Source organism: Bubalus kerabau, chromosome 3 (genome assembly GCF_029407905.1).
Source record: "Bubalus kerabau isolate K-KA32 ecotype Philippines breed swamp buffalo chromosome 3, PCC_UOA_SB_1v2, whole genome shotgun sequence".
NCBI classification, from domain to species: Eukaryota; Metazoa; Chordata; class Mammalia; order Artiodactyla; family Bovidae; genus Bubalus; species Bubalus kerabau.
In genome coordinates, this window is record NC_073626.1 from 14189094 (window position 1) to 14261182 (window position 72089).

Genomic DNA, 72089 nt, shown 5'->3' on the forward strand with positions numbered 1-72089 from the left:
GGTTCGAGGTATCTGATATCTGATAGGAGGAAGGGATTTAGAAGGTGATCACTCTGGGATGTGGAGCTTAGCAGGGAAGGTGGCAATTTGGCTAGATAGAGATGAGGCAAAGCCCTTACTGGGTTGGCCAAAAAGTGTATTCAAGTTTTCTATACCAGCATGTGGAAAAACCCAAACAAACTTTTTGGCCAACCCCATACATAGGCGACCATCCACACTATCTCATAGAAAAAAAAGCCTTAATGATTCTCACAGTTAGGAGTAACCTTGTAATACATATTCTTTATGCCCAACCAATTTGCGGGTTTGTGCTTGCTTTTGATATCATAAAAATCTCTTATGAGAAATGATGGCTTAGAGTGTAAGAAATAGTAAATAGGATGAGAGGACTTGACTCTCACTGATGAACGCGAGGAAGTTCATTCCGCTCTTGTCCACCCCCATCCACTCTACAGGAAAACAAATGCCCTGGTACTGCTACTAAGCTCCTTCACAGGAGTTTGCAAAAGGGAGAGGAAACCTTTCCCACTACTCCAGAGCTTCAGAAAGCAGTAAGGAAATCTACATCACGCCTTGCCAGGGAAACAGAACAGAAGTAAACATATAAAGGATCTCCAGGGAAGGTTCCAAACTGGATGACCCACGAACCCATGAAGCCAAAATTAGAATCTGCTTTTAATTCTGACATCAAGAATATTCCAGAATTTGCTAATGCTTCCTGGTGAAATCATCCCCATCTTTCAGTATATTCTTGGGTCCAAGACTGGCCTTCATAGTGGATGGCATCAGTGATCAATTATGAGGCACTGGAAATTCCCCCGCCCCTTGTAACTGCCATTCTATGGTTGGAAATTCCTATATTTACACTCATATCTGCAAGATCCCACAATAAAAAGGCAATGCTGTTTAGAGAACTATCTAGTGTTGGTATTGGCTAATTCTCAGAGAAGATTGCCCTCCACTGAGAGGAAAAAGGAAAGCAAGTCTCGAAGTTTCTGAGAACCAGAAGAACAAAAAGGTCCAAAGGAAACAGAGAATGTTCATGAGAACCATAACCTCCTTCTCCACAATACACTGTCCTTGGGCCTCCTTAAAAAATAAAAATTAAAAAACTTGCTTCACTTCTAGAATAGTCAAGGTTCCTAGCAGCTTTTCCTGCAGATATCTTGCTCAAAAATGACTCCATTTTGCTAATAAACTACCCAGGAGTCCTGTTGTAACCACTCACTTCACAGGTGGAATAACTGGACCACAGAGAAACACCTGCCTGAAATGGCATGGATCATCAGATACATGAACAGTTTTGCAATTGGGAATTGTAAAATCCCAGTCCACAGAGCTAGAATCTCACAAGCACAGAAAGCATCAGCATGACTTTCCAGTTCTATTACTGGCCCTTGCTTTCCAACTGGCTTCACTGCTTGACAGAGAAATATGGCTCCCATCGTGTGCATGCATGGAACATACATGAAGTAGTCTTTTTCCCCTCCTTGATAGACAAAAATAGCCATGCCTATATCAATGTAAAGTAACTGCACACATTATTTTTCACTCTTCAGATTTGCCCTTAGAAACTGACATCTACTAATAATAGCAGTTGAATAATTTTTTTTTTTTAATGGACTGGGACAGACAGACTTGTATTTGACTCCCTGGAACTGACAGTATTTTCTTTGGTGGAGGACCAAATGGAAAACTATGCTTGGTTTCTGAGACACGGGAGCTCTGTTTCGAGAAGAAATCAAACATCAAGGGTCATAACAAGTGTTTTATAGCAAACCTGTGTCTGATAAGCCTTTTCTGAATGCCACAATTGCAGCTCCAAATAAACTTCTCTGCAGGTGAAGTCTGCATCAAATGTGTGATGTACCTCTTCCTTCTAGCACCCCCTACATTTGATGAGGCAAAAGGAAGAAGACTAAGAGCGTAGCTGCCTCTTAGAGGATATTCATGGACATCAGGAGAAAAGCAGAAGAGGGTATGTATAGAAAAAGTTGAAGAAATTAGGATTCTTATATGAGAAAAAAAATTGGTGTTAATGGGAATTTAATTGTTAGGTAACTAACCTATGAAAACGATTATAACAACAATAATAACAAAGCAACAACTGTTCCATGATTAGGAAAAAATACCAATGGGTATACGGAGCATTCTGAAGACCTGGGAAGCATCCCAGAGCAACCTGAAAGTGAAAAGGTGGTAGCTGCTCAGTTGTGTCCAATTCTTTGCAACCCCAAGGGCTGTAGTCCCCCAGACTCCCCTGTGCATGGGCTTCTCCCGGCAAGAATACTGGAGTAGGGAGCCATTCCCTTCTCCAGGGGATCTTCCCAACCCAGGGATTGAACCCGAGTCTTCTGCATTGTAGGCAAATTCTTTACCATCCAAGCCACCATGGAAGCCCAGAGCAGTCTGGGAAGAGAATGATGCAGGCTCTGAGAATAAGTTCAGTTCAGTTCAGTCGTTCAGTTGTGTCTGACTCTTTGCGACCCCATGAACAGCCGCACACCAGGCCTCCCTGTCCATCACCAACTCCTGGAGTCCACCCAAACCCATGTCCATTGAGTCGGTGATGCCATCCAACCATCTCATCCTCTGTTGTCCCCTTCTCCTCCCACCCTCAATTTTTCCCACCATCAGGGTCTTTTCAGATGAATCAGCTCTTCGCATCAGGTGGCCAAAGTATTGGAGTTTCAGCTTCAACTCAACAACTTCCAATCAACTTCCAATCAACACCCAGGACTGATCTTTAGGATGGACTGGTTGGATCTCCTTGCAGTCCAAGGGACTCTCAAGAGTCTTCTCCAACACCACAGTTCAAAAGCATCAATTCTTCGGCGCTCAGCTTTCTTTATAGTCCAACTCTCACATCCATACATGACTACTGGAAAAACCATAGCCTTGACTAGACGGATCTTTGTTGACAAAGTAATGTCTCTGCTTTTTAATATGCTGTCTAGGTTGGTCATAACTTTCCTTCCAAGGAGTAAGCATCTTTTAATTTCATGGTTGCAGTCGCCATCTGCAGTGATTTTGGAGCCCAGAAAAATAAAGTCTGACACTGTTTCCACTGCTTCCCCATCTATTTGCCATGAAGTGATGGGACTGGATGCCATGATCTTCATTTTCTGAATGTTGAGCTTTAAACCAACTTTTTCACTCTCCTTTTTCACTTTCATCAAGAGGCTCTTTAGTTCTTCTTCATTTTCTGCCATAAGGGTGGTGTCATCTGCATATCTGAGGTTATTGATATATCTCCCGGCAATCTTGATTCCAGCTTGTGTTTCTTCCAGTCCAGCGTTTCTCATGATGTACTCTGCATATAAGTTAGATAAGCAGGGTGACAATATACAGCCTTGACGTACTCCTTTTCCTATTTGGAACCAGTCAATTGTTCCATGTCCAGTTCTAACTGTTGCTTCCTGACCTACATATAGGTTTCTCAAGAGGCAGGTCAGGTGGTCTGGTATTCTCATCTCTTTCAGAATTTTCCACAGTTTATTGTGATCCAAACAGTCAAAGGCTTTGACATAGTCAATAAAGCAGAAATAGATGTTTTTCTGGAACTCTCTTGCTTTTTTGATGATCCAGCAGATGTTGGCAATTTGATCTCTGGTTCCTCTGCCTTTTCTTAAACCAGCTTGAACATGTGGAAGTTCATGGTTCATGTATTGCTGAGGCCTGGCTTGGAGAATTTTAAGCATCACTTTACTAGCATGTGAGATGAGTACAATTGTGCGGTAGTTTGAGCATTCTTTGGCATTGCCTTTCTTTGGGATTGGAATGAAAACTGACCTTTTCCAGTCCTCTGGCCACTGCTGAGTGTTCCAGATTTGCTGACATATTCAGTGCAGCACTTTCACAGCATCATCTTTTAGGATCTGAAATAGCTCAACTGGAATTCCATCACCTCCACTAGCTTTGTTCATAGTGATGCTTCCTAAGACCCACTTGACTTCACATTCCAGGATGTCTGGCTCTAGGTGAGTGTGAGTGATCACACCATCATGGGTATCTTGGTCATGAAGATCTCTTTTGTAGTTCTTCTGTGTATTCTTGCCACTTCTTCTTAATATCTTCTGCTTCTGTTAGGTCCATACCATTTCTGTCCTTAATGAGCCCATCTTTGCATGAGCATAAGACCATGATCTAAAATGGGAGGATTGTTAGCTCTGCTCAGACATTTATTTCTGAAAGTCAATGGGCTACTTTGAGTATGTAAGAGATAAATATTGATAGCTACAAGATGCCATCTGATGTTCTGTAATAAGTTCAGAACATAAATTACTGCATCTGAATTGCTGCCACAGTAACAGAATGATGCAGGGAGGGGGGTGGAAGTTAAACCAGGGCTCATCATCTCTCTCTTCAAGCGAGGTGATGATACCGTTAGCTATCAGATGCCTTAAAGAATATGAAACAGCTCTCCATGTGCAGAGTTTACAAAAGAAATTTTGGAGAACTGGTTCCGTACCTCCTGAATCCCATCACTCATTTAAAAAAAAAAAAAAAGGATGGACTAAGGTGAGAGAAAGAAATAGCAAAGAGACTGTGTGGAGAAGATAGTTGCTTTGAGTCTGCCCATTGATAAGGAGTGGAGGGCAAGAGCCTCCTCTGTCATCTCAGCCTAGACGGGATGGGGGTGGGGAGGGCTTCCAAGGGACCATCAGAAGATCTGGAAATGGGTTTTCTTCTGTCAGGCAACACAGAGGATTGGTTCCTGCCTCATCCCTGAGAAAGCTGAAACCCTCCAAGGAGGTAGGCTAGGCTGGAGGGTGGTACTGGGACTGGCCTGAATTCCCTAGTAAGGATGCACCCATAAACTCTGGGAAGCAGATGTGTGCTAAAGGGCTTTGCATCGGGTCCTGTACACGAAGGTGCAGTTGGTGGGGAGGGGGCATAGGACCAAGATGTTGGTGATGAATCCATCAGAGCTGCATTCTGACTTCAGTTTGGTTATGAGGACGTTTTGGCTGTAAAAGCTACAACAACATTGAAGGATTTAAGGAAGACATGAGAAAAAAGGGAAATGACATTCAGAGCAAAGCAAAATATGGAAAATTCAGTGATAAACTTTAATGTAAGGTACCGCACTACGGCAGAAAGAAATTAAGAGTTTTCAGGCAAAACCAGCTGTCAGACAGGTAGAAAATATGATGGAGCCGTTGCAAAGAGAGAATGCTCCCGGAACAGATGGGCGCACCTCTGAGCTTTATAAAGCATTAACTAGCTGTTTAAATAAGTCCTTAGCAGATGTTTTCAATGTAATTTTGGAGGTGAAATGGAAAGAAACAAAAGTCCAAGGCACAAGGGGAATTGATATCACATTAAAGAGACATTCTTGAATTCAGAGTACAAGTTATTGTCAAAAGTTGCTCTTTTTGTAACTATCCACAGTATTTGTAAAATTGGAGTACATCACCAAACCCTGCAATTAAAATAACGCATATTATATTATTAGCCTTTAAAAGAAAGAGACATATTTAAATGTCTTTTATGTCATGTTTGAAAGACATTCAAGGAAGCTACATGATATGTACAGCTAGCTATTCAACTAGATCAAAAAGGTGAGTATATGCTCCATATCTGCATTGCTACTTGTAAGAGGTTTGTTTTTGTAATGGTACCCTGTTATAAATGAATAAATTTATAGGAGATAGACCACAGAAGGAGAGAGGGAAAGATGCTCATAGATCTTGTTAAATGTATTGATAGTCAGTACTGTGGTGAAAAAGAAGAGAGTTGATTCTATTATACAGAAGATAAAAGGGGCAGTGAGTTTTCTTATGACTCACACACATACATACGTAAGTAGATCAGCAAATATTTATGAAGTGCCTCTATATGCCAGGGAGTGAACTAGGTGATGTACCGGGAAGATAAATAACATGTAGGCCCTACCCTCAAGGAGCTGACTTTCCTTGCTGGCTGTTCTTATCATTACTAGTACATATTGTTATCTGATTTTCCCTATAAATGCTACACACACCTATAGGGATGGTGGAGGGGGAAGTAAAGATGAGGAGCCGGAGAGATGAAGTGGAGGCATCTGTGAAGATTCAGACTCCACACAAGAGAGGCTGGAAAGGAAAATCTGTAAGATCGTTACTCCACTGGGATGGAGACCCATATATTTAAATACTCAGCCCATTTACCTCGATGCCTTCACTACATGTCATCATTTAAGGTGGAAGGAGAGAAGGCATGAGAGACGAGAGGGAAGATAGCATCCATGCTTGTAAAATCCAGGCATATGTATTGAGAAAGGATGTGAACGATCCAGGAATGAAATACACAGAAATGGAAGGAGGAAACAAATGATTAACTAAATTGTCATGTTCAAAATTCACATCATTCAATGGGTCATTGAATCCAGCAAATCAGTTCAGAACATGGGTTATTTGCCTTTAAATAACCCAGGATTAGAGCCAAGATTTTGCCACTTGCCAGCTGTGTAACTTCTACGTTTCCTTTTCCTCATCTGCAAAATGGGAATAAAAACAGCACCCACAAGGGTTGCTTATAAGGAATGAAATCAGATAATGCTCATGAAATACATGGATCCCAGCGCAAGGTATTTACAAGAATTCAGCAAATGTTTTCTACTATTATGGTTACCAGAGCCTCATGTTTGCACTGCACTGCAGAACTGATCATTGGTGCATTCACCAAGATCTTATAGAGCATCTAAGATATGGCAGACACCATGCTCAGGATACAACAAAGGATAAGAAAACATGGTTCCTACCTTCGTAGAGCTCAAATTCTAGGAGATTCACTCTAGAAAGGTTATGTTCTTCCCAACATTTTTGGCATCAGAAAATTTCAATAGACCCCTTCTAAGACTCATGGCAGATCAAATAACTCTTACAATAAAATAGGACAAACTTCCCTATAGGAAAACTAGAAGGGGAAGAATGAATTTGAAAAACATGAGTCTGAGACAGGATGGAACATTTATCTGACACTGGATCTTGTGGTTAATTTAATGGTAATGACCACGAGCCTTGCTATTCCACACTCAGTTCCTCTGATGGTTCCCCTCCCTTTGCCTGTCACTCTCCTTGTTCCTTTCTTAGCATCTCAGAGCAGACACTAGACTCCTTACTAAAAGAAAGCAGAAGAAGGGATTTTTTGAATGCAAGTTGAAAATGAATCTAACTCATGACTCTCTGTTAGTCACCTCTCAAAAAATGCACTCTCAAAGAAGAATTTTCTACATTGTTCTTTCTCCCCAAGCCAAACAATAATCCTTTTATCATTGATGATCTGCTCACCCATCAAAACTTCTTACTCTTTTGCTATTTGCAATCACCTTTAAATTTCCAAACTGACATCTAGTAGTCCATCTAGGGACACAACAAATCCACGTAGTAAGTAGGACACTGCCCATAGGACTTGTGCTTGGTGGTAACTGGGTGATCCAAACAGGGAAGCAATATTGCTTTAGGCCACACCAGCTCTTGATGGTGTCACTGGTCACGGGGAGAGAGGCAGATTCACAGACCACATCGTGGGAGTTAATGAATGGCCGACCAGATGGTGCCTGTCAGGAGGTGTTGACTCTCTAGACAACTGGGACTGTTTCCTGGGAGTGAGTGAGAGGTGCAGCAGAAACGGACTGCATCTCAATCGCACAGAGGCACAGAGGCTCACTATTAACAAAATCATCACATCGCCAGGCATATTTTTCTTCTTATGATTTTCTGTTGTTTGTTTTATATGATAGACATGGAGGAGGGTCTAGCTGAAAATATACTATTCATAGTAAGTTATGCTATGGAGTAAATATAAAAAGCCATATATAAACTGCATACTGGTATTCTTAATATCAGACTCTGTGAGATCATGGTAAACTTGCCTGGGATTAAATACGGGTATTTCAATGACTGTACCATGCACTGCTTAGAAAGAAATAATAGTTGAAACACAACGACCTGTTGATGTTATTGAAAGACATTCAAGCAGGTGGAGCCCACATTGAGGACATGCTGACACTTCTGACTTTATAACACAACACGAATAAACCACTCTTCCCAGTTTGACCATTTTCACTTGTTGCTTTACACAACAGGGTGAAGTTTTCCTATTACATGCTCACCAATGTCTTTGCTAGGTAAACCCTGACACTCAAATGATGACTTCTTAACAGACAGAATCAGAAAACAACTTCATTGGTTTTGTTGTGATCGGAGAATGTTACATCTGGTGTCTTACTGTCAGGTAGTACCTGGAATCGGAGAAGGCAGTGGCACCCACTCCAGCACTCTTGCCTGGAGAATCCCATGGATGGAGGAGCCTGGTGGGCTGCAGTCCATGGGGTCGAGAAGAGTCGGACACAACTGAGCGACTTCATTTTCACTTTTCACTTTCATGCATTGGAGAAGGAAATGGCAACCCACTCCAGTGTTCTTGCCTGGAGAATCCCAGGGATGGGGGAGCCTGGTGGGCTGCCATCTATGGGGTCACACAGAGTCAAACACAACTGAAGCGACTTAGCAGTAGCAGTACATGAAAACAACTAAATAAAAGCCATCGCCTAACTATGGGTAGGCAGTTGGATCTGAGTGAAGAAGTCAGCGGATTAGATGATCCACTTGTCAGCTATGAGACCTCAGACAAGGTGCTTAATCTCTTCTTGCCTCAGATTCCTGGCTGTAGTAGAGATTAGCTGAAATGAATGAAAGGAACTTGACATAGAAGCTGGCATGAATTTAAGTCTCCTATCAATGCTTCAGTCAAGTTCATTCATTCATTTCATTCTTATTTTTCCATTCTCCTTAGCTGCTAATCCTGCCTTCATCTTCAATCTTGCATCATCCTGAAAAGGGATCTAGAATTTCAGAGATGTAACCAGAAATTTGCTTTGTTACCTAACAAAGGAAGCAATGACTACATGAGGATGACCTGGAAATATTGACTACCATATTATCATTTTTTGCTGCTAGAGTCAACCCCCTCAACAAGGATCTACTGTTGGGTTTTTCCCTTACAATGTCCTCTATGCTGAGCACTGAGTAGGTCCTGGGAGCAAAGCATTCTTGCAGAGAGTTTAAACAATGCAGTCTGCAGAAACAGGTGAAGTTCTATATTCTTAGCACTGACCAAAATATGTGTCATTTCATTCTCTTTGAGATGTAATTTTTTTTAATTTGTTGGTTGTGAGATCCACATCTGATTACATACACATTTCTCATTACATGGGGTTACCCACTAACTCAGCCTCCATCTCCTCCTGCATAAAAGATTGAAGTAACTATCAAGATGTGGAACCAGTTGTTTTGGTCAAAATAACAATGGCATATATTTGTTTCCAATAGACTTGATAATGAAATAGAATGAATGACAAAATGAGAAAAATTTTGACAATCCATACACATGCCTTCTAAAAGCAAAGAAAGGCAAAGGGAACACTGAATTCAAAAATGAACACTCAGTGGCACAACACGAGTAGCATGGCTCGGAATACAGAGGTAATGCTGACGTCATTTATGACGCTGGTTCAGCCACCTGGAATACGATGTGCAGTGACCGCCATCAACCACAGACTTGAAAACGTCATTGTATCTACCTCAGAAAAGTCTCCAGCTTTTAGCTAAATTCCAGCTGAAGACTTCCAACCATGAGGAAAATATCCTTAATGCTGATTCTGAGAGACTAGAATTCTACAGACACTATTGTCAAGTTGAGTCAAGTCAGTGCTTTTACAGACAATGAGCTGTGGACAGCACCACTGATATTTGTCTCAGGTCACTCTTCTCTCAATACCATCCTCGTATCTGTCTCACCAGCGTCATCAGTGAGGCGAGATTAAGACTCATGTACACTCAGTACTGCTGATTATCTCCATGTTGACAATAACCCATGCATCATTGCAAATCAGTAGGCCTCCTAAGTCTAACCCATTTGCTTCGTCACACATCCACTGGTACCATTTACAGAGTTAGAAGGGCTCCCCTTGCAAACATTTGCAGGCCATCTAGATCTAGTTATTTAGAATGATTATGTGCATACTTAGAATGATTACATGCAAGATGAACATCACATACATGAAAATAAGACATACTATACATGTGTCAAATAAAAGTTGGATTTTAACACAGCTTTCCTCCCTAAAGATCTGAGATTTTCACATTCCAAGGTTCCAAATCAGGATTAGCTCCATATTGATTCCTCATTTCTGCATTAGGGCAACAGCTTTTCTCCACTGGGCTAAAAAGACAGAGAATGGAGACAGTGCTCTGGACCATTTGGGCCAAAAGCCACTTCAACTTCATGTATTTGTGCTGAATAGCATTTTTGCCTCATTTCTCTTTTTTCACTTTGCATTTGCAGAGCCTAGGAAAGAAGAATACTGAGAGATGATGATGTCAGTTTAGGGTACTATAGGACCGGGCTGTAAGAAGACACTCAAATTAGCTAGTGTATATCATTCATCATGGCTCATCATATGAGGCTGAGCAATTTAAATACTGGAATTTCTGGTCTTCTGCCCCACCATGGTAGAACCACTTATAGTTAGGTCAAGTAAATGTCTAATTTCTAAGTCGAGTGACTTATTAGAAATTAGTGTCTAATTTCTAAGTAGAGTGAATGTTCCCATCACTGAAGCCTGTCTTCATCTTCGCCTCCCTGAAATTTCTCCAAACTGCCTAAGAACTCCCCAAATTCCTTTCACATGGGGCAAGATTTTTTGTTGCAAAATTCCACTAAGATTGACATATATTCATTGCCGGGAGAAATATCAATAACCTCAGATATGCAGATGACACCACCCTTATGGCAGAAAGTGAAGAGGAACTAAAAAGCCTCTTGATGAAAGTGAAAGTGGAGAGTGAAAAAGTTGGCTTAAAGCTCAACATTCAGAAAACGAAGATCATGGCATCCGGTCCCACCACTTCATGGGAAATAGATGGGGAAACAGTGGAAACAGTGTCAGACTTTATTTTTCTGGGCTCCAAAATCACTGCAGATGGTGACTGCAGCCATGAAATTAAAAGACGCTTACTCCTTGGAAGGAAAGTTATGACCAACCTAGATAGCATATTGAAAAGCAGAGACATTACTTTGCCAACAAAGGTCCGTCTAGTCAAGGCTATGGTTTTTCCTGTGGTCATGTATGGATGTGAGAGTTGGACTGTGAAGAAGGCTGAGAGCAGAAGAATTGATGCTTTTGAACTGTGGTGTTGGAGAAGACTCTTGAGAGTCTCTTGGACTGCAAGGAGATCCAACCAGTCCATTCTGAAGGAGATCAGCCCTGGGATCTCTTTGGAAGGAATGATGCTAAAGCTGAAACTCCAGTACCTTGGCCACCTCATGTGAAGAGCTGACTCATTGGAAAAGACTCTGATGCTGGGAGGGATTGGGGGCAGGAGGAGAAGGGGACGACAGAGGATGAGATGGCTGGATGGCATCACCGACTCGATGGACGTGAGTCTGGGTGAACTCCGGGAGTTGGTGATGGACAGGGAGGCCTGCCTGGCGTGCTGCGATTCATGGGGTCACAAAGAGTCGGACACGACTGAGCGACTGATCTGATCTGATCTGATGCATAAAATAAGTAACTAATGAGAACCTATTGTATAGTACAGGGAACTCTACTCAGTGCTCTGTGGTGACCTAAATGGGAAGGAAACCCAAAAAAGGAGGGATACATGTATTAATAGCTGATTCACGTTGCTGTACAGCAGAAATTAATACAACATTATAAATCAACTATACTCCAGTAAAGTTTAAAAAAAAAAAGTAGAAAAAAAGATCATTGCAGAAAGTATCCTTGATCTTGACATTTCCATCCCTGATTCAGTCCCTGTGTACTTAGGTACCAGAGAATGTCTCTTATTTCTCAAATAAATTCACCTCTTTGCTAAAAAAACAAAACAAGAAAAACAAAAAGCAAAATGCCACTAGGAATAAGTTGTGCATTTACTCATTTTTATATTAAGGGATGGATATCTGTAGAGGAGGTACCTTCTCCCTTTTCACAATGCAGACCCATTAAAACTCAGCACTGAACGAACAACGTCCTCATGAAAAAGGCAGGTCTCTCAGGGTGTTCATCTCCCTCACCACACCCTTTACCAGGGTTTTCCCCCCTGCTGAGCCACAGGAACACTGAGCTCCCCTTTGATATTCTAAAGCACATGACTAAAACCACTTTTCTCAGTGTCTCTTAGCACAGCTGATACTAAAATACTCCAGTCTTTACTTCGTATTAACACTCAGAGCTGGCAGGGGCAGGGGACCTGGAGGAAACAAGCAATGGAAGGAAGAACAAGAACTAATATTCTAGGGTATTTTGTCTAGAAGGTTTCCATGCCTAGGAACTATTTCATTTCATTTTCACATCAATCCTATAAGAGAGATTTTGTTTTTCACACTTTATTAGTGGTAGGCTTCCCAGATGGTGTAGTGGTAATGAATCCACCTGCCAATGCAGGAGACGCAAGAGACATGGGTTTGGTCTCACGGGTCAAGAAGATCCCCTGGAGAAGGGAATGGCAACCCATTCCAGTATTCTTGCCTGGAGAATGCCATGGATGGAGGAGCCTGGCAGGCTACAGTCCATGGGGTCACAAAGAATCAGACACAGCTGAGGGACTGAGAATTCATGCATGCACACGAGTGGTACAACAAGATGCAGAGAGATTTAGTAACTTGCCCAAGACCCACTTTTGGTGAATGGCAGAGCTGGACTCCAGACCCAGATGTGCATGAACTTAGGTGCATACATCTGGATCACACAGAGCCCAATGGATGCCCACAACTTCTTGGTTAAGTTGCTTGAGCATGCTAATTCCTCATTCCCATGCCCAGTCTACTCTGTGAGAGAATGCTCACACCTTCCAAAGTGAACCACCTCTCTGGTATCTGGTTAAGTGCATGGGTAAAAACAAGAGCATCATCCCGCGGTGAGTGCCCCTCTGGAGTTGACTCTCTGGTTTCTGGCTGTCCAGCCTGAGATATTGCTTTCAAGGTGACTGGTTCTCACTTGAATCCAGTAGGTCTCTGATCTTCACAAACAGCATAAAACAATACTATCTTATAACCATACTACCGTCTGTATATCTTCCACACAAGGGTTACACACAAATACAGTAATAGAGCATTTCCCCTCAGATAATAATATCGCATTACTTTCTGAGGCAGGTACTAGTACAACAAGGGGGAGGAATGTGGTAGAAACCCTCATAATCACACAGGTTGAAGGAAGAGCAGACGGGGTGATGGAAACCTCCCTTTCCCCCTTTCTCTCCTAAGAGCCTGCTCATTTCCAAAGGCTCCACCCAGATTCGTCCTCATCACAGAGCTTTTTTCTGATGTCTCCATGAGGTCCAAATTTACCCATTTTCTAATCTTGTAACATTTTGTTTATACCTTTATTACTGCCCTAAAATTACGCTGTCTCATGGTATAATTAGTTGTTTACGATCTCCTCCCAAATAAAGTATAAAAACTCCTTGGAGGAAGGACTGTGACTTATCCCACGTATTTCTTAAGGCCCATTAGAGCCAGGAACAGTAGTAATAATACCAGCATTTATTGAGCACTTACCTTAGAGTGCCCAGCCACACAGCCCTTGAGATAAGGATTACCAGTCCTTTTTTATAGATGTAAGAACCAAGGTTTTAAACAGCGAAACAACTTCCCCAAAGTCATGCAACCAATATATGGCCTCAATCCCATATCTGACTAATTCCCGGAGAATGTGGGTTTTTTTTTTTCCAGTGACCACTAAATAAGGGTTTACTGAAGGAATAAGGATAGTAAAACTTCACCTGTTTCCCAATTTTGCTCTGTAAGTGGCCCAAAGTGTATCAACTGGCAGAAGAGGTCTTTTGGTTGCTGTTTTTATTATCTAATAAGGTCCTGCCTAAGTGAGTGCCATTTCACTGGCTCATATTTCCAAGATGCTCACATATAAAAGTATACAAATATTATGAATATAAAAATAAAGACGAGAATGTGTGAAAAGCTAAAGGTGATCAAAATGTATAAATTTCCAGTTATAAGATAAGTAAGTCCTGGGGATACAACGCACCGCATGGTCACTGTAGTTAACAATATCATATGTTTGAAAGTTTAAGAGAGACTAGATTTTTTTTTTCTTTTAAAAACATAAAGTTTATTATGTCATGACTGTTGAAAATCCTCCCCTTTGTATTAGTCAAAGCCAAAGTCATCACAATCCTCCTCAGCCCTATGTGATTAGATCTACCCTACCTGTATCTACCACCTCCTTTTTCTTCTCACCTACCATCCTCTTACTGTTCCTTCAGCCCCAGAAAGACTGGGTCCTTTTCTTTTTTTATTTTTAGTCTTTTGTTTTTAATTAGAGGATAATTACTTAACAAAGTTATAATGGTCTCTGCCATATGTCAACATGAATCACCCATAGTTATATATATGCGCCCTCCTCCTCTTAAACCATTTTCCCACTTTCCTCCCTGTCCCAGCCCTCTAGGTTGTCACAGACCTCTGGCTTTGGGTTCGGTGTGTCGTACACCAAATTCCTACTGGCTATCTACTTTACATATGGCAATGAATATGTTTCAATGCTATTCTCTCAAATCATCCCACCTTCTCTCTCCCCTACTGTGTCCAAAAGTCTGTTCTCTATGCCTGCATGTCTCTTGCTGGCAGGTTCATCAGTACAATCTTTCTAGATTCCATGTATATGCATTCAGTTCAGTCACTCAGTTGTGTCCAACTCTTTGCAAACCCATGGACTTCAGCACAGCATGCTTCTCTGTCTTTCATCACCTCCCACAGCTTGCTCAATCTCATGTCCATTGAGTCAGTGATGTCATCGAACCATCTCATCCTCTGTCATCCCCTTTTCCTTCTGCCTTCAGGGTCTTTTCCAATGAGTCAGTTCTTTGCATCAGGTGGTCAAAGTATTGGAGTTTCAGCTTCAGCATCAGTCCTTCCAATCAATATACAGGAATGATTTCCTTTAGGATTGACTGGTTGGATCTCTGAGCAGTCCAAGGGACTCTCAAGAGTCTTCTCTAAAACCACAGTTCAAAAGCATCAATTCTTTGGCCCTCAGCTCTCTTTACAGTCCAACTCTCACATCCATACATGACTACTGGAAAAAGCATAGCTTTGACTAGATGGATCTTTGTTGGCAAAGTAATGTCTCTGCCTTTTTTTTTTTTTTTTAAATTTTATTTTATTTTTAAACTTTACATAACTGTATTAGTTTTGCCAAATATCAAAATGAATCCGCCACAGGTATACATGTGTTCCCCATCCTGAACCCTCCTCCCTCCTCCCTCCCCATTCCATCCCTCTGGGTCGTCCCAGTGCACCAGCCCCTAGCATCCAGTATCGTGCATCGAACCTGGACTGGCAACTCATTTCGTACATGATATTTTACATGTTTCAATGCCATTCTCCCAAATCTTCCCACCCTCTCCCTCTCCCACAGAGTCCATAAGACTGTTCTATACATCAGTGTCTCTTTTGCTGTCTCGTACACAGGGTTATTGTTACCATCTTTCTAAATTCCATATATATGGTTAGTATACTGTATTGGTGTTTTTCTTTCTGGCTTACTTCACTCTGTATAATAGGCTCCAGTTTCATCCACCTCATTAGAACTGATTCAAATGTATTCTTTTTAATGGCTGAATAATACTCCATTGTGTATATATACCACAGCTTTCTTATCCATTCATCTGCTGATGGACATCTAGGTTGCTTCCATGTCCTGGCTATTATAAACAGTGCTGCGATGAACATTGGGGTACACGTGTCTCTTTCCCTTCTGGTTTCCTCAAAGTTGTCTTCACCCAAAAATAAACGTAGCCGTGTGGTGATGGATGGTAACTAAACTTATTGCAGTAATCATTTTGAGAAATATGTATGTACTCAGTCACTTCAGTCATGTCCAACCCTTTGCAACCTTATGGATGGTAGCCTGCCAGGCTTCTCTGTCCATGCGATTCTCCAGGCAAGAATACTGGAGTGAGTTGCCACTTCCTTCTCCAGTGGAACTTCCCAACTCAGGGATCAAACTTGGTCTCCTGCATTGCAGATCAGATCAGATCAGTCGCTCAGTCGTGTCCAACTCTTTGCAACCCCATGAATCGCAGCACGCCAGGCCTTCCTGTCCATCACCAACTCCCGGAGTTCACTCAGACTCATGTCCATCGAGTCAGTGATGCCATCCAGCCATCTCATCCTCTGTCGTCCCCTTCTCCTCCTGCCCCCAATCCCTCCCAGCATCAGAGTCTTTTCCAATGAGTCAGCTCTTCGCATGAGGTGGCCAAAGTACTGGAGTTTCAGCTTTAGCATCATTCCTTCCAAAGAAATCCCAGGGCTGATCTCCTTCAGAATGGACTGGTTGGATCTCCTTGCAGGCATATTCTTTACCAACTGAGCTACAAAGCTTTTGGTTCTCAGTATATGCATATATCAAATCATTATGTTGTACACTTAAAACCAATACAAAGTTATATGTCAATTATATCACAATAAAAATAAAGATGTATATAAAGATATAATTTAAAAAATTTTTTCTCTCTCCCAGAATTTAGGTGGCCCTTCTTGAATGGTATTGTCTTTTTTTTTAAAGCCTCAGAACCAGCACTCGGTGCTTTTTATTTATTTTCTTTGACCATGAAGCTTGTGGGATCTTAGTTCCCATACCAGGGATTGAACCTGCGCCGCCTGCACTGGAAGCATGGAGTCTTAACCACTGGACCACCAGGGAAGTCCCAAGGTGGGCTTTCTTATACTGAAAAGACTCTTAGCTTCCAACAAGCCAGCCAACTCACCAGTTTTACATGATGGTCAGTCTCTCTGTCGTAAAGGGTAAAACATATCAGAGAATTTTCTGAGATCTATATTAGTATAGATTAAGTGATATGAATTCAGCAGTGTTATTTTTTAATAGAATGAAAAATCTGTAAGGAAACTAAGTAGTTTTCAGGTTATTTACTGAGGGGAAAAAAAATGATTCTTCGTCCCTCGATGAACCACGCTTCATGGCATTGCACACAAAGTCTGCTTACCAGATGTCAGCGCTGTGAATGTTAAGTGACTTTTGTGTGAGAATACTTAGATTTATCCTAGCTTTTGGATACAAAGACTGCCCCTGCTCCACTGAGGCAGAGACGAGTCTTATACCTGGTGATAATATTAATCAGATGTGAAGAGACAAACAAGGAGGGAAGTGGAACTGCCATACTAATGGTGGGGAAATGAGAAGTAGAGAAAGAAAACTAAAGATAATAAAGTCACACAAACACGTATGAGCACATACTTGGGAGAGAAGATGGGAAAATAGCTATTAGGTTCAGTTGGTAACATATATAATCTACAAAATGATGGGCTTACATCAGTACTAATCTAAATTGATATTATAAGGTTAAAAATGTTTTCTGCTTATTTGCTCAATCAACTAATCAAATTGGTTTGTCCTAACAACTTATCTTGGGTTATTCAGTCTCCTTCATGGTACATTTTTACATGCTTACCCTGTGCCAGGCACTGTTCCCAAGTCCTGGTGTCCCACTAGACCAAGGAATCCTTGAGGGCAGGAATGTGAGAAAACCATTACGACATAGCAAGGTCAATGCTAATCAGAAGGACGGCCTTTGGAAAGCTTCCCAGAAGAGAGATTGATTGAGGTGGTCTTGATTTGTGGGTAAATGTTATGTATCTGAGACAACACGGGCCTGAAGGCTGTATGCCACTTTTAGAAAATAGTCAGAGAACCCACTTGTGGCTCAGCTGGTAAAGAATCCGCCTGCACTGCAGGAGACCTGGGTTCTATCCCTGGGTTGGGAAGAGCCCCTGGAGAAGGGAAAGGCTACCCACTCCAGTATTCTGGCCTGGAGAATTCCATGGACTGTATAGTCCATAGGGTTGCAAAGTGTTGGACATGACTGAGCGACTTTCACTTTCACTTTCTAGAGAATCCACAGGTCTTCCTAGGTGGTACAGCGGTAAAGAATCTGTCTGCCAAAGCTGGAGGCACAAGAGACAAGAGTTGGATCCCTCAATCAGGAAGATCCCTTGGAGAGCGCAAAATTGTTGGTCACTTAGTCGTGTTCTACTCTTTATGACCCATATGGATTGTAGCCCGCCAGGCTCGTCTGTCCATGGGATTCTCCAGGCAAGAAAACTGGAGTGAGTAGTCATTCCCTTCTCCAGGGGATCTTCCTGACTCAGGGATCGAACCTAGGTCTCTTGCACTGCAGATTCTTTACGGTCTGAACCACCAGGGAAGCCTGGAGAAGGAAATGGCAACTTACCCCAATATTCTTGCCTGGGAAAACCCTATGGGAAAGAGGAGCCTGGCGGGCTACAGTTCATGGGGTCACAAAGATTTGGACACAACTTAGCGACTAAATGACAACAACAAAGAGACTCCACATAGTACAGTAGTGGCATCTTCAAGGAAATAGAAGTAGAGGTAGCTGAAGTGAAGGGCAGGGGCCAGGCGCAAAGGATCTCAGATGCTATGATTTGGAACTGGGGCTGTATCCCATCGGTAATGCAGAAATACTAAGGAACAAAATGTATGCAGAGAAAAACACAACCAAGAGCATAAGAGAGCAAAAGGATGAAGAACTAAAGATTAAGAGTTAAAAGTTCAGTGGGCTTGTCTTGAATAAACAGAAAAATGAGAAGATCACTTGGGGCAGACACAACAGCCATTCCAAACTCCCTTTTCTCTCGTCTTGCTTGCCTCCCACTATAAAGACAAAAATCAGGATAGCAGCTTTCTAGCCTCCTTTAAGCCAAGGTTGGGCATGGGCAGAGTGCCCATGAGATTCTGATCAGGGCACTGAGCTTAAGAAAACTGCAAGAGCTTCTCACATATGCAAACACAAAGGAACTGGACAAGCTACTTAAAGATTTTTCTTTCCTAATACAAGGAAAGACTCATCAAGCAAGCTTTGTCTCACTCCTCCACCACTCCCAGCTTTCTTCCTTTTAGAAGCCTTTCAACCTTGTGAATTTTCACACTGCCGTGGCTAATTTAAAATTATGGCAGAGGTGTGGGCAGTATTTCCTAAATTGAGATCAATCTCTTTAAAAATATCATTCCTGGTTGAAGCGTCTCACCTAGTGAACAGACCACCATTAACCATCTAATTACCAGCATTTATTTCCTGATGTAAGTAAACCAAATTTCACTTTGTTTACTACAACAGAGTAAGACAAAAAGCTACAAGTCAGATCCATGGGGACTAGAGCAAAGTCCTATATGGGTTTTTGTTCCGATGGCCACACAATATAATTTACGGGAATAAGCACAAGATGGAAAGCCAGTTAGACGAGCAGTTAGACTATCTACAAAATGAGTATGCCAGCTCGAAGTCAGGGCCTGGAATAAACTCATTCCCTTGGGTTGAAGACATGCTGGACACATGATACCTGTGGATAAGGGCCCATGAGCAGTGCAGGGGAACTACTGTGCTCTTCTCTTGCTGTCGTATGCCTTTCCATCTGATAGTGTTCTGCCTCTGGATAGTAGAGCTCCCAGGACCCATCTCTTTATGTCACACATACTCACATACTGCATGTGTGTGCTCAGTCCAGCTCTTTGCGACCCCATGGACCGTAGCCTGTCAGGCTCCTCTGTCCATGGAATTCTCCAGGCAAAAATACTGGAGTGGGTTGCCATTTCCTACTCCAGGGGATCTTCCTGACCCAGGGATTGAACCCACATCTCCTGAGTCTCCTGCACTGCAGTCAGATACTTGACCACTGAGTCACCTGGAACGCATCTCTTTATGGTTAGAGATAATAGGGATTGTTAGCAAAGTGGGTCTTGAGCCCCCAGAGCTGACCGGAAATCCATGTCCTCAATTGGGTTCTGGGTCAGAGTGAGACTGCTGCTCCTGCTGCTGCTAAGTCGCTTCAGTCGTGTCCGACTCTGTGCGACCCCATAGACGGCAGCCCACCAGGCTCTGCCATCCCTGGGATTCTTCAGGCAAGAACACTGGAGTGGGTTGCCATTTCCTTCTCCAATGCATGAAGGTGAAAAATGAAAGTGAAGTCGCTCAGTCGTGTCCGACTCTTAGCCACCCCATGGACTGCAGCCTACCAGGCTCCTCCGTCCGTGGGATTTTCCAGGCAAGAGTGCTGGAGTGGGGTGCCATTGCCTTCTCCCAGAGTGAGACTAACAGCAACTATTTGTCAACTTTAAACTAATGGAATTCTGCCCTTCTAAAGTTGGGATTGGTCCTAAAGAAAAGAAGGCTGATTGCCTCCCCCTGAAGGACAGGTGGTGGGGCCCTGAAGGAAGGAAAGAGGACCACTCATTAGGAGAGGAGATGGGATCCGATAGATCCATCACTATTATAAAATAAAGTCTTGAATCTCTTAAATTTACTCACTCTTGATTGTCCAGCTACTCAAAGACCCAATGCAGAGATTTTGCCAAAAAGTAGAGCTACAAAAAGGAGGGATTTTTCTGTGCTTAAATTTTAATGAGGGCCCCTTAGAAGTAGCCTTAACCTCCTCTCTCCCCTCAAAAATGGATTCCAGTGTATTAGACCCCTGGGGAGATATTAAGACAGAGCTTAATTAAAAACAGAAACTATTAGCTATTTAGCTCTAGACCAGTTCATTTTATATACTATCTAAAAAGGTCGGTAAGCACTATGTTAATAATAGTGAGTAACAAAGTCATACTAAACTAATACCACCCCACATTTATAAATCCATTTTGTAATACCCCCCTTGTCTTGTTACATGCTTTATTGTTTACTTTTTCTGTGATTGCTAATTGTTGCATCGTTCTCTGTTGGGGGTTGGAATCCCTTAATACATCTCTAGGAGATTCTTGGTTTCTCAGCTTCTGAAATGACAACAGAGCTAAAAACAGAAGGAAATTCAGGATCAAACTCCTGCTGGTGTGATTCCATATAGCTTCCTCGGAATGGTAACACTGTGTTTATCCATTTGCACATCAACTCCAACCTGGGCAAGAATATCAATTGCTTTCCATAGCTGCCCTCATCTTTGTTTTTCTGAACGTGAGGCATGCCATTGGTGCATGCTGATGAGCCAGTATCCTCTCAATGTGGAATTGTATTCATCATTGAACTTCAATCTGTCTGAAAAAACAGATATTTTTTGTTATGAATATTTGAGGGCAGGTGTAAAGTTTGCTATCAATAAAAAAAATGACAAATCAATACAAGATTTTATTTAGAACTAATGCATTTTTAATAAGTTTACTTTGACAAGTATATAGTACGTGCTCATCATTGATTCTGATGAACGCATTGATCAGCAAATGAGATGCTGGCGTGTAGAATGCATTAGCTCAGGCATTCTATTTCAAGGGCTTGAATTTTGACAATCAGAATCTAATCATTTAAATGCCTTGTAATCGTCAAGGTCTGATCCACAAATATGATACATGCCTGAAAATAAGCATTCTAAAAAGAGCATGGCATAAAATTTCAATAAACTGGTAGCTTCTAAGTGTAGGGAAAGAATCCAACAAGAAAGAAGCATTAAACAAGATGGACTGAAAAATGGATCCAAATTCTGGAACAATATCACTGTAATGAGGAACAGAAGGTTCACTTTAGTGAGGGTTTCCCTGGTGCCTCAGATGGTAAAGAATCCACCTGCAATGCGGGAGACCTGGGTTCGATCCCTGGGTTGGGGAGATCCCCTGGAGGAGGGCATAGCAACCCACTCCTGTTTTCTTGCCTGGAGGATCCCCATGGACAGAGAAGCCTGGCAGGCTACCTCCATGGGGTTGCAAAGAGTCAGACATGACTGAGCAATTAACACAACACAGCACAGCACCCACAGCTGTAGCCCTCAGGGCCAGGACATTGTAACACTGTTGTACGTACTCAAGGCTGATACTGAAAGCTCTGGGTAGATTCAAGTGGTGGCTACAAGAACTGCAGTTCTTGGTACATCATGTACAAGAAAGAATCCTTTGACTTATGATTGCAGCAACAGTGAGCAGAATCTAGATCTGACAGGTGCTCAAAAAGACCCATCCTGTCGTTAACATGACACCCTGGGATCCTGATTGCCTGTGGCCTGACGTGCCCCCAGGCTTTCAGGATCTAGGACTGAGCTTCAAAAGAGTATTCACTTTAAGAATTATCTGAAATAGTCTAGGACCTCTAGCTTAAATGGGTATCTTTATTTGTACAAACAACCTGGAGTTGCACTGGACAGAAATGCTAAAGGAATAAAAGATAAGCTTGAGAAAGAGGTGCCCCACCCCCACCCCATGTTAAAAATACATATCACATGTTGAGAGTTCCTCATATAGTTTGGATACAAATGCTTTTTGACAAAATTCAAAAACTGTTTCTAAAATTCTCATGAAAATAAAAAGGACCTAGAATAACCAAAACGACTTTGAAAAACACCAAGGTTATAGGACTAACATGAACTGATTTCAAGTTTATTTAAAAGCTATAGTAAGTAAGAAATTATGCCAGTGTATCAACATAGAAAATTTAATAGATGGAATAAAGAATCCAGAAACAGACTCACATATCTATGACCACTTGGTTTTTTGTTTCGTTTTATTTATCAAAACTAGTGCAAGAAAAAAATCAGATCAGATCCGTCGCTCAGTCGTGTCCGACTCTTTGTGACCCCATGAATTGCAGCATGCCAGGCCTCCCTGTCCATCACCAACTCCCAGAGTTCACTCAGACTCACATCCATCGAGTCAGTGATGCCATCCAGCCAGCTCATCCTCTGTCGTCCCCTTCTCCTCCTGCCCCCAATCCCTCCCAGCATCAGAGTCTTTTCCAATGAGTCAACTCTTTGCATGAGGTGGCCAAAGTACTGGAGTTTCAGCTTTAGCATCATTCCTTCCAAAGAAATCCCAGGGCTGATCTCCTTCAGAATGGACTAGTTGGATCTCCTTGCAGTCCAAGGGACTCTTAAGAGTCTTCTCCAACACCACAGTTCAAAAGCATCAATTCTTCTGCTCTCAGCCTTCTTCACAGTCCAACTCTCACATCCATACATGACCACAGGAAAAACCATAGCCTTGACTAGACGAACCTTTGTTGGCAAAGTAATGTCTCTGCTTTCGAATATGCTATCTAGGTTGGTCATAACTTTCCTTCCACGGAGTAAGCGTCTTTTAATTTCATGGCTGCAGTCACCATCTGTAGTGATTTTGGAGCCCAGAAAAATAAAGTCTGACACTGTTTCCACTGTTTCCCCATCTATTTCCCATGAAGTGGTGGGACCAGATGCCATGATCTTCGTTTTCTGAATGTTGAGCTTTAATGCAAAAAGGGAAAACTTGACTCACATCACATCAAAAAATTATTTAAAACACGGATTATGCATTCAAATATAAAACCTAAAATTATTCAACTTCTAGAAGAAAATCTTATTGATTTTAGGTTAGGCAAATATTTTTAAACCAGGACTCAAAAAGAAAAAATTGAATAGACTTCATCAAAACTCAAATGTTTGTTAAAATTTTACTATTCTAAAGGTACTGTTATGAAAATGAAAAGGTTGGCTACAGATTGTGAGAAAATATTTGCAGAACATATATCTGATAAAGGACTTGTATGCAGACTATATTAAAAATTCTTATAACTCCATAAGAAAAGCAAACAATCCAATAAAAAAAAAGGCAGAAGATATTAAAGAAGACATAAGGAAGACAAATAAGCACATGAAAATTTTCAACATCATGAATCATTGGAAAAACACTCATTAAAATGACTAGATGCCCACAAGAATGACTAAAATAAAGAAAAATTTATAAAGACAGACGATGCCAAGCATTGGTGAAGATGTCTAGCAACTAGATTCTCATGCATGGCTTGTGAGGGTGTGGAACAGAACTATCACTTTACAAGATAAGTTGGTAGTTTTTTATCAATTTAAATACACACATACAATACGGCCAGCAATTCCATTCCTAAGTACTTATCAAAAAGAAATGAAAACGTGCCCATACAAAGAATTGTACTCAAGTTCAGAGCTGCTTTATTCACACTGCTGCTGCTGCTGCTGCTAAGTCGCGTCAGTCGTATCCGACTCTGTGCAACCCCATAGATGGCAGCCCACCAGGCTCCCCCGTCCCTGGGATTCTCCAGGCAAGAACACTGGAGTGGGTTGCCATTTCCTTCTCCAATGCATGAAAGGGAAAAGTGAAAGTGAAGTCGCTCAGTCGTGTCCGACTCCCAGCGACCCCATGGACTGCAGCCTACCAGGCTCCTCTGCCCGTGGGATTTTCCAGGCAAGAGTACTAATTGTCAAAAGCTGGAACGAACTCAACACTCATCAATTAATGAAGGGATAAACTATTAGTGGTACATCCTTACGATGAAACATGATTCAACAATAGTATCGATGTTCTCAAGAGGCTTATGTAAAGCAAGAGAAGCCAGACATAAAGGACTATATACTCCCTTTAGATGAAATTCTAGAAAAGCCAGACAAAAGGATAAAAAATGATACGTACATACTGTAATGATTTTTTAATATACACAGGAAGTCAAAAGATATAATACACAAAAATGTTGACAGGGATTGTCCATGAATGGGGTTGGTGATATTTTTAAAGTTATTTTCAATAATTTGCAAATTTGTATGAGAATTTAGTACTTTCATAATATGGCCTTTAAGTGTACAGAAAGGTAAGCAAATAACACACACAAATAAATACCTGTCCAAAAAAGGGACTGCTAGCAAATTTATCATGATAGGTAATTTGTTCCATTATATAACATCTACCTGTTTAGTTCCTGTTTTTCTTATTATCAAAGAGCCTCTCAAAAAGCTTTCCTCACCTTACAAGTAATGGTCCAAATAGCTCAGCTTCCACAAAATGCAAGTCATTTCAGCAAGACAGCAAGGGCTGGGAATACTACCTGGGCAGGTAATTCCGCGATGGAGTATCTGTACTGCTCAGGAAGGGAACCCTTCTCATTAGCTTCTTCAAATGCTACATTCAGTTTGACACAAAGATGTGTGACAACCAGCTTATTGGCATAGTTTTAATATGAGTTAAAGGTAGAAAACTATAGAAGTCATTTTCTTGAAAGTAATTGCAAAACAAGACATGATCTGTTATCAAAGCATAGGAAATGTGTTGAAAAGCTTACAAAGAAAACTGATGCTGGGGGAAATTTTAAGTATATTTTATATTGACAACTCAAAATATGAGAAGAATGCCTGGTGTATGTTTGGGGGAATGTTCGTGCAAGATAACGGACTTTGAATATAAACAAGTACCTAGAAAATATTTTTGAATTACTTGAAAGGATATCTGGTTCTTTTAAAAACGTATGGATTTGTGAAGTAACTACCAGTTAATACCGGAGGGGATACAGTTACTGAGCTGAGCTACAAAACTACACATTTCTCCCCCAAATACTCTACTTTTACTGACAAAAATACAAAATGAAAAAAGTAAAAAATTTTTGCAATGAAAAATACCTTGTACAAAATCAGACTCCATCACCAAATATTATGCATTATGTAACATTCATTTGAATCACCACTTAAACTATAAGCAATTGTTTCATTGAAGAGACAATAATAATATTTAACATTTGATGAATTCTTAGTCAATACCAATAGCTATTCTACAAAATTGATATTTTGTATTAATTTATGAAGTACTTACACTCAGAAATGATACTTTTTCTCTGACTTTACCCAGAAATATTAAATTGTAGGATTGGTTTTTCTTACTACCTCTTCCTTTTAAAAACCTAGACAGCATATTAAAAAGCATAGACATTACTTTGCCAACAGAGATCTGTCTAGTCAAAGGTATGGTTTTTCCAGTAGTCATGTATAGATGGGAGAGTTGGACTATAAAGAAAGCTGAGCACTGAAGAATTGATGCTTTTGAACTGTGGTGTTGGAGAAGGCTCTTGAGAGTCAATTGTACCACAAGGAGATCCAACCAGTCCATCCTAAAGGAAACCAGTCCTGAATATTCACTGGAAGGACTGATGCTGAAGCTGAAACTCCAATACTTTGGCCACCTGATGGCAAGGACTGACTCATTGGAAAAGACCCTGATGCTGGGAAAGATTGAAGGCTGGAGGAGAAGGGGATGACAGAGGATGAGATGGTTGGATGGCATCAACAACTCGATGGACACGAGTCTGAGTAAACTCTGGGAGTTGGTGATGGACAGGGAGGCCTGGTGTCCTGCAGTCCATGGGGCAGCAAAGAGTTGGACACGACTGAGCAACTGAACTGAACTAAGCTGAACTGTGGGATAAATTAACTCTTTCAGACAAAGTTACCATCAATATCAGAGGAAATACTCTTACCAAATATTCCTTGGTATTATTACTCTACATTATACATTCCTCACATTATTTACGATTCTCTATTATCTGCATTACTCATTCTATTTATTGTCACATGCTGTCCGTCTAGAACATGTCCATTTGCTTCATTTGAAGGTGGTACTTGCTCCACATCCAAAAGCTCCTGGAGAAGAAGGGCCAGTTTTAATTTATCTTTATTTTCCTGGGGCCCAGGACAGAACCCTGTAGGTGATTCAGTCGCTTTGAGCTGAAAACCGTTAAGCACTAATGTTTAAAAAGAATTTTCCTCACCTTAGGACACAGTCTAATAACCTTGGGAGAGTCTCAGGTGTGAGGCAATATTAAAGTGCAAGGCTGTCTGCACAGGTAATTAATAGAAGGCAAGCAGGAGCCGGCTGGTTCCCTGAGAAAGTTCTATCAGGGGCGTCTTTCGTGGGGCAAAACCAGACACCAAGTACAGTATGAAATGACCTTCCTTCCTGTCCTGGCACAAGGTAAACGGAATTAAGAAGCATGAGACTTCCACGTGGCATGCCCAGGCTCTGATCTGGCTCATTACTAAGTAGATAACCTCAGGCACCTCCATCTACCTTGCCTAGCCTCATTTTACCCTTCCATAATTTTGAAATAACCTCAGAGGTCTTAACAAAGCAATATAAACAAAGCACTCAATCAATGACAGTTATTATCATTACCTCTCTGTAGCCAGTTGGAGGAGGGTAGCTGAACGAATGGTTTGTTTAACCTCAGACTGGTCAGCAGATGGTTCTGGGAACGAAGGAGGCAAAGGACCTCTCTTAGGCTGGAAAATGGCCGAACCAAAGGCAAGGAAGCCTGGATTACTTTCAGCTGGTGAATCTGTTCATTTCAGTTCAGTCGCTCAGTCATGTCCGACTCTTCGCGACCCCACAGACTGCAGCACGCCAGGCTTCCCTGTCCATCACCAACTCCTGGAGCTGTAGGACACAACAAACCTATCAAGGGCTTACTGTTACCAAAGGCACGTTCAGGTGCCTGATGCACAGTGAGACCAAACAAACCGAAACGGAGTTGGAGCAGGGAAAGGTTTACTGCAGGGCCACGAACTCCCGGAAGGGTTTCAGCAAAGCACTTTTAAAAACAAGGTGAGGGAGAGGTGTGGTTAATTGTTGCAAACTTTTCTGTATCAGAATTCTTTGATCTTGCAGCTGTCTAAAGTCAGGTCATGGCATTCCTGTAAACCTTAAATAAGACAAATGTTATTCTCTGTTCTGCCACTTTCTATCTCTATACAGACCCTTAAAGGTCAGAGCCAGGGGGATACCTTATCCTGTACATTTCAGGCTATAAGCAACATTCTCTTACAAAAGGTGCAGAGTCTGCTTGCCTAAGCCCAGGCAACAAGAGCTGGAAGGTTAGATCCAATATGGAGTCAGATTTGTTCTTCTGAGTGAGTTAGTCACTCAGTCGTGTCCAACTCCTTGCAGCCCCATGGATGGTAGCCCACGAGACTCCTCTGCCAATGGGGTTTTCCAGGCAAGAATCCTAGAGTGGGTAGCCATTCCCTTGTCCAAGGGTCTTCCCGACTCAGGGATCGAATCCGGGTCTCCTGCATTGCAGGCGGATTCTTTACCATCTGAGTCACCAGGCTAGTCCCTTTGTTCTTCCCTCTTGTATTACTATTCCCAAATTTTTCCCCCTGCCCACTGGAAGGAGTGTCAATTTTTCTGAGTTTGTGGACATTCTGTAGCCTCCTCTTCCAGCAGATTCAGGAGGACGTGAGCCCCCAGAGGTATCAGCCCAGGTTCAGTTCCAGCTGCAGTGACCCTGAGCTTTTCCCCAAAAGTCTGATGGTTATAGGGTGGTGGATCACCTCCAGGCTCCCAGTGAAACTATACCTGGCTCAGGAGTTGGAGCTAAATACGGATATTTCAGGGAGATGGGCTGGTAAAGGCAAAGAGGTATAATTCCCTGTATTGAAGCCATTCTGCAATGTGTAACAAGCAGGACAGATGTGGTCCAAAGCTTCCAGCTTCCAAGCTTGAAATTTGGTGTCTCTCAACTTTAATCCTCGGTTTCCTCAACCAGGCACATTTTCCATTATAACCCTTGCCTTGCCTGCCTCAAAATACTATGTGATAATCAGGTAAACGTAAAGACTCACAAAACTGTATTTTGGAAATATAAGTGTTCATTATTTCCTTAAGTCCTTACTCAAGAAATAGTCAAGAGATGTATCTCTCAACCTCCTTGAGGATCTTGCACTGGACTCAGTCACTGGACTCAGCTCATCTGGAAAACGGGAATGACAACGCCATCTCAAGAGATTTGTGGGAGCTATGAAAATGCAAATACTCTCACAGCCTTCTGCAAAGTCCTAGGTCAGCCAAACTGTATCTTAATTAATTAAATGTTTCTCCCAAGACAATACCTCAAGTTTATGTCTGAAGCATACAGAAAAGAAGCAGAAATGTTTCTGTTGTCATATAGAAAAGCAGAATGGGTGCTGCTCTCTCTCCCTGGTCCCTCTGGGCTACATCTTTGGGTTACCTTTTTTTTTCCCCTCTATTTCCATACATGCTTTATTTTCGGTTGGCGTGAAAACCCCGAAGTTTTGCCATTCTTTGCTCCCGCCTTTTTCATTTGGCTGTTTTATTCCTAACAGATCCTCTATACTCCATTATACCCCATACTTTAGGATTAGAAAGACAAAACATTTCTCTAGGGGACCAAGCTGTGTGCTCAGCTTGTCTGGCCCTGATCCCTCCCAGGTCTGCTCTGGATGTGTTTGCTCAGAGGTGGCGGAGGCGTCATTAAGTTCCCGGTTCCCTTGGAGATTAGGGTTGCAGGTTCGCCCAGGGTGCATTCAGCTCACATATTCTTTCAATCTGTGTAAAAATTAAAATGCAGCAGCTGTGATGCCTGCAAATCTCCGTGCAAGAATGGTCTGCCTGTGCTGACCGAGGAAATCAAGTCCATTAGGACCACCAGGACTCATTCTCACTTCCAAGAAAAGAAGACTCATAAATACTAGCCTGCTGTAAACAGCAAGCAAATTGGCTTTATTTTTATTTTTTGGCTGCGCTGCTTGACATGCTGGATCTTAGTTTCCCAATCAGGGATGGAACCCATACCCGCTGCACTGGAAGCACAGAATCTTAACCACCGGACCACCAGGGAAGTCCCAAGCAAACTTTTTAAAAAATGTATTCCCTTTGGCTTTTTAATTTTTGGCTTTTGAATATGAGCAAAGTAATATGTTCTCTGACATCAGAAGAATGAAATCAAGGCTCTGAGAAATGAGTAGATCAGGATTTGACTAGAACAAAATATTCCAAACCTTATCAGAAAATCCTGGACCATCCCACTCTATTTCTCCTCATATCCAACATCCCCAAACCATGTATTCTTTCCAACGATACAAAAATTTAAAAGATCATTTAAAAGATGCTTAGACATTTAGCATCACATGGGGTATGAATATTAAAACTTTAATTTATATAATTAAATCCCAGTGCTTGATGGGGATGCAGCATAGCACAGCCGTTTAGATTGGTTACATTTTAATCTTTCTGAGGCCGTGGTACTTGATGCTGGTAAGTTGCTTCAGTCGTGTCCGACTCTGTGCGACCCCATAGACAGCAGCCCATCAGGCTCCCCCATCCCTGGGATTCTCCAGGCAAGAACACTGGAGCGGGTTGCCATTTCCTTCTCCAGGGGCATACAATGGCGATAATCTGAGTAATTCCTTTGCTGTATCACTCCATGAACTGCCTTGCGCCAATTCAGAGAACTCATCCTTAAGCTCCAATTCTTCTGGAATCACTTCTAGCACCAAAATCTGTTTCAATCAGTGTTTAATCAGAGAAGAACTAGTGAGAGATAGATGATAACTAAATAGACAGGTAAGTGAAAGATGGCAGATAGGTTGATAATTTATTACAGAAAATTGGTTTACGTTTGTGAGGGCTAAGTCAGTAAGAAATTCAAAGGCCAGGCCATCAGGAAGCGTCCTGAATGGAAGCGTCCTGAATAGAATGAATCTCCACGGGCACAACCCAGTGCTGTCATCCTGGTTCCCAATTTCTTCTCTCTGAAAGGGAAACCTCAGTCCTGATTTTAAGTCCTTCCAACTGATGCAGTCAGGCCCATCCAGATTATCCATGTAATCTCCCTCACTTAAGGTCCAGCAATTATAGGGACTAGTTATACAAAAATACATGCACAGCATTGCTATTTGATTGAGTCACTGGTCTAGCATAGGAAGGACTAGTCTACTGGACTTTAGTCAAGTTGACACATGAAAACATTATCACAAATATTTTAAAAATCCAATACCTAGGTATAAACCCTAAAAAACAGAATTTACAAGACCTCTGCATTGAAAAACTACAAAATTACAAGAAGAGCTATGTTATAAAATGTAAATGAATGGAGAGTTATACCACGTCCATAAATTGAACGGCTCAATATTTGAAAGCTAATAATGCTCTCCAAATTTAGCGATAGATGGATACAATCGTATGTAAGTCCCCAGCAAGCCCATATATATATATATATATATGCATTTTATATATATATATACACATTATATAACACACACACATATATATAAAAATTGACAAATTAATTTTGGCAAGAAGGCAAAAATCACTACAACAGTTCTGAGCAACAACAAAAAGCTGGATAATTTGTACTCTAGATATCAAGACTTATTATCAAGCTATATTCATTAAAATAGTATAAATTACCATTAAAATATCAAGAGAACAGAATAGAATGCAGAAAGTGAAATAGACACATGAGGTCATTTGATTTAGGACGAAGGAGCCACTCATTGCAATGCATTGGGGAAATGACAGAATTTTCTACAAAGGTTCTGGGTCAACTGGATAACCATGGAAAAAAGTAAATCTTTATTCTCACCTCATATCATACACACACAAAAATCTGTCCCAGAGGGACTGTAGATCTAAACATGAAAGGTAAAATAATAAGCTTTTAAAAGAAAATACATGAGAATATCTTCATGACCTTGGAGTAGGCAAACATTTCATAAGTAGGACACAGTGAGCACTAACTGTAAAAGTAGGTTTATTTTTACATTTGTATATGTCAAATTTAAAAATTTATATTTATCAAAGGGCACCATTAAGAATAGAAGAGACACAGAAATAGACTCACATCTGCAGAGTCAATCGATTTGGACAAATATGCCAAGAAAATTCAATGGGGAAAGGAAAATGTTTTCAACAAATGGTACTGAAATCAATGAATCACCACATGAAGAAAAAAAAAAAGAAAAATGCCTCAAGAAGTATCGTAGACCAGATGATAATGGTCTAGTTCTTGACCTGAGCACTGATTATAGGGCTGGATACCTTTTGTGAAAATATTTCAAGCCATACACTACACTCCCATGTGTACACTCAGTTCAGTTCAGTTCAGTCACTCAGTTGTGTCCGACTCTTTGCTATCCCATGAACTGCAGCATGCCAGGCCTCCCTGTCCATCACCAACTCCCGGAGTTCACTCAGACTCATGTCCATCGAGTCAGTGATACCATCCAGCCATGTCATCCTCTGTCGTCCCCTTCTCCTCCTGCCCCCAATCCCTCCCAGCATCAGAGTCTTTTCCAATGAGTCAACTCTTCGCCTGAGGTGGCCAAAGTACTGGAGTTTTAGCTTTAGCATCATTCCTTCCAAAGAAATCCCAGGGCTGATCTCCTTCAGAATGGACTGGTTGGATCTCCTTGCAGTCCAAGGGACTCTCAAGAGTCTTCTCCAACACCACAGTTCAAAGCATCAATTCTTCGGTGCTCAGCCTTCTTCACAGTCCAACTCTCACATCCATACATGACCACGGGAAAAACCATAGCCTTGACTAGACGAACCTTTGTTGGCAAAGTAATGTCTCTGCTTTTGATGTGTACACTATCCTTCTATAAAAATATGTGTGTATACACAGGTAGACTGATTGTATATTTTACTTGAAGCCCTAACCTATGTGCTATTATTATGAACTATCTCTAACCCACACTCTAGTTTCACAAGGCTAGAAGACATCTTCTCTACCTTTAACTTCAGTAGTTTTTATTGGTGTCATAGGCATTTGGATTGCCATAGCAAAAAATACTACAGACTAATGATATGTAACAACAGAAATTTATTTCTCACGGTTCTGGAAGCTGGAAGTCTAAGATCAGGGTGCTGCATGGTTGGGTTCAAGTGAAGACTTTCTGAGTTGCAAGTTGCTGACTTCTTGCTGTTTCCTCACATGGTGGGGGTGGGGGGAATGAGGGAGTTATTCAGGGGACTCCACAGTCTCAACCTCATCATCCTCAAAGGCCCCACCTCCTGACACTATCCCTTAGGCATTAAATGGTTTTCAACATAGGAATTGAGGAAGAAAAAAAAAAAAAACCAACAACTCTATAACAATTGGTGAGTCCTTTATGGGGCAAGCTACTTTCTTCCCTGTAGTAATAGTACCAGGTACACATTTTATTCCTCTACTAGATTGCAAAAGAATCTATCGAAAGAGCTAACCATGTTAGCCATAGCAAGTACTCAGTAATTACATGTCGAGGAAGTGAATGAAACTTTCATTTGGTTTTAAAACAAGCCTAAAATCCTTTTGGATTTTGAAACTTTGAATGTGTTGCCTATCTCCCAACCAAAAAAAAAAAAAAAAGAAAAACCAAAACTGTTCTGACCCTACACCTCTACATCATTTCTGAACCAACTAAGAAATCAAAATGGAAATCTAAAAACAAATAGAGGCTTCCCTGGTGGCTCAGACCTAAATAGTAGTGAACACTCTCCAGATATGTGGGATGCAACTAAAGCAGTATTTGTAGGGAACTTTAGAACCATAAATGCATCTTTTAACAAAGAACAATGGCAGCAAATGGATAAGCATTTCACAGGAGGTCATGGAAGAGAGAGGGGTCTCAGATGTTTGTTGAATCTCCCTTAACTGCTGTTTTTAAAAATATTAATAAATAAACCTTTTTCTAAAGGAAAATAAAAGCCTAAAATCTCAGTGTTGTTGTTGTTTTTTTTAAGTCATCATTATAGCATTCAAACTTTTAGGATTAAATGAACTGCTGACAATGCATGGTGTGAATTAATTTTAGGCATAAATTCTACAAAAGGTAATTTCTTATTCATAATACATATAGATCTCTCTGGTGGCTCAGATGGTAAAGCATCTGCCTACAATGTGGGAGACCTGGGTTTGATCCCTGGGTCTGGAAGATCCCCTGGAGAAGGAAATGGCTGCCCACTCCAGTACTCTTGCCTGGAAAATCCCATGGACATAGCCCACAGGGTCGCAAAGAGTCAGACACGACTGAGCAACTTCACTTCACTCACATAATACATATACATTTCCATAAAGCAGTATGGCTGGTATAATTTTTTCATCACTTAAATATCAATACTTTTTTCATTAAAATGTATATTTTTAACATGAAGCCATCCCTATCAGGTTTCCCTGGTGGCTCAGAGGGTAAAGCATCTGCCTGCAATGTGGGAGACCCAGGTTCGATCCCTGGGTTGGGAAGATCCCCTGGAGAAGGAAATGGCAACCCACTCTAGTATTCTTGCCTGGAGAATCCCATGGACGGAGGAGCCTGGTAGGCTACAGTCCACAGGGTCGCAAAGAGTCTGACACAACTGAGCAACTTCACTTTCACTTTCACTTTCAGTCTCTATCAGTGGAAGAGAGACAAGCACTATACTCCAGTGGTTGATTCATTCACCAGGTACCTGGACCAGATGCTTGCAGCACATCCGCATTAAACTGTGATTATTTGTTTACTTTCCACAAAGTCAGACACGACTGAGGGACTGAGCACACACAACCTCCTCCTTATACACTGGGCCCCTCAAGGACAGGGACCCCCATCTTATCCATCTTTGTATGTACCACACGTATTCCATTTCTTTACTTTGGGTTTTGAAATGGCTTCCCTTGTGGCTCAGCTGGTAAAAAATCCGCCTGCAATGTGGGAGACCTGGGTTTGATCCCTGGGTTGGGAAGATACCCTGGAGAAAGGAAAGGCTACCCACTCCAGTATTCAGGCCTGGAGATTCCATGGACTGGACAGTCCATGGGATCGAAGAGTTGGACACGACTGAGCGACTTTCACTTTCACAAATTATATATAAGCCTAGATTTTTTTTATAGACAAACTCTGGAATCAAGAGAACTTCATTTTATTTATGTTTTAAAAGATGTCTTTGTTGTGGACCATTCTTAAAGTCTTTATTGAATTTGCTATAATATTGCTTCTGCTTTATATTTTGGTATTTTGGCCATGAGGCATATAGGAACTTAGCTCCCCAACCAGGTATCAAGTCTGAATCCGCTACATTGGAAGATGAAGTCTTAACCACTGGACCCCTAAAGAAATCCCAAGAGAGCTTCATTTTAAGCCTACCCTTGCTTTGAACTCAGGTACTGCCAGAAAAAAGTAAGAAATTTCTTTTTCTTCCTTCATTTCCTCCCTTTCTATTGTCAACAGTAGCAATAATAAATTGCTTTGTAAATTGTAGACAATTTCTATGTGTAATGGGGCTTCCCTGGTGGCTCAGAGGTTAAAGCATCTGCCTACAATGCGGGAGACCTGGGTTCGATCCCTGGGTTGGGAAGATCCCCTGGAGAAGGAAATGGCAACCCACTCCAGCATTTTTGCCCGGAAAATCCCATGGACGGAGGAGCCTGGTGGGCTATACTCCACGGGGTAGCAAAGAATTGGACACGACTGAGTGACTTCACTTTCTATGTGTAATTGTCTTCATATCAATACACTTTCTCTACTTATCACACACTAGATTCCACATTGGCATATGCTATCACAAAAGTGACATCTCGTTGGGGGATATATGTATCCTTCAACTCTTCTGTGTCCTGGTATCGTTGTTGCCCTTGCTGTTTAGACACAAAGCCATGTCTGACTTCTTGCAACCCCATGGACTGTAGCTAGTCAGGCTCCTCTGTCCATGGGATACCCCAGGCAAGAATACTGCAGTGGGTTGCCATTTCCTTCTCCAGAGGATCTTCCCAACCCAGGGATCGAACCCGCATCTCCTTCATTGGCAGGTGGATTCCCTACTCCTGAGCCACCAGGGAAACCCATGTCCTTCTTGTTGTTTTTGTTGTTCAGTTGCTCAGTTGTGTCCAGCTCTTTGCAATCCCACGGACTGCAGCATATCAGGCTTCCCTGTCATTCATTATCTCCCAGAATTTGCTCAAACTCATGGTATGTTTGAATATACTCATGATCATCAAGTGTTAAAAGGCCCCAGATAAGTGTCACGCCCGTCATTAACCCTGCCCCCTTTGATTATTAATCTCTCTAAATATTACTGAGTGACTAACACTAAATATTTCAGAATTGCAAATACACTTTCTTGCAAATGAATTCCAGTTAACTAATAGGGATGTCTTGAGGTCCTCTATTGAGAAAGAACCTGAAGTTATCTTCACTCTCAGCAATAAAATTAGTAAAGGAGACTGGACAAGTGGTACACATGCTGTATATTTGCAATTCCTTTTCTATGGCCTTTAATTATTTAATCCCAAAGTGAAAAGTGAAATAGGCACTCATTTACTCATTAGTTCCTCATTCAAGATATACTTTGAAAACTATCATAGGTTCCTAATAGCCAATATAATTAGAGATTTATTTTTTCTTTTTAAATTAATTTTTATTGGAGTATAGTTGAGCTACAGTGCTGTTTTAGTTTCTACTGTACAGCAGGATGAATCAGCCACACATATCCCTATGCATGTGTACATGGTAAGTTGCTTTGGTCACCTCCAACTTTTGGAGACCCTATGGCCTGTACTCCACCAGGCTCCTCTGTCTGTGGGATTCTCCAGGCAAGAAGACTGGAGTGGGTTGCCACGCCCTCCTCCAGAGGACCTTCCCTACCCAGGGATTGAACTGGTTGTCTCCTAGCTCTCCTGTACTGGCAGGTGGGTTCTCTACCACTAGCACCACCATACGTCCACTCTCTTTTGGACTTTCCTCACATTCAGGTCACCGCGGTGCATTAAGTAGAGTTCCCTGTGCTACACAGTACGTTCTCATTAGCCATCTATTTTATACATAGTATCAACAGAATTAGCTAAATGCTCTAGAACATTTCCTCCTAGGGCCTTATGGTCAAGATATTCTTGATATGGTTTGTACCATTATTTTAACAATGTTGATTAATGATGCTTCATAACACTTTGCTTAAAAAATAGTACTGTCTTTTAAACATTATGATATCTCATCCACCTTATGTAACTTTCCTGCTCATTGCAGAGACATGTTCCTATACCCATTTGACAAATAAGAAACTGAGTCATAACAGAGCCTAATGTAGCAAACCTGAGAGCTGAATCTGTGTTTCTCTAACCATAGAATATTAGATAAGAAAAATGATGTCCTGATAATCATTCTAGTATCTTCTAAAATAATGTTCTGTTTTTGTGACTTCCCAAGAGAAGTCCCTTTCATGAACTTTTTTGCTTACTCACTGCATGCTTCGACTTTGCTTAGTATAAAAAGTCTAGCATTCAAACACGCAGGGAGTAAATTGAAATAAAGTTAGGACTAGACTTGTAATTGTCTTCCAGAAATACAAAGCTTAAGTAGTTGTATTTTCTTCTTTCCTTCTCTTCAAGCTGAGTTTACTTTTTGATACAGGTGTCCAACCGGCATACACACCTGTTGCTCACTCTTCATCGTATATCAGTAAGAGAGTGTACATTACAAGTAAAGAGAGAAAGAAAACATACAGAAATCACACAAGAATGTAGCTTGGTGTTGCTGTTCTCTCTCTTTTTTTCCTCTTTTTTTTTGTGGCATGGCAGCCACAGGCACTAGGAATGGCTTGAAAGAAAAGTTTGCGGTTCCCTGTGGCCCACAGTCAGAAGGCATGTTGTGAAGATGGATGAAACCCTAATATTTGGGTCATTTATTTTGAAAACCTGGTACATTTTACCAGCTGAGCATTGGTTATTGGTCCCTGAAACCAAATACATTTTCATTTTCTAATTCTACTTTCCATGCAACTTTCCATGAAAAGAAATAACAAGAAACTCTATTTCCTGGAGCCACATCAGGCTCTCGGGAGTGACTGCCTAGCTAGGTAAAGGCTAGTCCTATATCCTTAAGATCAAATGATACCTCTAATCTAAATCAAGACCAATTTTGACTTGTGAATTGCAGGGTTCTAAATATTATGTGATTCATGGGGTCACAAAGAGTCGGACACAACTGAGCGACTGAACTGAACTGAACTGAAATATTATTTTAGGTCCTGTCTTCAGATTCACTCCTTTGGATTAAATGTCTTTTCCCGAACGTTGAGATTTTTAAAATAACACCCACTTATTTCCTAGTAAAGCACTTTCTCCTATTTCTTAAAGAATTTGTTAACTCTTGAAATGGTCACTCCACCAAACATTTGTGAGTGTAATTAATTCATTTTCTTGGTTTCATAGGTATGATATCACATGTACAAATTATAATCTATAGATCTACTTCCTGGCAGGGAGCACCACGTGTTCAGCACAGTGATCTATTACACCACACACACATCATTCGTTAGCACTAATGGACACTGTGTACATAGACCCCACTCATTAACTGGAAGAGTAAACCCCCTTGTGCATAAATAAATCATACCCCCAGGTACAGAAAGGCATTATTTCTATGTTTACATTTGCATTTCAGTGCTTGTCTAATAAATGCAATTGGACTGTTCTATAATATCTTTTATTGTAGCAAAGACTTGGCCTTGCTAGGAATAAATTCCATGTGCTGAAGTCTGTCCATTTCAATCCTAACAGCATTAGAAGCATCACTATCCTTTACTTGGTCACTAACATTTCATGTCAAAAGACGCACAAAGTGGAAGACTGTTTTGCAGTATGATATTATAATAAGGTAGAAGAGCTTCCCTGGTGGCTCAGTGGTAAAGAATCCACCTGCCAATGCAGGAGATGGGGGTTCAATATCCAGGTCGGAAAGACCCTCTGGAGAAGGAAATGGTAACCCACCCCAGTATTCTCAGCTGGGAAATCTCATGGACAGAGGAGCCTGGTGGGCTACAGTCCATGAGGTCGCAAAAGAGTCAGACACAATTTAGCAACTAAACAACAGCGACGGTAAGGCACATAGGTCTGACAAGCAGGGAAAACTTCTGGCTGAGTTTCAGGCAGAGAGGCCTCTTGAGTTCCGGATGTCACCCCTACCTGTTTCTGTCTGTCTGAAATGGGTATACACGATCATATCATCAGTATCTGTGTTCTGACTTCCTCAGCTGTAAAATGAGATAATAATATTAGGACTGAGCTTGTCAAGCTGTTGGGAGAATTAAATGAAATAACAGACATGAAGCATTTGTCACAAGACCTGCCACAACAGAACATAAACTAGGAAAGAAAAAAAAAGAGCCGAGATGATCCACCATTTAATTGGAGCCACTTTAATCTTGATAACGAAGTCCTAATGTGTGTCAGTCACTTTAAGGGATGTTTGTCTTACCTTATCCCAAGAAATCCTCACTATTTGGATAGACAGTTATTATGTCCATTGCACACATAAACAATGCTGCAGTTTACAGGAACCTGGATCAGAGAGGTTCAGCCATTCCCTCCAGGTTGCACAGATTCTGGCACAAGGACTCTGGGATTCAGGTTAATGCTCACTCTCTGATTAAAACAAAAAACTGAAGGACAAATGCAGGAGAAACTTTTTGTTCTAAAATAATACATGTGAGTGTGCATGCTAAGTCACTTCAGTCATGTCCGACTCTTTGCAACCCTATGGATTGTAGCCCACCAGGCGCCTCTGTCTACAGGATTCTCCAGGTAAGACTATTGGCATAGGTAGCCACGTCCTCCTCTGGGGCTGCCAACAATTAGAGGTCTAATTGTTGCTTCTCAGAGAATTTTTATAGAAAATAGTTTACTAAAACAGAAAAATGTTTTTAACAATATCATCAAGTATGGAGAGATTCAATGATAGAAACTAGGCATCTTCAGCATCAAATAAATGCATTTCAGAGTAACTTTGTTACCTTGCAAGCCATTTCAGCTCGAACTTCTCCTGAATCACATATGGTGGGGGAATGGGGCAAGGCGGGGTATGGGGAGAGCAGGGGAAGATATCTAGTCAAATTTTTCTATTTGTCAAAATTCCCTGGTAAAACTGCCAGAATTCCTGACTCAGTTTAAAAAGAGAGAGAGAAAAAAGGGTTGGTTTGGAATACAAACTACAAAAGAACAAGGATGCTTTTATCCGCATGTACAGAGATTTTTTTTTAATGTTTACTCGTAATGATTAGTGTTTGAAAAAGATTTATCTAGTATAAAAATAGTTTTAAAGTTGTAAAAAATGTTTTAAATAAATAAGAGGCTCTGAGAACCATCTAGCATTTACAACACGGTTAAGTACTGATTGAATTGTCATCTTAGCAAAGCTTCTAAAATTTCTTGCATAAACTAGTGCCCTTTTATGTCTACATAAACAGTTTCTCCATTGCAAATAGTCTGTACTTTTGGCTCTCAACAAAGACAGATACCTCGAACAATGATTTAGTATTAGCATTTCTGCACAAAATGGTGAAAATTTATTATGACCTTTTCTTCTAATATAGCTTGGCATAATCTACATTATATTTAGATCCAAAAAACTAGTGTAAAAATCTTCATGTGAAAAAAAAAAAGTGGCATTTTGTTGTACATCGAAGAGATTTTTTTCTATATAGGCATGGCTATCCTTCCTGCATGTATAAATTAATAGAAGATTTTTTTTAAAAACTCAGTTTAAAAAATATATATACATATATATCTAAAACATATAAATATATAAAATACCGAGAGGACATTAATAACATTCTGCATTTTTTTCTCAAACTCAATCCAGTCCTATTCTTTGAGTTGTACATTTTGTATCTGTCACCACTCAGAATACTTAAGATTCTAAAATGCTGGATTCTGAAACATAACCATTAGAATAGTTGTTACATATTTAATTTCATGCTCCACTCAGCATAAAGCAGTTGTGAGACTACAGACCAAGGCAAATTAAGTGGTTCCTTAGATAATTTCCTGCTTAATTGAAAGCAGGTAGCTTTTAAAAAGTAATAATTGGCTTTGTTTCAAATGATTGTACGGTTATTTCTTTTTTTTTTTTTTTTTTAATACATGGTCATAGGGTAACATTCTACTTAGTCCAAACACAAAGAGCTGGAAGTCTCCCACTGAGTCTAAGGGACAAGAATGTGACCTAGTGCCAGCAACAAAGGAATGGACACTCCATAGAGGTGTGTAGATGTGGGGGCATGGGGCAAAGTGGAGGGGAAAAAGAAAACACACACACACACGTATATGAACATATACGTATATCCTCTTTTCATTAACATGTACAATAAATTAGATATCCTTTCTATCACTCTGCTCTACTCTTAGCATTGGTTTAATGTTAGCAAGTTGTGAGTAATGGAATTGGCAGCCCCAGTTCATATCTAACAGACAGGGATTCCTCATTATAGTATAAAACTATCAGCTATAAAAGACTTCCTTGGTGGTCCAGTGGTTAAGTTCTGTGTTCCAATGCAGAGGGCATGGGTTCCATCCCTGGTCAGGAAACTAAGATCCCACATGCCATGTGGTATGGCTAAAAACAAACAAAAAACTAACTTTAGCTGTGATATACTCTGTCTTACTATAGGAGATGCTGTACCAGGAGTGACTGAATGTAAGCATACCAACAAGGAAGACATAAAGGAATAAGGTTTGGCACAAATACCTCTGTAATTAGTGGACTAGAGAGTTCTGTTTTGCCAGGAGTCAGTATTCAAATCTTTTGAAATAAATTAGACCTGCTAAAAACCATTTAAATTACAGAAAATATAGAATGCTTTCTTGTTGCCTGGATTTAAGAGAAAAACAGAGACAGAATGAGGCAGAGAGAGAGGAACAGATGTTCTTCAGAACCAAAAACTTTAAAACATAATAAGGGAAATGTTGCTGTTTAGTCACTAAGTCATGTCTGACTCTTTGTGACCCCATGGACTGTAGCCCGCCAAACTCTGTCCATGGAATTTCCCAGGCAAGAACACTGGAGTGGGTTGACATTTCCTTCTGCAGGGGATCTTCTCAATCCAGGGATTGAACTCACATCTCCTGAACTGACAGGCCAATTCTTTGCCACTGAGCCACCAGGGAAGCCCACAAAAATACATATATTGAATTTTTACATTCAATTGACAAGATAATTCATGCAACTGATAACAGTGAACATCAGGACCCTACAGCTTATGGCACAAGGCTAGAGATGCATTTTTGGCATTTACTAAAATTCTAACTGGAGAAGGCAATGGCAACCCACTCCAGTACTCTTGCCTGGAAAATCCCATGGGTGGAGGAGCCTGGTAGGCTGTGGTCCATGGGGTTCCTAAGAGTTGGACATGACTGAGCAACTTCACTTTCACTTTTCACTTTCATGCATTGGAGAAGGAAATGGCAACCCACTCCAGTGTTCTTGCCTGGAGAATCCCAGGGACGGGGCAGCCTGGTGGGCTGCCGTCTCTGGGGTTGCACAGAGTCGGACACGACTGAAGCGACTTAGCAGCAGCAGCAAAATTCTAACTTGTCTGAGTCTTTTTTTCTTGAAGAAGAGTGGATTTACAATATTGTGTTAGTTTCAGGTGTACAGCATGATAGTGATTGGTTTTTGTTTTGCATCTGGATCTAAACTTTACACCTTATATAATAATGAACTTAAAATGAATTACACGCTTAAATGTAAAAGGTGAAATTATAAAACTTTTAAAGGAAAACATAGAAAATCTTCAAGATCCAGGATGTGGTAGAAATTTCTTAGACACAACACCAAAAGCATGATACTTTTTAAAAAAAATCAAAATATTGGTCTTCCTCAAAATTAAAAGCTTTTTTCTCCAACAGAACCTTTTAAGAGTATAAAAAGACTGGGACAAACTAGTTGCAAATCCCATGTCTGATAAAGGATCTGTATCTAGCATTTATGAACAACTCTCAAAACTCAAAAGAAACAAAACAGTCTAATAAAAAAATGGGCAAAAAAAATAGGAAGAGAAATTTCACTGAAGAGGATATGTGGATGGCAAATAAAGACACTAAAAGATGTTCAACATTACTAGTCATTAGGAAACTGCAAATTAATAATATCATAGTGGGATATCACTAGACACATATTGGAACAGTTAAAATAAAAAATGCTGGCAAGGATAGGAGAAACTGGCTTTCTCGTGCATGAGTGTTGGAAAAGTAAAATAGTACAGCATTTCTGGAAAATAGTTTGGCAGTTTCTTAGAAAACTAAACATATACTTTACCATATGAGCCAGCAATCACACTCTTGGGCATTTATCCCAGAGAAATGACAATTTATGTCCACAGAAGAACCTTTAAGTGAATGTTCATAGCAGCTTTATTTGGAACAGCCCCCCAGAAAGGAAACAAACACACTGTCCTACAATAGGTGAATAATTAAACGGTGGTACAGCCATATGATGAAATCCCTCTCGGTAACAGAAAGGAACAAACTACTCTTACATGCAACACCTTGTATGGATCTGAAGAGCATTGTGATGAGTGAAAAAAGCCAATCTCCGCAGGTCACAAGCTTGTAAGAATCAATTTATATAATCTTTCTCAAAGGGCAAAATAACAGAGATGAAGAATAGGCAAATAGCTGTCAACCCTCGGGAATGGTGGGGGCTATGCTATGCTAAGTCACTTCAGTCATGTCCAACTCTGTGCAACCCCATAGACAGCAGCCCACCAGGCTCCCCCGTCCCTGGGATTCTCCAGGCAAGAACACTGGAGTGGGTTGCCATTTCCCTCTCCAATGCATGAAAGTGAAAAGTGAAAGTGAAGTCGCTCAGTCGTGTCCGACCCTCAGCGACCCCATGGATTGCAGCCTACCAGGCTCCTCCGTCCATGGGATTTTCCAGGCAAGAGGACTGGAGTGGGGTGCCATTGCCTTCTCCGATGGTGGGGGCTGGGTTACTACAAAGGATGACACCAGGAAGATCTTAGTTGTGTCAGAATCCAGGCCTTGATTGTGCTAGTGGCTACAACAATCTGCAAATGATGAGATGACGCGGAATTACAGGAACACTTCATACCAATGTCAGTTTCCTGATCTACAACTGTTCTATAGTTATGTAAATGGAAACCAAGATGGACACAAAGTAAAGGATATATGGAACCTTGCTGTACTATATTTGTAACTTTCTGTGAATCAATAAGGGGAAATTAACTTTAAAAAAAAGATGTCCCAGGCCATACCCCAGACCAAGTAAACAAAAATCTCTAGAGAAGGAACCTAGCCAAGCATAATTTTTAAAAAGTTCTTAGGGTAACACTCAAGTGTGGCTAGGGTTGGAACCACTGGCAGCTAATGCAGGTAAGTGAAATACCTGTGATTAAGTCTAGTTGAAGACAGAAAGGAAGGGGAAAAAATAAATATGCAGATCTAGTTTAAATAGTGCCCCCCCGGCCCCCCCCATGTTGAAACCTGGCATTTAAATGAATCCAAATAATGTGGCTGGGATAATCAGTCATCTGTTAAGTTATAGACCAATTTTTATACAAAAAATGTCAACCCCAATAGATTGTTCTTTGGATTCTAAAACACTTGGTATGGATGTTATAATTTTAAAATGCTTAGGAGTAATTACAATCACACTTAAATATGCAGCGATTTTAGAAAATTAATGTTTCACTGAGTCCTCATTTTTGATGGGTAACAAAATGAGTTCGTGGGTTTAAAGAAAAAAAAATTAAATTGATGACTGCCACCAGCAGTTTCCTGGGAAACGTGAAAAGTAAATACTGCAATCTTGATCGTGAATTCTAATACATTAGTTATATTAATGATCATCAACTACTACGTCGCAGTCTCTACAAATAATTGTGCCTAATGTGCTTAGTAATCACTCCTTAGCACCATCATCCAAAGATACTCACTGTGCATCATCTATTCAACTGAGTCGGTAGATGTAAAGTTTAGGAGAGTCCTTCTCTGCCTTCGAAGTGTTTAAAATCCATTTGAAGACAGAACTAAACATATAAACAACAAATAAAGCAAAGAAGTATATGCTGAAATCTGGTCTAATGAAAAGTAGAAAGGGGCCAAAGTGCTTGCTGTTACTGGAGGTATTTTTGCAAGAGCTGGAAAGGGAATTTGCCTCCTCCCGGCTCAAGAATCCCGCAGACCAGCAGCTTCGGCAATGCAAATTTATGCTATCCGTGGGAGGGTTTCGCTTAGTTCTGTTATGGACTTACTTCCAAAAATGCAGATGTTCTGAAGCAAGAGGTTTGTCAAAAAAAAAAAAATAAAAGTGAAATAAAGCATAAAGTATTACCTCCCACCCAACCCTGGTCAATAGCTAAGTCTTCTTCACTCCCTTCACCTCCCCAACTCCCCCACCTTCAGGGCTTAAAGAGTTTTGGGTGGGGGTGGGCTGGGGTGAGGGTCGAAATGGGGTGCATACTGAACTATTTGCCTTACTCGGAAAACCAGCAACCTCTTCCATCTCTCCTTCTTTCTCTCTCCCTCCCTCCCTCCCTCTCCTTGCAAATACTCTCCATTCTTATTTACACCACTACAACTTCCCAGATATGTTTTCTCTCCTGGGATGATTCATCGTTTTGGAAGCGTCCAGTCCCTAACTTCAAGTTCCTAAAAGTCTTGAAGTCTGCTTTAAAAGCAAAATAAGAACCGCCGCGTTTTAAGAGGGGATAGCGCAAAACTCTTTCTTAAAGAACGTTGTTTTGCGATTGTGGGAGGTAATCAACACCTACTCCGACATTCTTCTCTAGGACAGCCGAGGTTTATAATTTTCGCTATTATGGCAATAAATTTTCCTCCTTTTGCCTTACGCCTTTTGGCAGGAGCCTAGACTCTGCAGGTGTGAGCGCTTCCAAGGGCTGAACCCAACCGCCAGTAGGTCTGCCGAGCCCAGCATGGGATGCTGCCCAGCAAAACACAGAGCCCAGGGAGACCGCGACGGAGGAAGGGAGGCCGCAAGCACGCTTCAGGAGAGACTGGGATTAGAGCCCTAGAAAACTAGAGGGAGAGCATTTCCCGGCAGGGGGAACCCGCAGGAGCCTGGAGAAAAAGAGAAAGAGAGAAAGAAAAGAAAAGAAACCCACCCCCGCGCTCCTAGGCTCAGCGATAGCGCGAGAGCGTGCGGGCTGCCTGGGATGCTCCAGCTGGAAGTCATTGTGCCGGCTGGCGTCGGTGTTGTCAAGGCGACCGCCCGGCCGGCGCCAGCGGAGGGGGGGAGGCGGGCTCGGTGAATGGGTGACGTCACGCGGCCGGCGCCAGGCAGTCTGGGCGGCCGAGCCAATGAATCAGCTGTCGGGGGAGCAAGCGCGGCGCGCCGGAGGAGGGTGCTGGAATGCGCCGGGAGCCGCGCGGCCCAGGTCGGGGAGGCGCTGCGCCCGGCCCCGCCCCGCCCCGCCGGTCCCAGGGCGGCGCGCTAGCTGGGCGTCCCTTGCTGGGCGCCGCGGCCCGCTAGCTCTCTGCGGATTCCCCCACTGGCGCGAGCTCTGCAGGAAGGCTCGGGTGCTGGGCCCGGTTCGATGAGAGGGGACCTGTTTTCCACCTATGGTGACTATAGCATTTACTCATGAAAAAAGGGAAAACAAAATGAAACTTGTAGATAAAGTGGGCTTTGAAAGTATTGACTTGCTTCACTGCGGCCTCACTGTGTTCTGGATTGTGCTGGAATCACACACGCACACGCACGCACACACAGAATCAGAGGGCTCAGAAGAGTTTAAGATTGTAAGGGGAAGAAAGAAATGTATCAGACTTAGAGCCGACTGCATTTTCTTCCATAAATCCGTGGTGCTGCACTATCCGGTGTCTGTAAGGGTCTAGGTGAAGGGCTCCCGTTTTTCAGTGTCTTCATGTTTTGTTTTTCCTCTGCCCTGACTTTTTGCATTAGACAGTGACCTTCAGAAAGCCAAGTTATTTCAGTTATTTCATGGTTATTTTAGTATCCTCGGCCTTTACCACTCTCTCAGACACATGATAAGCACTCTGAATTGTGATGGAGAGTCTACAACGCAAAAGCATATAATCTTTGAGTAAACGCTTGAGTTAAATGAATCCCCCTGAATTGCTGAGCATCTGTTTGGGGTGATTACTTTTTACTTTGGCGGTGTCAAGATTGGTGCTGCTGAAACTGGAAAAGTAAAAAGTATGATCTGAGCATTATAGAAGGTGTTAAACCAGCCCTCCCAGCTGCAGTCATTCCCCTCTCTGGGCCTCCAGTTTCTTCATCTGTAAAAAAAGTAGATTTGGTGAGATGTTTCCTCAAGATCATTCAAGTTCTGTAAGCCCATCATAGTATTTATCAACCATTAAAACTAAATTCTGAGTTGACTGTTCCCATAATTGTATTTGGTCAACAGGAAGGGCATTCATTCATTCAAATAGTTCAGGGTGCTGCTATTCTAGTTCAGGGTACTAGAAGTTTTGATTGAATTTTTTTTTTTAATTAGGAGATAGGATCTCTGATCTGAAAACCTCTAAAGATATCCAAGTAAGAAATAAACTAGAAACGCAAAGAAGATGCCTTGTTGTTGAATCGCTAGGCCGTTTCCAACTCTTTTGTGGCCCCATGAACTGTGGCCAGGCTCCTCTATCCATGGGATTTCCCAGGCAAGAATACTGGAGTGGGTTGCCATTTCCTTCTCTAGAGGATCTTCCCCACCCAGGGACTGAACCAGAGTCTCTTGCATTGGCAGGAGGATTCTTTACTAACACTGAGCCATCACTGAAGCTTTAAAGAAGCTACTAAACTGTTGTAGAACAGTGCATCTCAAAGTTCGATGTGCATTGAAGTCACCTGGCATCTGGTTGACATGCAGACTCAGGAGCAGGATGGGATTCTGCATGTATAACAGGTGTCCAAGAGTTTCTGCCTCATGGACCAAACTTTGAGTAAAGAAGGTCTACACTACAAAGTACTCATCATATCTTACAGTAAGAATATGATGGGTGTAAGGTGGTACCATTTCCTAAAAACCTCTGGAGGAGGTGAACTTGAGCCAGGTGACTGAGGGTGTGATAGGCTAAGGGGAAATGAAAACACTTCAGGAGAAGAAACAGCATAAATAATGATGACATTGGAGGGAAAGGAGCAAGAAATAAGTAGGGCAGTAGAGAGGATTTTGATGGACTTAATTTAGAAATATTTGGGAAAGCTACAAAAGATGAGTATGTGCAAAAGATGAGTTATGAGTATGTGTGTCTGACTCTTTGTGACCCCCATGGACTGCAGCCCTCCAGGCTCCTCTGTCCGTGGGATTTCCAGGCAAAAATATTGGAGTGGGTTGCCATTTCCTCCTCCAAGGGATCTTCCCAACCCAAGGATCAACATGCATCTCTTGTGTCTCCTGCGTTGGCAGGTGATTCTTTACCACTGTGCCAAATGGATATTTACTGGTGGGATGGGTAATGAAATAGAGAATTTACAATTGTAGAGCTGAAAAGATTCTTAGAAGTTATCAACCCCGACTAATTTGGTGCAAATGAGGAAACTGAGCAGAAAAATGATTCCATTAGATGATGACAGAGCTTGCAGTGGAAGCCAAGCTGAAAATATAGACTGCTACCTTCTGTACATAGCAATTCAGTTAAGTTCAGTTGCTCAGTCGTGTCCGACTCTGCGACCCCCCGGACTGCAGCATGCCAGGCCTCCCTGTCCATCACCAACTCCCAGAGCTTGCACAAACCCATGTCCATCAAGTCGGTGATGCTATCCAACCATCTCATCCTCTGTCATCCCCTTCTCCTCCTGCCTTCAATCTTTCCCAGCATCAGAGTCTTTTCCAATGAGTCCGTTCTTCCCATCAGGTGGCCACAGTATTGGAGTTTCAGCTTCAGCCTCAGTCCTTCCAATGAATATTCAGGACTGATTTCCTTTAGGATGGACTGGTTGGATCTCCTTGCAGTCCAAGGGACTCTCAAGAGTCTTCTCCAACACCACCGTTCAAAAGCATCAATTCTCTGGCACTCAGCTTTCTTTATAGTCCAACTCTCACATCCATATATGACTACTGGAAAAACCATAGCTTTGACTAGATGAACCTTTGTTGGCAAAGGTCTCTGCTTTTTAATATGCTGTCTAGGTTGGTCATAGCTTTTCTCCTAAGGAGCAAATGTCTTTTAATTTCATGGCTGCAGTCACCATCTGCAATGATTTTGGAGCCCAAGAAAATAAAGTCCCTCACTGTTTCCACTGTTTCCCCATCTATTTGCCATAAAGTTATGGGACCAGATGCCATGATCTTAGTTTTCTGAATATTGAGTTTTAAGCCAACTTTTTCATTCTCCTCTTTCACTTTCATCAAGAGGTTCTTTAGTTCTTCGCTTTCTGCCATAAGGGTTGGTGTCATCTGCGTATCTGAGGTTATTGATATTTCTCCCGGAAATCTTGATTCCAGCTTGTGCTTCATCCAGTCTGGCATTTCGCATGATGTACTCTGCATATAAGTTAAATAGACAGGGTGACAATATACAGCCTTGACATACTCCTTTCCCAATTTGGAACCAGTCTATTGTTCCATGTCCAGTTCTAATTGTTGCTTCTTGACCTGCATACAGATTTCTCAGGAGGCAGGTAAACTAGTCTGGTATTCCTACCTCTTGAAGAATTTTCCACAGTTTGTTGTGATCCATACAGTCAAAGTCTTTGGCGTAGTCAATAAAGCAGAAGTAGATGTTTTTCTGGAACTCTCTTGCTGTTTCAATGATTCAACAGATGTTGGCAATTTGATCTCTGGTTCCTCTGTTCCTCTGGTATTTGATCTCTGGTCCCTCTGGTACATAGCAGAGTTCTTGATACAAGGAAAACCATTTGTTATGGTTGTGCAAGGTGGAAATATGAAGGAAGAATGAAAGCAGGAGAGACAGACCTATAGGAAATAACCTAAAGTCCAAGCATGGAGTTTTGGATAAGACCTGGAAGATGAGGAAATAAAGGGAAAGATTTGATCTGAAAATTTTGGATTTTTATATAAGTTATAATGGCCGGAACCACCTGATTAAGTCATCTTTTTTCCTGTAAGAGAATTACCTTCATACTTCTCAGATTCCAATGCAGTATTTCCCAAACCTGATTTCACATCAGCATCACCCCAGGAACCTAAAAAAAAAAAAAAAAAAAAAAGGGAATGCCTGGGTTACACCCTGCATGAATTTAATCAGACTCTCTGGGAGTGAAGTTCTGGCATCAGAATTTTTAAACCTCCCCAGGTGATTATAATGTGCAGCCAGTGTTGAGAATCACTAATCCTAATATACAGTCACTAGCCGATTTCATAGACTTCATTTCTGCCCCTGAACATTACCCCTAGTGCTAACTATTATATGAGCACTTCATCATTTTTAATACTTGGTGTATTTTGTGGTGGATTTTGATGGTTTATAGCACATTCTCTGAGCTCAATGTCGTTTATCCTTCATTAACTGTCATGGCTTAGTTGTGAACATATCCTGATATTTCTCATTGGCAAGAAAATAAAAAGTGATTTGGCACATTATTGGATGGAAGTGATAAACCTGGTCTATGAAACTATATGGTACCATAGTGTGGCAATGTGTTGACTTACAGATATTTTACTTGATTTTATCTTAGCTTTAACAATCTACATTAACAGCCTCTCTAGGATTACAACTGATGAAAGAGGTAAGTACTTAAAATACCTACTTGGAACTTTTATTTTCAGTCTTCTCTCAAAAAATAATTTAGTTTTTGCTGAAAATATAATCCGGAAAGTGAGAAGTCCTTATGGCTTTCTCTTGGGTGACTAATTTAATTTTTAAACCTGCATGGATTCATTCATTCATTCATTTCCCCCAAATAATTGAGTACCTACTATGTGGCAGGGACTTTTTCACATATGAGGATGCCAAGAGAAGAAAAGCAATTTTTCTGTCTTCAAAGAGGAAAGGAGGGACTTGCCTGGTGGTTCAGCAGCTAAGCCTCTGTGCTGCCAATGCAGGGGGCCTGGGTTCAATCCCTGGTCAGGGAACTAGATCCCACACACTGCAACTAAGAGTTCTTTTGCATGTTGAAACTAAGACCCAGTATATATTGAATTAAAAATATTTTTTTTTAAAGAGGAAAGGATAAGAACAATTAATGTGAGGTATTATATTAATTTGGTCTGTACCTTTAAAATGTACCTGACTTTTCCACACTCTCTTACAGCTGCATTCTGTATTTTTAAAATTTTACTTCATTCTGTTAAAAAACAGAACCAAATGCATCTATGTGTTCAAAAACCAGTGGAGAAGCAAACACAGAGCACAGACTTGTGGACACAGTGGGGGAAGGAGAGGGTGGAAGAGTTGGGAGAACAGTATGGATCACATTGCCACATGTGAAATAGATAGCATGTGGGGATTTGCTGTGTGACACAGGGAGCTCGACCCCGTGCTTGGTGAGAACCTAGAGAGGTGGGGTGGGGGGGGGCAATGAGAGGGAGGGGACGGATGTATACCTGTGGCTGATTCATGTTGATGTATGGCAGAGGCCAGCACAATATTATAAAGCAGTTTTCCTCCAATTAAATAAAAAGTTTTTAAAAATCAAATTTAAAAAATCAAATCATTACTAAAAAACAAAAAAAAAACAAATGAAAGAGCATTTTTCCCCTTCATTTTCATTCCATATCCGCCCAGTGTCCCACTCACACGCCCACAGAAGTCTCTATTGTTATTAATGATTGCTCATGTACACATCCAGAGTATTTTTATCAATATACAAGCAAATAGAAATAGATTCTTATTTTCCACATTTTTACATTGTTTTGTATCTTTAATTTAAAAATATTGCCAAGTTTTTTCCTATATCAGACATAATTTTTTTTCATTTTGTTATACCTCCATTATATTCTATTGTCTGGAAGTACCATCAAGTTCTTTATCTTATTCCTATTGATAGTGACCTAGGTTACTTACAGTCTTTTATTACAAAGCTGCATACATAACCCCATATCTGTGACATTTTATACACATTGAATATATTTGCAGGATAAACTCCTGCATCTATCTGAAATTACAGTGTCTTTAAAGAGTGTATGTTAACATTCCTGACTGTTTCCTTAAGCTAAATTCCTGGGAATTGGATTGCTGAGTTGAAAGTCATAAATATTTTTAAGGTTTTGATATTTACTGACAAATTACCATCTGAAAAATGTGTGTTGATTCATATTCCCCCTTGCATAGTGAGTACCCATTTCTCTGAAACCTTGCCAGCACTAGAAGTGAATTTTTTTTTATAAACCTTTGTTCGTTTGGTAGGTAAAGAATGATTTGTATTTGTATATATATATTTGTATATGTATATTAACATGCATTTCTATAACACTGAGATAGTTACAATTTGATTCCATTTGCCACTGCATAATAGGGAGTTGTTTGTTCATTTCATTTGTCCAATTTTGAAGTTTTTAATTTTCTTACTGATTTTTGAGAAATGGCTTATATTTATTAATATAACTAATAATAATACTATGGCCCCCCTTACCCTGTTCCGGGTGTTGTTCTGTGCATTTTTAATTGGTCCTGTATACTGTAAATATTTTACCTGAGTTTGGCATGTGCCTAATGTTTATTCAAACAGTATTTCCATTTAAAAGGGCTCCCTTGATAGCTCAGTTGGTAAAGAATCCGCCTGCAACGCAGGAGACCTGGGTTCAATTCCTGGGTTGGGAAGAACCCCTGGTAGAAGGAAAAGGCTACCCACTCCAGTATTCTGGCCTAGAGAATTCCATGGACTATACTACTTAAAAACTTACAGAGGCTTTAAAAATTATGTGATAAAATAATATTTGCTTTTTGTTTCTTTGCTTTAACACATAAAATATCTATGCCATTCAAAAATCAGATTAGCATTCATCTTTATTTTTTCAAGTTCCTGAGTTTGAATAATTTTTTAAGCCCAGATCAGTCATATATACACACATAAATATGAGTAATTTCAAATAGTTATATACCTACAGTGTAACTGTCTTTTCTATTTCAAGAAAACACTTATATCCTTTAAAAAAATTTTTTTTTCAGAAAACACAGATAACTAAAAAAGGAGGTGGGACTCAGATTATCCACAATCTCACCACCTAAGCTAATCCTTACTAACAGAGCAAATCCAGATAGTTTTGTATTCACCAAATTCATGTATAAAAAATAAAATGAACTGATACAGATGAACTTACAAAACAGAAAGATACTCACAGACTTAGAAAACATAATTATGGTTGCAGGGGTCGGGAGGAAGCATAGTTAGGGAGTTTGGGACGGACATGTACACACCGCTATATTTAAGATGGATAACCAACAAGGACTGTTGTGTAGCACATGGAACTCTGCTCAGTGTTATGTGGCAGCCTGGATGGTAGGGGGGTTTGGGGGAGAATGGATACATGTCTATGTGGCTGAGTCCCTTAGCTGTTCACCTGAAACTATCACAACGTTGTTAATGTGCTATACCTCAATACAAAATAAAAAATGAAAAAAAAAACTATGTATAAAAATGCTGTGCTAAGTAACTTCAGTCCTGTCTGACTCTGTGCAACCCTATGGACAGTAGCTTGCCAGGCTCCTCTGTCTGTGGGGATTTTCCAGGCAAGAATACCGGAGTGGGTTGTCATGCCCGAACCAGGGATTGAACTCGTGTCTCTTAAGTCTCCAGCACTGGCAGGCAGGTTCTTTACTACTGGTGCCACCTGGGAAGCCCATAGGTATAAAAACATGTATATAAATAAATGTACATATATATATATTTTACAAAAATGGCATTACACTGTGCATATCTTTTGTAACTCACTTCCCTAGCCACTCCCTTAGCTGCACAGGTGAGTATCATTCTGTGTCAATAGCTTTACATTTCATCATTAGTCATCGATGGAGGAGAATTCTCTGATGAGATCATATCACTTCCAAGGGAAAGAAACCTGGGCAGAAGCATTCCAGGAAGAATCTTATCTGCCTGTTTGATGTTCATCTGACCAGAATTTCCTAACGCAATTTAATCCTCTCGTTTCTCAAAGACTTGCAGTTTCGCTGCGGGCCTAAATGCCTGCAAAAAGTGGCTAACATAGGGGCCAGTCATTAACCTACCCTAATAAGACAGACAGCTCAGAAACAAAACCTGCTTTCTTAGCAAGGCATAGCTCAAGATACTCCTCTAGACTGGTTGCCTTCAGTTTGCTTTTTCTCCTCTTTCCCACACCTCCTTCTCTTTCCCCTACCCACTCTACACACATGTCTCCTTTTAGATAGTTTTAAACTTATGCTTCTTGTTCATTTCTTAAGAAAAGTAATGACAGGGTTTGCTCTCCCGGAGACCTGACCTTGAGTTTGCCCTAACTGCAGCAGTGGCATAGACCCCTCCATCAATTATGAATGTGCTGCTGTGTGCAAAGGCTGTGCCAGGCCAGTGGTACTGTTACCTTATTCTGAAGACTTTCCCTTATAAATAAATAATGAAATGTTTTGGAGAAATGCCTTTAGCAAAGGCAGGAGAAAATGTTACTTCTCAAAAGGCTATACACTTTAAAGATTAAAAACTTTCAAAAAGCCAACGTTCCTAGAGGGCTTCTCTGGTGACCAGATGGTAAAGAATCCACCTGCAATGCGGGAGACCTGGGTTCGATCCCTGGGTGGGAAGAACCCCTGGAGGAGGGCATGGCAACCTACTCCAGTATTCTTGTCTGGAGAATCCTCATGGATAGAGGAGCCTGGAGGGCTACAGTTCATGGGGTCGCAAAGAGTCAGTCATGACTGAGCAACTAAGCATAGCACAGCAGTAGGATAAAAAGCATTTATATGAAAAGAAAGGAAGAAAAACAAAGACATGAACTGGAAACTCTATAAAGTTAAACTGGTGGCCAGAGTTCCCTTGATGGCAAGTGTAGTAGACTCTAAGTGAACAATCAGGAATTCCTTGGCAGGCCAGTGGTTGGAACTCAGAGCTCTCACCTCTGGGCCCCTGGGTTGGATCCCTGGCCAGGGAACTAAGATCCCACAAGCTGTGTGGCACAGCCAAAAAAAAGTAAACAACCAGAGAACCTAACATAGATTCTTGGATACGCAATGATACTCATCTCTATACCTCCAAATATCTTCCTAGGTTGTACATTTAAAAGAATTAAATCTCTGCACTTAAAAACCTTCATTCCTGTCTATTAAACATAATATTAAAACTTTGCAATAAGTAATTTCAATGACAATGTTATTACCTAGTAGTATGTATGATAGGTTTTTATTATGAAAAAATTTTTTTTCTGTTTCAACTAATTCATATTAGGCTTGTGTATTAAGCTAGCTATTCGACTCTAGGTAGTAATTCAAGCAGCTTCATGAAGTACAGTGTATTCTAGTCCTTTTCTAGCAAGGTAGAAATTACTTGATGGTTGCCACTAGAGGGCAAATAGCCTCTGGACTCCTCTTGGACCAAAGAGCATCTCAGTCCCAGACAGTCAAAGTTTTCAGTTTCTCATATAACCTAGTCTTAAGCCTTACACTGCCAACTCTTAGTCAATCCACAGGCTCAGCAAGCTAAGACCTCTAAAAGTCAAGATTTAAATGTGCTCTTTTACCATTTTACCAAATGGTCCCATATGGGATTATACATCTCTTCCTTGAGTGCCCTAACTCTTGACTTTCTTATCCTAACCCTTTCTGATCTCAATCTTAAACCACACTACTCTGCCAGCAAGGTAACCTAACGTCACAGCATTCAACAGCAATCTTAGACCTTCGAGGGGCAGAAAAGCAGTCTCCAATCTGATTGATTTCTGGTTGCCTTTCCAATCTCATATCCTCCCACTCCCACTTGTACCAGTTCAGAAGTACTCACAGTTCCTTAAACCCACCCTTGTTCATGCCCTTGTGTCTTTGTTTAGGCTTCTAAATGCCGGCACTGCCCATCACATATTATGAAGACTCAGCTCTCTCCATTTGGAGAAGGAAATGGCAACCCACTCCAGTGTTCTTGCCTGGAGAATCCCAGGGACGGGGGAGCCTGGTGGGCTGTCATCTCTGGAGTCGCACAGAGTCGGACATGACTGAAGCGACTTAGCAGCAGTAGCAGCAGCAACTCAGATATTACTGATGAGAAGCTTTATAGTCCTACTCACCCTTATTCCTTTTACTTAGCGACAGATTTCGTTTCTCCCTCCTGTTTGCTCCTCCAGCATCTAGTAGACACCTCTGTTAACAATGCTAACTCTGCTACTGTGATTATGTCTAGCAGAATATATGCATGTTCATTCTGTTCTGAAATGTAAACTCAGCTGTTTTGTCTTCTTTTCTGCATTAGAAGTTGTTAGGGGTTCTAAAAGAAAGATGAGTGCAAATTACTCCCCTCCTCTCCAGGAAGCAGAGACCAGGCAATTGTGGGTTTTAAAGACTGAGTTCTCTCTGCCCTTGAGTAAGGAGGTACAAGATTTCTGCTGATGAAAATTTGGAATTCGTTGCTAGTTTTAAAAAGCAATTAGGACTTTTGGCATAAAGAAATATTTGGAATTCTGGAGAGGCTGAGGTAGACCGAAAACGGTCCAGAGAGGCCAAACATCATTGCCCAGAGCCAGGAAAGTGATTTGAAATGCAGCTGCTGCCTGGAGGTGCCTCGTGGGTGGGCTTAGAGAAGAGCTTAGAAGATGATGGGCAGTGATGATGTACTCAGGAGCAGTGCTGAATAAACCCTGCACGGCCCTCACCAAAGGGCTGTCTAGTTGAGTGGGCACTCTGCCTCTACTAGAAAAATAATCCCAAGATGTGATCCTCAGCCTATGATCAAGTCTTTTTATTTTTTTAGGCAAACACAGACTATTCCTAAAAACAAAGATCACTTGTCATGGTGATCGTTTTGGAATGTGTAAGAGTATCGAGTCACTATGTTGTACACCTGAAACCAATAATATTCTAAGTCAATTCTATTTCAATAAAGAAAAACACCCAAAAAACAATAATTGACAATCATTGAAAACAAGGAGTGTCTAAGAAATCAGTCAAGAGGAATCTTAAGGAGACATGACAACTCAGTATAAAGTGGTGTTCTGGATCAGATCCTGGAACAGAAAAAGACTTAAATGAAAATTACTACTACTACTACTAAGTAACTTCAGTCATGTCCGACTCTGTGCGACCCCATAGATGGCAGCCCACCAGGCTCCCCCATCCCTGGGATTCTCCAGGGAAGAACACTGGAGTGGGTTGCCATTTCCTTCTCCAATGCAGGAAAGTGAAAAGTTAAAGTGAAGTTGCTCAGTTGTGTCCAACCCTCAGCGACCCCATGGACTGCAGCCTTCCAGGCTCCTCCGTCCATGGGATTTTCCAGGCAAGAGTACTGGAGTGGGGTGCCATTGCCTTCTCCAAATGAAAACTAAAGAAGTGTAATAAAGGCTTCCCTTGTAGCTCAGTCAGTAAAAAAATCCTCCTGCAATGCAGGAGACCTGGGTTCGATTCCTGGGTCGGAAGAGCCCCTGGAGAAGGCAATGGCACCCTACTCCAGTGTTCTTGCCTGGAGAATCCCATGGACAGAGGAGCCTGGGAGGCTGCAGTCCATGGGGTCATAAGAGTCGGACACAACTTAGCAACTAAACTACCACCACCAAAGAAATGTGATAAAGTGTAAACTTCAGTTAATCACAATGTACCAGGATTGATTTGTGAATTACATTTATATATGATATCAAGGTTAGATGTTAATAATAGGGGAAGCTAGTGTAGAGTATATGCAATCTCCATTCTATCTTTCTAAAGACTCTGTAAATCTAAAACTGTTCTAAAAGCTAACGCTTATTTTTTAAAAAGAAGGAAGGGGATGAGGTGGGGAGGAGAGAAAGAAAGACACAAACAAACTAACCTGTGAGAATGTCTCCTTCAAAACCTTTAGGAAACTGGACATACCCTGGGCACCTGGATCCATGAGTGCCTTGATTGTGGACACTGGTCAGATTATGCTGATTGACATCCCCAACCCTGGTTTTAATAAGCTATCAATGCATAATTATTAAATTAATATTTCTTTCCAGTAAGAGAGTAGCAAGAGGTAGTGAAGAGAATGTTTTTTTGTGTGTGATAATTAAAACTGCAAAATGTATTTTGTTTACTTAAGCTGATTAAAAAAAAAATTTGTAGGACTATCCAGTTCAACAGTGTTTGCCCTGACTCTTAGAGTTTTGTATGACTAACTAGTAATTGTATCTTAGTGCAGAAAATAAATTCCATTCTTTAAGAATATTGTCATTTTTCTGATGTTAACTTGGAGGAAAACCATCCTTATCATAGTGAGATGTTAAAATTGAGGTAGAAAATACATAGAAATCAGATACAAAACATCTAAATAGCTTTAATAAAGAGCAAAGTTTCAGGTTTTTTTTCATATAAAAGGAAGCAAACGTGTTACAATTCTCTTAAGCACTAATATTTGAAGTACACAGATTGAAAATGGAATGTACTTATATAATGTGTTTTTGACATAAAATTGTTCTGTTTTTTAGTTTAGTGAAGACCTCTTGGAAAATGACACATCAAAAAGCATTTTATCCATAATGTATATTTCAATATAATTTGTAATGGAGACTTTTCTCAAAAATTTGCATATCTCATGATATTTGTCAATATCAATATGGTATGGTTTAATAGAAATGTACACTTAAAAGAAGAGAGTGTGGAAGAAAGAAAAGATGGCCTCAAAAATTAAGGTTTTAGATCATTATCTATTCAAAAGCTTTTCCTCTGCCAGCATTCTGTGCATTGACTGAAGCAGTTGGGGGTCTTGCTGATGACTCAGGACCCCGCTAAGCTGTCTTGCTTATCACAAGGGAGGCTAACTAACACATAAATATAAAGCTGTAACCCTTTCTCCTTGGCAAGGAAGTAAAAAAAAACCTAATAGATTTTGTTTGAACAGGCAACTCCTACTGATATTTTATTCTGGACATATTGTGAGAAAAGTAAAAAGGTCATTTTTGGGCACTTCCAGAATACATTTAAATCACTGATGTTTTAAAATAGACTTACTTTCAGATGGATATTAACATATATTCAGGAAAATATATTAATCCTAGATGATGATAATTAATGATATGAAGCTGATTCTGTTTCTCTCCCAAAATAAAAAGAGGAATGAAGAAAAGGAGAGAATGCAGAAATGCACGTGGTGGGAGGGAACAGGGTGGAAGGGGCTCTAGGTGGGTTAGAGAAGAGAGAAGACGGGGTAAAGACACCTCTGTGCCAATAACTCTACGGTTCTATGGTGCTTGAGAAATTCATACGCATTTTCTAATTTTCTTCACAAGATCAACAAATCAACTCTTATCCATATTTTAGAAATGGGACATTCAGAGAGTTTAGTAACTGGTCCAGGGTCACTCACAGTCAGAAGAAGATTCGGGTATCAAACCTAGATTTCCTTGATCCTGTAGACTATGGAACCCAGTATGCCATCTCTCAGCATTTCCATATCAAAACTTTTCAGGTATGATTTTTAGGTTGGAGGCTTGTTTAGGTTAATTCCTATATGTAAGAGCTCTGGGAGATCCAAGTCATTGATGAAAGCTAACAGAACCTCATCAATTCCCCCCGCTTTGTTTGATGACTATAATCTTGACTATCCTTTGTGGCCCATAAAGAAACATTTCATTAGTTCTGCCAAACACTGTATGCTATCTTATAAACCAGGACAATCTTCAACTGGCAATATTCTTAAAGAATGGAATTTGTTTTATTTTCTGCACTGGTGCCATTTATGCTACGTCTGCACTGTGTTTAGGGCAGTGCTCAAAAGTCTAATATCCTGGTTATGTTTTTTATGGCTTAGAGAGTCAATAAATTTTCAATTCTGTAAAAAAAAAAATTTATTTGGGTTCGTTACTATTGTTTCTAGTTCTCTGTAGACACTTTTCATCTTGTCTTTTAATTCCTTAAAATACGAATGGTGATTGTGTCTGAAAACTCCAGTGTCTAGATCCCATGTGGGTCTGTTTGTCTTGTCCACTTTTCTTCTGGATTTTGGTCATAACCTGTCTCTTTCTTTAGCTGATTATTATTGATCACCAGACATTGTATATTATAATTGTCAAGAGATTTTGTATGATGAATGATGTGTATATGTATGTATGATGCCAGAGAGAAGGTTCATATGCTTTAGGCAGGCATCTAGGTTAGGGGCACTGCTGCTGCTGCTGCTAAGTCGCTTCAGTTGTGTCCGACTTTGTGCGACCCCGGAGACGGCAGCCTACCAGACTTCCCCATCCCTGGGATTCTCCAGGCAAGAACACTGGAGTGGGTTGCCATTTCCTTCTCCAATGCATGAAAGGGAAAAGTGAAAGTGAAGTCGCTCAGTCGTGTCCTACTCTCAGTGACCCCATGGACTGCAGCCTTCAAGGCTCCTCTGTCCATGGGATTTTCCAGGCAAGAATACTGGAGTGGGGTGCCATTGCCCTCTCCGGTTAGGGGCACTAATAACCCCTAAACTCCTTAATCTAATCAGCAAATGGAGCTCATCTGAAGTTGGGTTTTTTTAATTCCTGTGAGAATTGGTCTGTTTCCAGTTCACTATTATTCTTGGGTATAGCCCTTTTGAGTCCAAACTGACTGCTTGAGATGTTGACCAAGATCTCTACTCCTTGGGAAGCACTCCATCCAAAGCTCTCAGTTCTCATCCTCTTAGCCCCAGCTTTCAAAATCAGCAATCACTTTAAGGAGAAAAGTGGACCCAAATATCAGGTTCATCTCTATGAATTTCCATCATCTTCTCGATCTTGACTTCACAATTCTTCACAGTCTTGCTGGCTTTGCACTGATTTTACACTTCTTCTTCTTCTTTTTTTTTTTTAATATTTGGTCTAGCTTCTCTAGCTGCTCTCAGTGGAAAGGTTGATTCAAAACAACTTATGCTGCCATCAGTGGAAGAGAATTCACTTATACCATGTCAATCATTTTAAAACTTACTGTTAGTATAAAAATACAGTTTCTATTTTTAAAAGTTTAGATAGTTGGCTTCTTGTAAAAAAGAAAAAACAGACAGAAATTATAGCAAACTGACCCTACGTTCCTGCACATCAGCTGCCCCTTGACTTAGAGTAACCGCTGTCACTTTGAGATGGGTCAGGCATGATCCTAGTTCACAAGTCTTTCCACATCCTAGTTTATTGCACGGTTGCCTTTGTTCCTTTCTGCTACTGACCTGGCCCCATTTGGCATTTTGTGACCCCTGCCCCAGGTTTAAGGGACTATTTATAAGTTAGACATCATGGATTTCAATAGGCTAACTCAAGTTCTTTTCCCAGAAAATCAGTTACCACCCAGCAGCAACAGAGACTTTGCTTACCTGCATTGGTGGTGGTTTAGTTGCTAAGTCGTGCCCAACTCTTGCGACCCCATGGACTGTCGTCCGCCAGGCTCCTCTGTCCATGGGGATTCTCTAGGCAAGAATACTGGAGTGGGTTGCCATTTCCTTCTCCAGGGGATCTTCCCGACCCAGGAATCAAACCCAAGTCTCCTGCATTGCAGGCAGATTCTTTACCAATTGTGTTACAAGGGAATTGATATACCTGCATTGATAACTCTCAAACTAAAGAAATTTCTATCCACATAAGACAGTTGAGGTAAATCACACATCATTTTTATAAAATATTCTGCAATGAGTTTCCATCCATAAACATTTCTCTTTTTTCCTTGCTAACTCACAAATTTTGATTATCGAATTGTGACCATGCAATTCTAATCTATATCAATTGCTTAAAGACTTACAATTTCTTCTTTGAGTCTTATTTCCTTATTTCCTCAATTGAACTAATTAAATGATTTGCATGGAATTTTGTGAAAGTTAATTTGGGGATTAGTGAATGTTCAGTTGGGAGGGAAAGATCAACTGTCTCGTGCATTCTATCCATGAGCGGCAAATAGTCATTCTGTCTCTCACTCATCAAATATTTGAGCAGACAGTCTGTGCCAGGCACTGTCCTAAATGCTAAAGACTACAAGATGAGTAAGACACAGGCCCTGACTTAGAGAAGCATGCTGTAGTAGGAAGACAGACACAGCAAACAATTCATACAACACTTGGTGATAAATACTATAAACGGGTTAAGAGCAAAGAGCTATGGGAGGGAGTGACTAGGTATGTCTGAGAAGTAGGGAAAAAAGGTTTCTCGGAGGAAGTAGAATTTCAACCTACTCTTATGTGGATGATTTAGGCGTTGGTGAAGAGGAGGAGTTTCCCACGTGGCTCAGTGGTACAGAATCTGCCTGCAGGGGATGAGAGTTGATCCCTGGGTTGGGAAGATCCCCTGGGGAGGCAGTGGCATCCCACTCCAGTATCCTTGCCTGGAAAATCCCATGGACACAGGAGCCTGGCAGGCTATAGTTCATGGGGTCACAAAGAGTCAAACACCACTGAGTGACTGAGCAGGCATGCACAAGCACTCTAGGAATACCCACTGTACAGAAAAGCGTGGCTATCCTGTCTGGGTTTACTCGAAAGACTAATGGGTCCACAGAGCTCAGCACAGTACTTAGCACGAAGTGGTTCTCAATACGTGTTTTGGGTGAATGAGCAAACTAAAGAAACATGGTGATGTTTACTATAGCTACAGGTCTAGGGATAAGGGATAAACTGGAAGGAGATAAGATACAGAAGATAGTAACAGCGTATGAAGATAACTGTATCTCTGAACATTACATACATTTCCTGGTGACTCAGAGGTTAAAGCAATGCAGGAGACCTGGGTTCGATCCCTGGGTCAGGAAGATCCCCTGGAGAAGGAAATGGCAACCCACTCCAGTATTCTTGCCTGGAAAATCCCATGGACAGAGGAGCCTGGTGGGCTGCGGTCCACGGGGTCACAAGGAGTCGGACGGACACGACTGAGCGACTTCACTTTCATCTAGATGCTGCTGCTAAATCTCTGAGATACTGCCCTTTGCTTAAGTCCAGGAGTATAGCACAGTGAATAGGGTTTCCAATATCATGACTTAAAAGAGCCCTTATTAAATCTTGACAATAAAGGAGAATACCAGAAGACCTGACAGTAGCATCAGATATATAAATTGCTTAAAGTAAGACAATGATAGTACATCTTTGAAGCTAAGGTTTTTCCCATCTGTAATTTCTATTAACTCTTCCTGATTCCAAACCTCAGTAGCTATCCATTTTGTCTGAGGTCTTTATAGTTCTAACTCTCAGTCCTAATTTTCCCCAAAAGTTGGAGATGCAATGTAGTATCCTGGATTGGATCCTCAAAAAGCATAGTGGTTGAAAAAAAACTGGGTTAAATTTGAATTGTCTGTAATTTAGTTAATAGCTGTATAACAAGGTTAAGTTCTTAATCATCACAAATGTATCATAATCCTGCAAGATGTTAACATCTGGGGAAACTGAGGAAAAGGTACCCAGGAACTCTTTGTTCTAGTTCTGCAACTGTTCTGTACATCCAAAATTATTCCAAGTGAAAAGGTTACTTTTTTAAAGTTAGAATGGTAAGGATTATATTCACAACATATATATCACCATACTGGATGAGCTGCTATTCCCCTGTCTAGGGGATATTCCCAACCCAGAGATCGATCCCAGGTCTCCCGCATTGCAGGCAGATTCTTTACCATCTAAACCACCTGAGAATCTTCTGTTACCTACAGAGAAATCAAATTCACTTAAAGGCTGACCCGTGATGTAGTACTATCCCTTGGAATGACTTAGGCACCCCCAAATTCAGGGTATTTATGGCCTCCTTTGTAAGTATCCTTTTGTGCTGCTTTTTGCCTTCCAGACTGATTGGGCTTTATATTTGTATTCTAAGGGAAAGGCATATGTATCTTGTTTTTTATGCTTATTGTCTTCACCCAGAACTGATATTCCCAGGATCCCTCATTAAGCTAGAAAAGTCACTGGGAAGTAAGCCATACTCCTTAATAATAACACTAAATAAAGAACAGCAAAAAAAAAAAAAAAAAAATTACAGTGGAAATTCTTTGCTGGTGTATTTCTTCTTTTTATTCTTTGTACACTAATTCACATCTGTTGTGGAACATTTAGGAAGTAAATACAGAAAATAATTTTGTTTTTATTGGTATAAATTAATACTTCATTGCAATAAATAAGAGGGAAAGAAAACACCAGTGAACGTACTGTCTTTAGGTGGCATTTAAGGTGATGGTGGAAACAGAATTATGTTATGACAAGCAGATGCTTCAGGTAATGTCAGGTAAACAAGGCACAGCTTAGCATAGCAGGCAGCATGTTTTACTCGGAGAAGGCAATGGCACCCACTCCAGTACTCTTGCTTGGAGAATCCCATGGACAGAGGAGCCTGGTAGGCTGCTGTCTATGGGGTCGCATAGAGTCAGGCATGACTGGGCGACTTCACTTTCACTTTTCATTTTTCATGCATTGGAGAAGGAAATGGCAACCCACTCCAGTGTTCTCGCCCGGAGAATCCCAGGGAGGGCGGAGCCTGTGGGCTGCCGTCTATGGGGTCGCATAGAGTCGGACACGACTGAAGCGCCTTAGCATGTTTTAACTGGGTTACTCTCAAGGTGTGCACATATACAAATAGGATCAGCATAATTGAAAACCAGAATCTTTAAGCATCCATTGACTTACACTGTAGAGAATGTAAGTTAAATAATGATGTGGTTGAGTCACTCTTCTCCAAGACCACAGGCAGGAAAAGGACCCCAAAACCACTAAGAAGAGCATTCTCACTGAGCATATGAGAAAATAGCATCCTGGAGAAGGCAATGGCACCCCACTCCAGTACTCTTGCCTGGAAAATCCCATGGATGGAGAAGCCTGGTAGGCTGCAGTCCATGGGGTCGCTAAGAGTCGGACATGACTGAGTGACTTCACTTTCACTTTTCACTTTCAAGCACTGGAGAAGGAAATGGCAACCCACTCCAGTGTTCTTGCCTGGAGAATCCCAAGGATGGGGGAGCCTGGTGGGCTGCCGTCTATGGGGTCGCGCAAAGTCAGACACGACTAAAGCGACTTAGCAGCAGCAGCAGCAGCAGCATAAATGTTATTCTGAAATCCACAGGCAAAAAGGATCAAATAAAACAGGGACTTCAAAGGTGACTCAGTGGTAAAGACTCTGCCTGCCAAGCAAAAGATATGGGTTTGATACCTGGATCGGGGAGATCCCCTGGAGATGCCCTGACAACCGGCTACAGTATTCTTGTCTGGAAAATGCCATGGACATAGGAGCCTGGTGGGCTGCTGTCCATCGGGTCACAAAGAGTCGGACACGACTTAGCGATTACACAACAACAACAAAGCCGAGGGGCCGGGGGAATGATGTAAGCAGGAAGAATTTTCTTTGATTCCTACAAAGCAACTGGACAAGTGAGATTAGACTCATACCCAGAGTTTCTGGTTAGCTGTCAGAGTTGCTTTCTGCCCACAGTTGAAGAACTGAAAAAAGTATAGGTGACCTCACAGACCACCTGGCAAACACCTGATCTGGAGTAGTCAGAGCTGAAAGGACGGGAGCAGCTAAGAGGTGTTGTAAATAACTGATCTTAGCGTCAAAGGTGCTGGCTAGAGGGACTGCTGAGAGAGCTATGGGCAAAGCGCTGTGAGAAACTGAGCCTAGAATGTGTCCCTTAATCACAAGACTGATTGGAAGGACTGATCCTGAAGCTGAAGCTCCAATACTTTGGCCACCTGATGCAAAGAACTGACTCATTGGAAAAGACCCTGATGCTGGGAAAGATTGAAGGCGGGAGGAGAAGGGAATGACAGAGGATGAAACAGTTGGATGGCATCACTGACTCAATGGACATGAGTTTGAGTAAGCTCCGGAAGTTGGTGATGGACAGGGAAGCCTGGCATGCTGTAGTCCGTGGGGCCGCAAAGAGTTGGACACAACTGACTGATTAAACTGAACTGAATCAAGACATTATGTTAGAGCTCATGCATTCATTTCATGTGTCCTATTTATAAGGGAAGTCCAGCCATATATTCACATGATGAGTACAAAAAAGAAGGGGGAAAAATGCTTACTTAGAGATTTTTTTTTTTTTTAATCCTTTTACAGTGCATTCTTCCAGTTGGAAAGTAGGCTATTTGGATAGCTGGCATCAACTGCGTCATCAGGTCACTGAAAACACAGAAAGATAAAATTTCTACTTTGAAGAAATTACTACATGGCACCCTAGCAGACTGAATTTAGAAGCAGGTGATAATATTTTTTTAGGTAGATAGATAGTTTCCTATCTGTATTGAATATCTGTATCTGTCACCTATTTGAATACATCTAATTAAAAAGTCTTCCTTCTTTCCTATGCTTGCTTTCCCAAGGTATAAAGCGGTAGCTGGAAGATGAGATAGATAAAGTAGATCCCACTGATATTGGATTTTTCCCTGGTAGATGAGGTTTCTTACTGCCTGTATTTGTAAGAGCATTTGACCTAAGGCACTCCCTAGTGTTTCTATGGTGGCTCAGACAGTAAAGAATCTGCCTGCAATGCAGGAGACCCAGGTTCAATCCCTGGGTCTGGAAGATCCCTTGGAGAAGGGGCTGGCTACCCACTCCAGTATTCTTGCCTGGACAATTCCATGGACAGAGGAGCCTGGCGGGCTACACATTCTATGGGATCTCAAAGAGTCAGAACATGACCGAGTGACTAACACACAACACAATATACAAGCCACTCCCTGCTCTTTGAAACTATTTCTTTCCATTTTCACTGCTCTCTCTCCTCACATTCTTTTCTGCTTCTTCCTCATCTTCCCAGCTTCTGAACATTGGTGTGATACAGAACTTGATCCTTGGACTCCCTTTTTTAGCTACCCTCTCTCCCTAGACTGCATTATCCAGTCTTGTGAAGACAATACCATTCACGTGGGGATGATGACTCCCAAATTTACGTCTCGAGCACAAACATCTCCCCTGAACTCTAGATTCAGATATCCGATTTGGGTCCAATTTGGATCCTTAGTAGGCATTTCAGTTTAATATGGGCTGTCATTGCCCTATCCCCACCCCTCACATAGGATTCTCCATCCGTAAACGCCAACTCTGGCCTTTCAGTTGTTTAAGACCAAAAACTATAGAAAATTTTGACTCCTCTTTTCCCTAACAACCCACAGGCAGTAAATCCAAAATATATCCAATACTTCTCACCACTTTTGCTAAATCAGCCCGGTCAAAGCATGGATCGTCGCAGTGGCCTTCTGCCTACCTCTGACCATGTATTCTGTAGAATGGCGTCAACTCAGCAGCCATAGGCTCCCCATCATGTCTCTCAATATCCTATGGATGCTTACTTAAAATAGCTTGAGGCCATTGCTATTATTCTTGAAGAAGGTAAATCATGTGGTCTTGCAAAAGTCTTTTTGAAAACAAATGAACTAAAGTATAGACTATTGGAGTTGGGCAGAACCCTGCAGACTACGCGGTTCTAGCCTCTCCTTGCACTGGTCGATGGGGAAGCTGAAGGGGAAATGATTACATGAAACTCAGGCAATCAGTAGTACAGTTAGGACTGCGGTCAGATTAGGCTGCAGGTCTGATCATGTCTCCAAGGCTGGAATCCATAAGTTTTTCAGAATATCTTGCAGATTATAAATCATATTTACCCCCAAATCAGCTGATCTTTTTTTTCTGTAAATATTTGATGTCTACAACTTAATGAGTTCGGTGATGAGGCTATGTCCATGAACCCATTACTACAATCTATGCCATAAACATATTCATCGCCTTCAAAAGTTTTCTCCTGCTTTCTTTCTTCTTCCTCTTCTGTTGCTGTTATTCTTGTGTGTGCTATTAGAGCATACAATACAGTATTAACTACAAACACTATGCTGTATTCTATCTGTAAATCTCTAGCATTTATTCATCTTGCATAACTGAAACTGTACCCTTTGATTTATCTTCAGGTAATTTAGTAATCACAGAAGTTACATCATTCAGCTTCATGAAAAGATACATTATATGTAACTTCAGTCAAAGTACTACAGCGAAGAATATATTTTTCATGACTTATAATTCTGTTGAATTTTGAGATCGTTAGGGAATGAGCTCATGTTTTTCTCACCGAACTCTGAGTTTTCATTGTCAGAAAAAGGGCTCCACCCTCCCCTTTGCTGGCTATGATAAACAGCCCTGCCAAAGCTGCCCTAGTGGTTACACTGTATTGGGAGTTCTCCTCCAAAGTGAAACTTGGCTGGGCAAACGCCACTCCTCCTATCACTCCTAAAGAGTCTATATTTGGAGAACCAGTTTACCCTGCTCTGATTCTTTTTGTACTTATTTTTTGGCAGTTTCTTCCCTTAATCATCCCTGGCTTAATTCTAAGCTTAAAAATAGAGCATGCATATGAATGATTAGTGATTAGGCTTCTGAAAGTGAGTATATATATTCACTTATAGATTGTGTGTATGCATGCTGTCATGTCTGACTCTTTGCAACTCCATGGACTGTATAGCCTACCAAGCTCCTTTGTCCATGGAATTTTCCAAGCAAGAATACTGGAGTGGGTTGCCATATCCACTCCGGGGATCTTCCCGAGCCAGGGATCGAACTGTATCTCTTGTATCTCCTGCACTGGCAGGCAAATTCTTTACCAGAGTCACTTGGGAAACCCCCTACTTATTGATATATAGATACAGATTATTAATCTATCTGCCTTTGATTGAAGTTTTACTCTTTTGATTTTCTTAATCTACTTGTATTCTGTTGGCTGTAACTGCTAAATAATTTCACTCATTCCTTCATTTTGAGGTGCTGCCTCTGAGAATCATGAAAATTAAATGACTTATCTATATGTAGTGCTAGTGGTAAAGAACTTGGCTGCCAACGCATGGGACAAGAGACTTGGGTTCAATCCCTGGGTTGGGAAGATCCCCTGGAGAAGGAAATGGCAACCCACTCCAGTATTCTTGCCTGGAGAATCCCATGGACAAAGGAGCCTGTGGGGTTACCTGTCCATAAGGTTGCCAAGAGTCGGACATGACTGAAGCGATTTAGCACATAGACATCTATACGTGAAACCATTTCATAGTGCCCAGAATATAGTCACAGTTCAATAAATGGTAGGTTTTACATGCTGTCATATCATCACTACCAACAGGCATCTCCACTTTATTCCCTCCCGAGTTCATTCCCATTCATAGTGTGTCAAATAACTCTCAAAAAACTATGTCTGGAATTACCTACCTTTACCTATAGGCTTGGTAAAATCTCATATGTACATTGTTTTTTAAATTTATTATTACATTTACTGTTGATGACGTTAGTATTTTTCAAAATGTGCTCCTTGAGTCGCTGCTTTTGAATTATGGGAAGCAGAGAAACTAGGGGTGGTCCCCAGATATCTGTGTTTTAGGCAAGTACACAGGAGATTGGGTTATGCACACCACCATTTGGGAACATGTGCTAGTCTACTTTTGATCCCTACCGTCTCATCAATGCCATCACTTTGCTGTTGATTTTTAAGACGGTAAAAGAGATTTATCTTACCGCAGCCTTAAAGTAACCCATATTTGCAGAGTATAATTCTTTAGCTCATAATTAAAATATATACCTATACTACTACTATTATAAAGGTTAAAATCTCTAGGGGAAATAGAAGGGCCAAGTACAAATTGCTAGGTAATGGATGAATGATAATACAACGATTCAAACCTTGTCAGGGTTTAGGTACCTTCCTAAACTCCCGTGTGTCCCTAAACTGTAAGCTCCAATAACATAGTTAGAAGGGAACTGGCTATTTCCCTTTCATTAGAAGATGGAATTTGACGGTGCACTGTTGTATACGCTGTAAATCCTTTTTAGAGCTATATAAACTCTACTTCCTAGAAAAGAAGTCAATAACAACGTGGAAGATAGCCAGAATTCATCTTTGCGATAGGACTATGGAGTAATGAGACTAGTTTTCTTGGATGACTTACAGAAATCAAAATTGATAACATAAAGCCATACTTTGTATTTCAAAAACACAACCACTACACGACTATAAATATCTTCGGAGTTGTAGATGAGATTCTTGAGCTAGATGGTAATGTTCAACGCATATGCACACAGCAAGCAGGATGCTTTAAAATAAGTGCTGAATCTCTTGCAAGATGAAATATTAGTACTATTGACACAGGCCAAGTACCTTTATCACCAAGGTGTCTGTTTATCTCTTTGTTTTCTTTAGTAAAGTAGCATTAGGCATTTAGAAGTGAAGACCAGTGAAGCATTTTACTAAAACTATAATTGCAAAGCTAATTGGAGATTGCAAATTAAGTGGGAATAGTGTGCAGAGTGATGTAAGGATGCCATCAAATCATAGAAATTACATTTGGAAAGGATCTAGATTATTTCCAGTCCAACCTCCCACCCCGATCCTCATATTCTGCTTTAAATATGTGAATACAGGGGAAATCCTATGTCTTTATCCAGTAAATATTTATATCATGCTCCAGCAACTGTCATTAAAATAATAATTGGTTCAAAGTACCTTCTCTCACATTTTTTCCCTCCTTATATTTACCTTCCTAGATGTCAGACCTGAATTCCTGACCCCAAACCCTTGTATTTTCTCTGTTATCTCTGAAACACTGGTTCAGAGATATTTGTTATTTTAGTACCCAGAGACTTCCCAATTACCAATCCAAATTCTTCTGCTGGTTACAAGACAGCCTTTATTCAGCATGTATTACTACCATGGTAGAATTATAAAAATTAACCGGCCAAGAGGAGAAGCCATAATGTTCTAGACACCTGATTTTTACTTGTGACAAGGGAACAAGAACTAACATGGAGATCTTCAGCCAATTTCCCTCCTCTGCCATGGACCATCCCACTAGCAAGTTGATGGACTATTGAGAAATGGTCTTTGAAGCTGGGTATCACCCTAGCTGCACCCGTCTACTCACTCCTAAAACCTGGTACCCTCTAGAAATATAGTAACTAGAACAGAGATAGAACTCTGACTACTACGTCTTCTGATTTTTTGAAACAATTCTAAATTTTGTCAAGGCATAAGGCAGATAATGTTTTTGTTTTTTTTTGGTTACTCCAAGTCTGAAGGAAGGAGAAAGTCCCTTATAACACCTGCCATAAAGATCTTGAGGAGGGCATGGCAATCCATTCCAGTATTCCTGCCTGGAGAATCCCCAGGGACAGAAGTGTCTAGCAGGCTACAGTTCATGGGGTCGCAAAGAGTCAGACATGACTGAGGGACTAAGCACATAAAGATCTTAGAACCACCGTTTCAATAAAACGCTAACCACTCTTTTTTCATTTCAGCAGGACAGATATAAAAAGATGCCCCAGGAGCCTGATGGCTCAACAAACGTGCTACGGCAGGGTGAAGGAAGAAGGAAGAGTGCTCTCCTATTGTTATTTCCTGTCCTTTCAGAAATGAAATGATGGACTTCAGACCTCCTGAATTACAGAAGCAGGTTAAAACACTGATCATATTCCAACTGAGAAAATGAAGAATCATTTTCATACTAAGGACATTTGTATTCCAAGATGAATTTTGCCAAAATAGGTAAGTTTTATTGGTAACATTATTATAACACCCTTTCTAAACTCCTGGAGTCAAATGAAACCTTGTACCCACTTAATTGACATAGTTCTCTGTTTGGTTGTTTAATAAAGTGAATTAGCACCTAAGTGTCCAAAAAGAACTTCATTTTAAAAATGCCTTTTCAGTTGAACAGCAGCAGCCAGGGCTCTGCGCTCCCCCGTGGCTGTGGGTCTCCACAAGGGCCACAAGGCGACTAAGAACATGAGCAAGTTGAGGCACAGCCACCGGCGTGGGTATGTCACCAAACACACACCAAGTTCCTGAAGGACACGATGCGGGCGGTGTGCGGCTTCGCCCCTCATGAGCCGTGGGCCATGGAGCTGCTCACAGTCTCCAAGGACGAGTGGGCCCTCAAGGTCATCAAGAAAAGGGTGGAGACGCACATTCACACCAAGAGGAAGAGAGAGGAGCTGAGCAACGTCCTAGCCATCATGAGGAGAGCGGCAGCCAAGAAGGACTGAACACTTCCCCTCTGTGCACAATAAACCTTTTCAGAAAAAAAAAAAAAAAGGCCTTTTCTGTTTACTTATTCCTGATTTAAATTTTTATCAATAGAACAGGTGGTTTACCTTTTGCCATTGGAGTACATTATGGTGGTTACTACTGAAGGCTGGTAGTGTAGACATGGAGGAATAAAAAGGTTTGGGTCAACGTGGGTGAATATAGTGATTCGTTGGTGTATATCAGGGACATAAACTTCATTGTCAAATTTGTTTGCAACTGCATGTAAATTCTGATTGTAGGAGATGCTTGATCAAGAAAATAAAGAGTTGAAAAGAAGAAATGAGAGGTATTTCTAGCCCTCTGACCTCTCTTTCCTACTACATCCCTCCCTTGAGAAGTCTCCAGCAAATGCATACTTTAAAGTTTTATCAGCCTACCTAAGGCTTTTTGCTAAGTAGACAAGAACCTTTCTGGGATGTCAGCTGATCTGGTGAATCCACCATTACTCTGCCCCAGCCCTTGCCCGTTCTCATTTCAATAAGTCAGCCACACTCTAAGTCTGTGCAAAATCTGCCAGTCACTTCTGACCCGCTCTTCACTAGGGTGTCATCCTAATAGATTCTGTCGACCCCCCTGAACAGCCTGATGAATTCTTAGTATATGGATAATTCTCTTTACTGCCTATGATAAGTAGCAAAAGATAAGGAAGAACCAGCCTTGCTGATAAGATGTTTTTAACAGTTGAAAATTCAAACAAACAATTCTGGAAATTCCCTG

General features: G+C 41.1%; 1 long non-coding RNA gene and 1 pseudogene across 2 annotated transcripts; one reads left to right on the plus strand and one right to left on the minus strand.

Moving 5' to 3' along the window:
* Window positions 1-28933: 28933 nt before the first annotated feature.
* LOC129645495 (uncharacterized) lies at window positions 28934-45529 on the minus strand. Of its 2 annotated transcripts, XR_008711379.1 has the most exons (4): window positions 45194-45529; window positions 44597-44615; window positions 44279-44371; window positions 28934-29140 (listed from the first exon to the last, which is right to left on the minus strand). It is a non-coding gene; the product is annotated as an uncharacterized LOC129645495 (long non-coding RNA). The 2 variants fall into 2 exon arrangements; XR_008711380.1 differs by lacking the exon at window positions 44597-44615 and having other exon boundaries at window positions 45116-45529.
* Window positions 45530-70810: 25281 nt separating this feature from the next.
* Window positions 70811-71370, plus strand: LOC129647153 (60S ribosomal protein L36-like; annotated as a pseudogene).
* Window positions 71371-72089: the final 719 nt, after the last annotated feature.